Source organism: Danio aesculapii, chromosome 24, assembly GCF_903798145.1.
Source record: "Danio aesculapii chromosome 24, fDanAes4.1, whole genome shotgun sequence".
NCBI classification, from domain to species: domain Eukaryota; kingdom Metazoa; phylum Chordata; class Actinopteri; order Cypriniformes; family Danionidae; genus Danio; species Danio aesculapii.
The window spans coordinates 9296649-9368737 of NC_079458.1; the positions used below are offsets into that span (position 1 = coordinate 9296649).

The window sequence follows — 72089 nt, forward strand, 5'->3', positions numbered from 1 at the left end:
AATAAATCAGTTATTAGAAATGAGTTATTAAAACTATTATGATTATAAATGTTGAAAAAAAATCCTCTCTCTGTTAAACAGACATTGGGGAAAGAAATATACAGGGGGGCTAATAATTCTGACTTCAACTGTGCATATTAATATCTGTCACATTTTCATGGCTGCATAATCGTTGGCCCTGTTCTAGATTGTGTACTGTATATTAAACTTCACATATAGTAATCCTCATCTGGTGTTGTGTGTGTGGTTCAGGTACTGGAGTAACAGCGTACTCTCTTCATCCTGGTGTGGTTCAGACTGACCTGTGGAGGCACTTGAGTAAACCTCAACAATTCGCCATGTGGTTTACAAAGCCTTTCACTAAAACATCAGTGCAGGGAGCTCAGACCTCCATCTACTGCGCCGTCGATCCAGAACTGCAGACAGAGAGCGGTAAATATTACAGGTCAGTGACCATTCAAAAATGTCTTTTCTTATACTTTTTTTATATTGCATTTATTTTGCACTTCTTTATATTGCATGCAGTCTTGGGTAAAGTTACAGTTAAAAGTCATATATTACATACATCTCTGCAATGACTCAAATAACTTATTAATAAAGTCATCTGGAATGGCAAAGAAAGCAAAGGACTCCCAGAGTTCGTCAAGATTCTTACCCCAGACATGCTCAATAATGTTCATGTCTGGTGACTGGGCTGGCCAATCCTGGAGCACCTTGACCTTCTTTGCTTTAGGAACTTTGATGTGGAGGCTGAAGTATGAGAAGGAGCGCTATCCTGCTGAAGAATTTGCCCCAAACCATGATTTTTCCTTCACCAAACTTGACTGATTTCTATATATGTGTGCTTTTTTTCAACTCTTATTATTTATTTAATTATTTTCCCATTTATTAATTTTTGCATTTATTTGTTTATATAGTTATTTATTACTGCAATTATTCATTTCTGTATTCATTTATTTTTGCTTGGATTTCTTTTTTAACTTTTCAGCCTTTAACATGGAAATTACAAAAGTGGGTATAATGTAGCTTTAGCGCATTTTTGGTTGAGTAAAAAATTAAATAAATGTGTTTCTTAGTTACATTAAGCAAAGTAATGTGAAAGTATATGTTATGTTATATTTGTATTATTTTATGTATTTTAGTTATTTTTTATTTTATATAAAACTTTATTTAAAACTTTTATATTTTTATTTTATGTCTGTAACATGGAAATGAAGGAGGCGGTTATTATGTAGCTTCAGCACATTATTGGTTGAGTAAAACAATAACTAAATCTGTTACTTCATTACTTTTTAAGGAAAGTAACGTGAAAGTATTATTATGTAAATACATTATTTTGTATTTCTATTTTATATTTGTTTAAATATTAAGATCTTTAGGGCTTTATGATTGTAATATTATTTTTACCCGTCACTGACTGCATGTTACAACAGATTAAGCCTCCACCTACACAAAGTACAGCATAAATACATAAAAGTCCAATAGGTCACGTTGTACTATCTTTTAATTCAGTATCATTATCATGCAGGAATGCAGTTACTGCTGATAAATATTTAATGTTGTGTTATTTAAGGTGAGACACAAAACAAATCGGTTTTTACATTTTATGCCTTTTTTTTTTTTGCTTTTTACTAGTGTTTTGTTTACAGAAAGCATCTGAAATACATTTTAAGTGTTTCTTCTAAACTTTTATGAATTTCTTTATTTTTGTATTTTCTTTTGATGTATTAATGTTTGCATTTATTTATTTTTATACTTATTCATTACTGCATTTATTTATTTCTGTGTTCATTTTTTTTTGCTTGGATTTCTTTTACTTTTCAGTATGTAACAAGGATAGATAATGGCAGCTACCATACATTTGTAGTTTAAAGAGCCACAATACAAGCAAAAATACACTAATACAAAAAGAAATAAATGGAGTAATAAATAAAATAAAATAAATAACGTTAATAAATAAGCACATTCATATATATATACACATACAGGGTGGGCCTTTTATATGGATACACCTTAATAAACTTATTGGGATTTTCACAAGAAAAAACAATAGTGTGCTTAGTTTTTAAACGTAACTTACAAGGCCCCTCACATACACTAATGTGCCACAAAAAGGACGTTAATATCACCAACCATTCCCATTTTATTTGGTATCCATATAAATGGCCCACCCTGTATGTATATATATATATATACGGTTGAAGTCAGAACTATTATTATTAATTATTAGATTTTTTTCAACACATTTCTAAACATAATAATTTTAATAACTCATTTCTAATAACGAGATTTATTTTCTCTTTGCCATGATGACAGTAATATATATTGTATATAATATTTGACTAGATATTTTTCAAGACACTTCTATACAGCTTAAAGTGACATTTAAAGGCTTAACTAGGTTAACTAGGCAGGTTAGGGTAATTAGGCAAGTTATTGTATAATGATGGTTTGTTCTGTAGACTATCGAAAAAATATATATAGCTTAAAAAGGGCTAATAATTTTGACCTTAAAATGTTTTTTAAAAAATTTAAAACTGCTTTTATTCTAGCCAAAATAAAACAAATAAGACTTTCTCTAGAAGAAAAAATATTATCAGACATACTGTGAAAAATTCCTTGCTCTGTTAATCATCATTTGGGAAAACACTAAAAAAATTTAAAATTCAAAGGGGGGCGAATAATTCTGACTTGAATTCTCAACTATACATGTAATAAAATTATATAAACAAATAAACAAATCAGAAAACAAATTAGTTAAAGTTGAAAAGATTAAAATATAAATGAAAAAAATTATAAGTTAATCCATTTAATGAGAAAATACAATATAGCAGTTTTATTCAGTCACTGTATGACAATTGTTTTCTATTGTAACATCTATCTATCTCTCCATATAAACTGTATATATACATAAATATATATATATATATATATATATATATATATATATATATACATAAATATATATATATATATATATATATATATATATATATATATATATATGTGTGTATGTGTGTGTGTGTGCGTGTGTGTGCGTGTATGGATAGATAGATAGATGCGATGATAAGAAAAAATAAAGTCATATGCATTTATTTATCACTCATTCACTTTTCGCGTGTTGGGCTGCAGTGTGTGTGTTGCTTTAATTGTTTTCTGCTATCTCTTTCTCTCTCTCTCTCTGTCTCTCTCTCAGTGACTGTGCTCCTGCTAAAGCTGCGAAGGCTGCGATGGATGATGAAGTGGCTCAGCGGCTCTGGGAGCTCAGCTGCAAGATGCTTAACATCACATGGGAATGAGACCTTTTCGTTTGTTTTCTGATCATGATTTTAAGTATTATTTACGTCCGCCTAAGACTGACCAATCAACATCCGTTCAAAACAGAAATACTAATAGTTTATTCATTCTTAAACATTCTCTAATAGAAAGACCACTAATTATAAACCCATATGATGGGCCTGAAATATAATGTAGAAATTTTAATGTATATTTTGGTCAAAGGTGAGTGAGTTCATTTCATAAACAAAACTTCAGGTACATATTATTGCACTACTAATTTAGACTTGTGTGTACAAATTCATCTATTTTTGAATGCATTTAATTAAACATTTGCAATAAATCCTTTTGTATGAGTCAAAAAGAACGGTTTTATTTCAGATTCATTTTCTTTACAATATGAATGGATGTGTTTGTTATGTATAATTATCTTTTATTGTAAATGTTGAGGAAATATCAAAACTAAAATGTGTTTTACTCAAACACATACACCACCGGTCAAAAGCTTTTTTTATTATTAATTTTATTGAATAATTTAAATAGAATTATTCTGTTCATGAAGGAGGCATTTATTAAATATTTAAAAAACAATGTTTAATTTGTTAAATGTATAATTTGTTAAATATTTATTAAATATTTACTTATTACTTATTGTATGTAGTTTAAAAAAGTATTACTCCAGTCATTATTGCTTATATTGCTATTACAATTAATAATAATTATATTAATAATAATAATTAATATTAGAGTGATTTCTGAAGGATCATGTGACTGAAGACTGGAGTAATGAAGCTGAAAAATCATCATTAAAACCACTGGAATAAATTATTAAATTAAATTATAAACTACTTTTGAACAGTTATTTTAATGACAATAGTGTGCAATAGGGCGACGCAGTGGCACAGTAGGTAGTGCTGTTGCCTCACAGGAAGAAGGTCGCTGGTTCGAGCCTCGGCTGGGTCAGTTGGTGTTTGTGTGGAGTTTGCATGTTCTCCCTGCATTCGCGTGAGTTTCCTCCGGGTGCTCAGGTTTCCCCCACAGTCCAAAGACATGCGGTACAGGTGAATTGGGAAGGCTAAATTGTCTTTAGTGTATGAGTGTGACGGAGAGTGTATGGAGGTTTTCCAGGGATGGGTTGCGGCTGGAAGGGCATCCGCTGCGTAAAACATGTGCTGGATAAGTTGTCGGTTCATACCCCTGTGGCGATCCCAGATTAATAAAGGGACTAAGCCGAAAAGAAAATGAATGAATGAATGGTGTGCAATAACCTTTCACAATTTTACTATTTGTACTGTATTTTTAATGAAATAAATGCAGCCTCGGTGAGCAGGAGAAGCTTATTTTAAAACATTTAAAAATCCTACTCACCCCAAACCTTTGACTGGTAGTGTATAATTGTAAATCTAGAGAAACTTAGATCGGAAAAACAAAAGATTAAAATACATAAAGCAAACATTACAATCAAATCCATGTATACTGTAATTAGAAGGCCAAAATAAAGAGTTCAGACATGTTTATATTCACTTTTCACACTAAATAATATTAATGTTTTAACATCATAAAGTAAAGAAGTCAATATGTGCTGGAATAATCATGTTCATTAATAATCACTCATCCATTCATTTTTCTTCGACTTAGTCCTTTTATTCATGAGGGGTCGCCACAGGGGAATGAACCGCCAACTTATCCAGCTTATGTTTTGCGCAGCGGATGCCCTTCCAGCTGCAACCCAGTGCTGGGAAATACCCATACACACTCGCATTCACACACATACAGTAAGGACAATTTAGCTTACCCAATTCACCTATAGCGCATGTGTTTGAACTGTGGGGGAAACCGGAGCACCTGGAGGAAACCAACACGAACACGGGGAGAACATGCAAACTCGACACAGAAATGCCAACTGATTCAGCCGGGGCTCGAAACAACGACCTTCTTGCTGTGAGGCGGCAGTGCTAACCACTACGCCACTGTGTCTAAACAAACAACCATCTTCAAATGTAAAAAGGAGTCTGCACATAATACATTACCCTTTATCACAGTTACTAATGCAAATATTTATAAGGTCAATTATGAATGCCATCATAAAGCATTAAATATATATCTATATATATGTACAGTTCAAGTCAGAATTATTAGTCCCCCTGTTTACTTTTTTTCCCCCAATTTCTGTTTAACAGAGAGATTTTTTCAACACATTTCTAAACATAATAGTTTTAATAACTCATTTCTAATAACTGATTTATTTTCTCTTTGCCATATTGCCAGTAAATAATATTTTACTAGATATTTTCCAAGACACTTCTATACAGCTTAAAGTGACATTTAAAGGCGTAACTAGGTCAATTAGGTTAACTCGGCAGGTTAGGGTAATTAGCCAAGTTATTGTATAACCATGGTTTGTTCTGTAGACTATCGAAAGAATATAGCTTAAGGGGGCTAATAATTTTGACATTAAAATGTTTTTTTTTATTAAAAACTGCTTTTATTCTAGCCAAAATACAACAAATAAGACTTTCTCCAGAAGAAAAAATATTATCAGACATACTGTGAAAATTTCCTTGCTCATTTGGGAAATATTTAAAAGAGAAAGAAAAAAAAAACTGTATGTATGTATGTATGTATGTATGTATATATATTTATATATATATATATATATATATATATATATATATATATATATATATATGTGTGTGTGTGTGTATATATATATGTATATATATATATATATATATATAGAGAGAGAGAGAGAGAGAGAGAGAGAGAGAGAGAGTGAGAGTGTTAGTTTAATCAGAAATCAAACAGATAAAGACTCACCTCTGCTCTCTGACTGACCCAGTCACCATGGCAATCTGTAATCAGCTCTGCCATCCCATGACCTGGTCGTCATGACAACTGCTCATTGTCCTATATAATGCAATGCAGGGGAATATAAAAAGGATCTTTAGCCCCACCTAGTGGACAACAGAGATACATAGTTATAGTCAGAGGCAATATTTGCACACCCGAAGAGTCATTTTATGTATTATTATAGTAGCCTATCATGAAAACTAAAAAAATAAATACAATTCGGACTCTATTGTGTTTATGAACTTTTGTAAACTGATTTATGTGCTCTGTGATTTGAGAATGAATCAAACTAAATGTGTGCTGACCAATATACATATATAAATAATAAAGCATAACAGAGCAATATGTGTGTAAGAAGTATAATGTATAACCTTTGGTTTTACATCTGTTATGTATTACAGTCACAGGAAAAATGCATGAGCAATAATTTCTGTTATTTGTAATATTATGTTGAGTGTTTAAATGAAACCTTTCAGAAAATAACTCTCAAAAATGGCCATTTTCAAGCATTTTATACAGTGAGCAGCTTAAGCAGACTCGCTCTAAACCAGGGGTGCTCAAACTCGGTCCAGGAGGGCCGGTGTCTGAAGAAGATTTTTTATTTTCTAAAAGTATTATCTAAGAGTGTGTGCTTCCGCCCTACTCATAATTCTCTCTTGATATAGCCATATATATATATATATGGCTATTGCATATCCATAATACACTGCAATATAGCCTGGCTCGGATCGTTTTGCTTTCTCACTACAATCGATCCACTCCAGAGTTTGTTTCAATCAAGCCAAAACCACCTCATTCAGGCAATCTTGGACAGATTGTTTTGGCGTGGATCCAAGCACGATTGCTGGATTCACATATGCCAAATGAACCGCGCTAACTGGGGAAACGTGTCAGGTTCCGGAACAAACGTCTAGTTGTGAAAGCACCCTGAAACTGGGTTTGTGTAGATGACTAAACCCGCACAGGAGCAACACTATGAGAAGGCTATGCTGAAGAATGACTGATGATGTAGAATAACTGAATATGTAAAGCACTAATTATATACAGTTGAAGTCAGAATTATTAGCCCACCTGTTTATTTTTGCCCCCTATTTTTGTTTAACCGAGATTATTGTTTACAAAACATTTCTAAACATAATAGTTTTAATAACTCATTTCTAATAACTGATTTATTTTATCTTTGCCATGATGACAGTAAATAATATTTTACTAGATATTTTTCAAGATACTTCTATACAGCTTAAAGTGACATTGAAAGGCTTCACTGGGTTAATTAGGTTAACTAGGCAGGTTAGGGTAATTAGGCAAGTTATTGTATAATGATGGTTTGTTCTGCAGACTGTATAAAAAAATAGCTTAAAGGGGCTAATAACTCTGACCTTAAAATGTTTTTTTAAAAATTAAAAACTGCTTTTATTCCAGCCGAAATAAAACAAATAAGACTTTCTCCAGAAGAAAAAATATTATCAGACATACTGTGAAAAATTCCTTGCTCTGTAAAACATCATTTGGGAAATATTTAAAAAAGAAGAAAAAAATCAAAAGGGGCGAATAATTCTGACTTCAACTATATATATATATATATATATATATATATATATATATATATATATATATATATATATATATATATATATATATATATATATATATATATATATATATATATATATATATATATATATAATATTCAAATAAAGCTATATCCAGTGGTGTAAAGTTACAAATTACAAATACTCAAATTACTGTAATTGAGTAGTTTTTCCTCAGAAATTGTAATTTACTTAGTAGTTTTAAAAATGTGTACTTTTACTTTCCCTTGAGTACATTTTTAGTGCAGTATTGACACTTTTACTCCACTACTGTCCTTCAACTTGCAGACACTATTTTTTTTTCCTGTCTATGGGGATTAAAAAACTGCAGCAAACTGTTTAGAAGCATTAAAAGTGTCGAAGTACATGTCTAAAATCTTTACACACATTGACCCGGAGACTGTTTAGATGCATGTCACTGATGAGAAGATGACGGATGATTATTGTATGAAGACCGAAATGGTCTTAACTGGAGACTAGCTCTGAACAGATCAATTTGAATCAGTGAATCATTTACTGGAGACTTGCTTCTGACTCAGTTAGTTGTGCATCTATCCAGTTTACACATTAATATTTAGGTTTGATTTATGTTTGTTTCAACAGGTTATCTGACAACAGCTCATGAATCAGGTGCTGCTATCATGTCTCTGAGTGATATAAAATATTAAACCAGATGCAGAGTTGTATCAATAAATCAGTTGAGTGGCGATAATCTGAGGCCTTTAATTATCCTGCTGGCAAATCACAAGCGCTATGAGAGTGGAAGGCACTTTTGTTAGGACAATTAACCAGTGAGTTCATTGAAAGGCATGAATGGCGCTCTGTGTTCAGTAATGAACTTGTGTGTCTTTCTGATTCTCTCTCATCATTCTGTCCTGATGGAGCAAAATGAGAAGAAACCACAGCGTAAATGTGAGTACAACTTAAAAACATTCTGTCTATATTTTTACATGCATCATATGAGCTGTAGTTTAGCTATAGTAACATGTTTGCCTTTTATTAATTAACTCATAAAAATAGAGATTTCTATTGAACTAAAGATGTTTTACACATTGATCTTAGTTTGTAATCTCCAAAATATCATCATCTGTGCTATACAGCAGTGTTTTTGATTAAGATCATTCTTACCAAATACAGATTGTTAAAGATCATATCATGAAATCATTGCTAAATATATATAAATTTAGCTTACAAAAATTATTTTAATTAGGCATATAGTTAGAAATAACTACACTGTAAAACAGTGAAAATCATTAAATGAAATAAGTTAGTTTAACATTCATTCATTCATTTTCTTTTCGGCTTAGTCCCTTTATTTATCTGTTTATTAATCTAATTATTAATCAACCCATCTCTAGTAAACATAAATACACACACACACACACACTCATACACTACGGTCAATTTTAGCATACCCAATGTACCACATGTCTTTGGACTTGTGGGGAAATCCGGAGCACCCGGAGGAACATGCAAACTCCACACAGGAACGCCAACTAATCCAGCCGAGGCTCGAACCAGTTACTTTCTTGCTGTGAGGCGAGCGTTCTACCCACTATGCCACCGCGTTGCCTTTAGTTTAACTTGTATATTTTTTTAAAAGTAACTTTGACTCATTAAAAAAGAGTTTTGGCAACTCTAGTGATTATAATAAAAGAGAACTAAAAGACATTATATTAAACAGAACTCAATTCGAATGAGTTATAAATGAACTAATTATATCTTTTGTGTTAACTCTGATGCTAGAAGCAATACCAAACCATTGGAGTAGCTATATTGACTTAATTTGCTTAAGTTAAATTAACTCAGCGATTTAATAACTGAACTTCAAATGTTTAAGTTACTAATGTTTGAAGATATCAACATAAATAATACACTGTAAAACCCAACAGTCAACTTTATCAAATCAAATGAGTATAGTTAACTCAAAATTTATTGAAAGTTGATTCTACACTCTCAGAAATACGCAAGCTGTGACTGGTGTGGTACCTCAAAAGGTACACATTTGTACTTAAAGGGTCCATATTGGTACCTCAAATGTGTATGTTAGTACCTACAAATTTTAAGAGGAACACTTTTGTACATTTTAAGTACATTTTAAGAACATTATTAGCATAAAAATGTAAAAAATAAACGTATTCTGACCTAAAATATATAAAAGTAGCCTTTAATCACATATAAAATGTTTTGTTTTTAAAACTTGATATTAAAATAGATAAAACCTGATTCAAAATGACAATTAATACTTAATGGACTTATTATTGTCAATGAATAAATATGCTTGACAAAAATGTTATGAAATGCTAAAATAACTTTATAGAAAAATAAAACTGCAATATTTACACACAATCAAATCAATCAATAAACACTAGAAAATAAATTAATTAAAACAAAATAGATAATATATTTTGTGAGTGCAAAAAAAAAATATATATAATAAATAAAAAGTACAAAATGTTATTTACTGGACATTTTCAAATAACTTTTATGAAGATAAAATGTGAAAGCATTGGTGAAATATTGTTTCATCAACATTATTAGCATTAAAAAAAATTTACTTATTCTGACCTGATATATATATATATATATATATATATATATATATATATATATATATATATATATATATATATATATATATATATCCTTTAATCATATAGAAAATGTTTTGGTTTTAAAATTGATGTCAAAATGGATAAAACCTGATTCAAAGTGACAATTAATTAATACTGCACGAAATTATTATTGTCAGGTACACTCTAAAGGTACGCGAGCTGTCACTGGGGTACCTTTTCAAAAGGTACAAATTTGTACCTAAAAGTAATATAAATAATATATTTTTAAGTGCAAAAAATAAATATAAGAAACAATACGTGCAAAATAATGTTACTGTGCATAGAATTATGTATTCATGCACCATGCATTCATAATTCATTGATAGTTTTAAATGATGCACAGAAATAAGAAAGACACACTGCACATTTAGTCATCATTTGTGCTTATTTTGCCAAAATTTAAACTGTTTTGTAACGCACTTTGAATTATCATCGTGAATGAAATGTGCTAAATAAATACACTTACCTTAAATATGTTTTCAGGCGTCCGTCAGTGGTCGCTCTTGGCTTGTTCCCTGAAGATTTTCACACACACAAAATGCGCAAGGATATTAAGATACTCTGCATGCATAATGCAGCTCTTTCTAAACCGAAATAGTCTAGCCTATATAGTTAGTTTAACTTTTACATGCTTTAAACTAAATTCGCACACAGATTAAATAAGCTCTGCGTTCTTAGAATTAACTTACCACAGCATTTCATCATAAAACTTTTCTTTTTTCCCCCTTTTTAATCTTTCCAAATGCCGGTGAACATGGCTGGGTGCACCACAGACTGCGTGGAGAAGCCGATCTCCATTTGCTTTCAGAAGTTCGGCCGTTTTGTGGGCACTTACCCCTGGTGGTTCTTCATCTCTCCCCTGCTCATCTCTGCTGTATTAGGCACTGGCTTTTGCTTCCTAGAAGATCGTGAAGCCAATGACATTGAGGATCAGTTCACACCTGTAAACGGTCCAGCCAAGCTGGAGAGGCGGTTTGTCCAGCAGAACTTCCCGCAAAACGACTCGCTGTTCTCCAACCAAAGACTCTACACGGACGGGGTTTACGCGTCCTTCATAGCCGTGACTAAATCCTCCAATATCCTCACAGACGCTGCTTTTCGGGAGATAGTGACTTTAGATAGGAAAGTTAAGGAGCTGAATGTGTCCACGGGTCACGAGGTGCTCACTTTTGAGGGACTTTGCGCAAGACGATACAAGAAGTGCATTCCCAACAAGATATTGGACATCCACAAGTATTACGGGGAGAATTTGGAGGCCACCGAGCTCTCCTTTCCGTTCTTTCGCTTCGGATTCTCCTACATTTTCTTGGGTTATTCGGTCGGTGGAGTGAATTTGAACTCTTCTGTTATTAAAAGCGCGAAGTCAGTGCGTCTGTTTTACTTTCTTAAGGAGGATAATCGTACTAGAACTGATTTATGGCTGAATGAGTTCCTCAAGGTTTTCCCGTCTAATTTGTCGCTAAACTCCATAAAGGTAGGTCAGGTTTTACTTATGTAGGCCTGCTGGTTGTCACGAGGCTATATTTTGGGCAGTTTTACACTCTGGGTTGTTTTAATCCAACGTTGGGTCAATAATGGACAAACACAAAGTTATTATTTTTTCAATTAAATTACAGTTACAAATTTTTAACCCAATTGTTGTTTTGTCCATATTTGGCCCAACGTTGGATTAAAACCTAGAGTTTTTTTGGACTTATGAATACATGTGTTCATGTAAAATGGAAATTATTTATTTTATTCTGTAATACACATAAAATATTCTCTCTCTTTTTCTAATTTTACAATGACAATTGTTCAGAATAACAAATAATCAGTAGGGGAGAGTGAGGACGTTTGCAACATGGGGCAGTTGCAACAAGACTTATTTTTCCATTCAGGAATGAGCTAGAGCAGAGATGCCCAAAGTAGGGCCCGCGGGCCAGAGTAACCTTTGATTTGGCCCTCCATCCCATCTGAGAAGAGCGTGAGAATGATGGAGTCATGGAGAGGGTTGGGGAAAATGCCTTTCGTCATTTCTAATTTGTTTGTCTAATTTCTAATAAATTTGTTTTATTGATGAGATACAAAAAAGCTAACTGACATTAAATCTTTCAATTAAATGTTGTAAATAAATCAGAGTTTTTAAAATGTAATTACTGTCAGTCCACGTATAGAGTACGGCAGAAGACATCAGCGAGCAAATCAAAGCAAAAACTACTCCATTCACTTATAAATGAGATTATTTTTGTTGTAATAAGATAATTATAAAATGTAAAAATATATTCTCTATTAGGTCATATAAAGCAATGTTTTCTAGTTATTTTTAAATATTATAAAACAAATTAGGAAATTACTTATGACAACATTTACATTCGGCCCACTAGCCTCAATCAAGTTTGGTTTTTGGCCCTTCATAAGAAAATGTTTGGGCACTCCTGAGCTAGAGTGATGATATTCATACTACATATTCTCAGTTAGACCCTCCTTCAATCAGAAAGAAATCAGCCGTGTGGGACCATTCCTTCAGTATAAAACTCATTTTGAGGTTAAAAAAAAAAAAAAGTTAATTTGTTTAATGTTCAGAAAATGTCTCATGTTGTCATCGGTTTTTGTGAAACATTATTTATTCATGTAATTTAAATCCCTGTTTTCTTAGCTTTAAATATAGATATTAAGCTTTAAAGCTATTGTATCTCCCTAGAAGAGGAAGTTTAATCATGGTTGACAGAGTTGACATGTTGCAACTGTCCCCAATTACAAAATTAATTTAAAAGCTTGTCATATTACCAATGTACAATTTTAATGATTTATTTTAATTTTTTATTTTGAGTAACTACTTTATTTTAAAGTTTAAAGAAGTAGTTTAGTAAAGGTTCTGTCTAGATTTTCAGTAAAGATATTTTTGTTCAGGTTTTTTTTTTTTGTTGTTTTTTTTTATATTCTGTATTTATATGGCTAATTTAACAAATTTACATTTAGTCTTATTACAAAAAATGTATCAAAATGTCAATAAAATTCAACCTGATGTTTTAGAATTTTTTTAACAATACATTTCAATGAACGTTGCAACCGTCCCTCTGCTCGGGGTCAGTTGCAACATTTGACTCTGTCTGTTCAAGTTTAAATTCTGCACACATTATTATATGTACAAATATTACAACAATGTGAGTGGGTGTCTAATAGATATGGGTTTATTATATTAAAATTTTAATTAAAAATTCTCTGAGTACTGAAGAAAAATGCGAAAGGTGTTGCAACTGTGCCCACCCTGCCCTATTATTTAATGAATATTTCCATGTCAAGTTAAAACAATGGTATCGCGTTGTCTAAAGTTTAATTTATACACATTTTAAAAGATGACATCTTGGCGTTATTTTATGCAAAAAGGCTCTTATTGCATTTTTATTTTAAATTAGTAAGAAATGTCATCCCCTTTTCACAGTTAGGCTACTGTAAACCAAAAAACAATGTTTTACTTAAACACAACTATAAGCATTTACAAATTAACAAAAAAAAGGTGCCATTTTTAAAATAATTTTAGACAACACAATTCCAGTGCTTTAAAAGCAATATTTGGTTAATAACGTTGATTTTCAATCATAACAAATGAAAACATTGATTATTCTGGCAAATTTCCATATTTTCTAGGCAAAAAAGTGCTCTAAATGACAATAATATAATAGTAAATAAAGACAGTATATTCATATATACACTCACTGGCCACTTTATTAGGTACACCTTACTAGTACCAGGACCTCCTTTTACCTTCAGAACTGCCTTAATCCTTCGTGGCATAGATTCAACAAGGAACTGGAACTATTCCTCAGAGATTTTGGTCCACATTGACATGATAGCATCACGCAGTTGCTGCAGATTTGTCGGCTGCACATCCATGATGTGAATCTCCCGTTCCACCACATTGCAAAGGTGCTCTATTGGATTGAAATCTGGTGACTGTGGAGGCCATTTGTGTACAGTGAACTCATTGTCATGTTCAAGAAAACAGTCTGAGATGATTCGCGCTTTATGATATGGCGCGTTATCTTGCTGGAGTTAGCCACAAAAGATGGGTATACTGTGGTCATAAAGGGATGGAAATGGTCAGCAACAATACTCAGGTAGGCTGTGGCATTGACACGATGCTTAGTACAGTTAGTACCAATGGGCCCAAAGTGTGCCAAGAAAATATCCCCCACACCATTACACCATCACCAGCCTGAACCATTGATACATGGCAGGATGGATCTATGCTTTCATGTTGTTGACGGCAAATTCTGACCTTTTCACCTGAATGTCGCAGAAGAAATCAAGACTCATCAGACCAGGCAACATTTCTCCAATCTACTATTGTCCAATTCCTCAAGGTTCGACATGTGCATTCAGAGATGCGCCCACAGAACTGCCACTCACTGGATATTTTCTCTTTTTCGGATTATTCTCTGTAAACCCTTGAGATGGTTGTACATGAAAATCCCAGTAGATCAGCAGCTTCTGAAATACACAGACCAGCCAGTCTGGCACCAACAACCATGCTACATTCAAAGTCACTTAAATCATCTTTCTTCCTCATTCTGATGCTCAGTTTTTGCAGTAGATTGTCTTGACCATGTCTAAATGCTTCAATGCATTGAGTTGCTGCCATGTGACTGGCTGATTAGAAATTTGCATTAATAAACAGTTGGACAGGTGTACCTAATAAAGTGGCCGGTGAATGTATATATTATCAGTGAAAATATCACATTTATTTATTATTTACATTATTTTATAATATATTATTACATTAATTTATAATTAATACTGTTGCAGCTGTTTTCTTTTTAAACTGAAGTTACAGAATCGTGAGAACTTGTGATGTATCTACTCCCATGAGCTGAAATGATGTGATTATGATAACTGTGCATCCTCAGGTGACCCACTCCACATCTTTGTCAAGGCAGGTGGAGTTTGAGGCAAACACAAAAGATGTCATTCCTCTCTTCTCCATCACTTACGTCATCGCCATTGCTTTCTCCATTCTCTCTTGCTTGAGGTATGATTAGTTCATTGGTCTATTATGCTCATGAGTTTATATGGTAGGGTCTTCCTCCTCAATATTTCTTTGTATTAAACGTTTATAAGAATCAAAAGTAATGGATTATCAACTTTACACTTTACCTGCAAATCCTGCTCTAATATTTAAACAAATTATTTGATTAGTTTAGGCAGAGTCCAATTAAAAATAGCATAGCTGAATTTGTCAAACATATCCACATACTTGATCTTTGGTCATTTTACAATATAAAAATCATTATTATGCAGTCAGATATGTACAAATATTAATTCACCTTTGCATCTTCTGGTCCAAGTTTTTCATTGTTTATTTGTCACATAAAAAGCTCTGTAAAAGGGAACAGAAATGATTCATTAAAATACATACAGCATTCATGATTTGTTCATAATTATTTAAACATATTTTAAAGACAACATCTATAAGAATCACATGCAACAGAAAGACATTTAAGTAATAGATAGATAAACAGTTGTATTTTCCTGCGAGAAATCCTTTAAAAATATATTGTTGTTGTTGTTTTTTTTCCAGGTTCGACTGTGTCAGAAACAAAGTATGGGTTGCAACATTTGGGGTTTTCTCTGCTGGACTGGCTGTTTTGTCTGCTTTCGGCATGATGTTACACATTGGAGTCCCTTTTGTCATGACAGTTGCTAATTCTCCATTCCTAATATTAGGTAATACTTTACACATCACTATAAAGCAGTGCTAAAAAAGGAAATTTAAAGGGATAGTTCACTCAAAAATAAAAAATTTGAGATATAGGCCCAATCCCAATTCTATTTTTTACCCCTACCTCTTCGCTTTGGAGGTGTTTTTGGACAAAAAAGTTTTAATGCATATAATTGGAGATGGAAATGCATTTGAAATATAAATTCTTATGTAGTGAACATTACACCCACTTGACTTTATAATGCTTGCCTTGTTTACTGTTGGTTACTAGCTTACCAATACTACAGTCAGCCACTCTAGCAACTTGATGGAAATGCAGCTAATTTAGGAGTTTTTGGGAAGGATAATTCAGACAAGCTAAGCAAAATATCAAATGCGATACAATCATGCGATAGTCAAATCGCAGATAATCATTCTGCGATAATGACAGCTGTTTGTGTAGCTTCTCAGTGAACTACAACCCTTCGTAGTAAAAGCTGCTACATCTGAAAGCACTTGGAAATACAACATATGAGCAATTCCAGCGTTATGGATGTGACATTTGCAGTACAAATTCAAAACATGAATTCACAGAGAAAGTATATGTTAGCATTACAGTGGTCCCTCGTTAATTATAGGAGTTACGTTCTACAAATAGCCCGCAATAAGTGAATTAGTGAAGTAGTCTGCTTTAATTTTTACAATTATTATAGATGTTTTAAGGCTGTAAAATCCCTCACTACACTCTTTATACTCTTTTCTCAGACATGCATTACCATTTTCACACTTTTTTCTCTTGTTTTAACACTTGTGTAACTTCCACCTTCCTTTAGCAAGTCCAGAAGTCCAACTTTTTGTGTGATGGTTAGGATCTTCCTCTGTCTTTTGGGTGCTACCGCAAGTGCCCTTGATGGTGCAGAATGTTTCATTGACATTATGGAGTTTGTTGGGGACAAAAAAAACTTACAGTACAGCATTTCAGACTCACACTGCTATAAATTGTCAAATTATAACATGTCAAATTGCACAAGAAATCCGCGAAACAGACTACGAAAGGTGAACCGCATTATAGCGAGGGACCACTGTAACGTTGAAACATCTGTTTATATTTCACATAACAACTAACCACAGTGTTATGGGATCGAGTCAGAAAAATATAAATCTGTTAACATTTTTTAGATCCTAAATGTGGAAAATAAACTTGTGTTATGGATGTGATGAAAACAATTACTCTGCGTTTACAGTATACAAAATGCTTAGTAGAAATTCTGTGAATTAAACCGCACAACCCAAAAGAATTAATGAGTATAATGATGATAATAAGTTGACATTTGCATGGAATTGCTCTTATACTGACATTTGTACTCACTTTATAACCCAGTCGAATGTTTGAAATAAATCATTAATACGATTTTACGTCAATTTATTATGCAGCCCTAAATGTATATTGTCAGATTAACCATGAACATTTTGATGTTTTTAAACAGGGATTGGAGTGGACGACATGTTCATCCTCATCTCCTGTTGGCAGCAGACGAATGTTCACGATCGAGTGGAGACTCGCCTATCTAATACATACAAAGAAGCGGCTATTTCAATCACCATAACCACTCTCACAGACGTACTCGCTTTCTACATCGGCCTCATGACACCTTTCCGCTCCGTCCGCTCTTTCTGCCTGTACACCAGCACATCTATCCTTTTCTGCTACATCTACAGTGTCACTTTTTTCGGAGCGTTCCTCGTACTTAACGGACGACGAGAGAACAGCAACAAGCACTGGCTGACCTGCAAGGAAGTACCCGAAGAGTGTGCTGTAGGACAGTCGAAATGGTATGAATTATGTTGCGTTGGAGGAGCGTACGACCGCCATACTGGCTCAGAGGAGGTGCAACCCATGAATCACTTCTTTAAAAAATACTACGGCCCATTTCTGACCAAATCCTGGACGAAGGTGTTTGTGATCCTCTTTTATTGCATCTATTTAATCGTCAGCATTTATGGCTGCTTTCAGATTCAGGAAGGAATCGATCTCCGCAATTTGGCGGCTGATGATTCCTACGTGGTCAAATATTACGATAACGAGAAGGCGTATTTTTCGGAATATGGGCCAAACATCATGGTCGTCATCCGACAGGAATTTCCATACTGGGATGAAAAGTACATGTCGGATCTAGAAACCTGCATCGAAGACTTCAAAAACTTATCCTTCATCGAAAAGGACATATTCACCTCCTGGATCAAATCCTACAAGTACTACGGATATCACACGAAGCTCAATCTGAGCGCTGAAGACGTCTTCAAAGAGAATTTGGGAACATTTCTACGATTTTACTCCGACTTCAAACAGGACGTTAATTTCACCAACAACTCCATCCACGCGTCTCGGTTTTTCATACAGACCGTAAACATCTCCACTGCTCTGGATGAAATGAACATGTTAAACAAACTACGAGATACTGCCCAAAAGTGCCCTGTTCCTTTACTAGTGTACCACCCTGCCTTCATCTACCATGACCAGTATGCGGTAATAGTCAGCAACACAATCCAAAACATTGCGGTTACCACAGCAGTGATGCTTCTTATCTCCCTTCTCCTAATCCCAAATCCTCTGTGCTCCCTTTGGGTCACTTTCTCAATTGCGTCTGTCATCGTCGGAGTCACTGGGTTCATGGCATTGTGGGATGTTAACTTAGACACCATTTCCATGATCATTCTTGTCGTCTGCATTGGGTTTTCCGTAGACTTTTCTGCTCATATTTCATATGCCTTTGTGTCCAACAAGAAGCCCAGTGCGAACGAAAAGGCGGTGGAGGCTTTGTTTAATTTAGGATACCCCATTTTGCAGGGTGCGGTGTCCACTATTCTTGGGGTGGTCGTCTTGTCTGCGTCCAAGAATTACATTTTTAGGACTTTCTTTAAAATTATGTTCTTGGTCATCTTTTTTGGGCTCTTCCACGGTTTGACTTTTATCCCTGTTTTTTTGACCTTCTTCGATATGTGTAACGGGACGCCGGCTGAAAACAAATCAGGCCCGGAAGAACAAGCCATGAAGAAGAGTTACACCAATAACATTCAAGCAAAGGATGCTAAGGATGGTGACGTGAAAGAGCGGGAAATTTATGACAATCACACTTTCCAGTCTGACAACCATCAAACATGTCCGTCTCAGCCCTGCTCTGATATATGGATGATAGCCGGAAATAATCATAATGTTCAGGATAATCATGTGTGCTTGGCTAGCACTGTCCCAATGTTCAGAGTGGACGGTCAGACCTACGAGGTTCACATGTATGAACCGTCTGATGATGTCATGTTCCAAGTCAACTGTCAATCAAAACAGCGTGCCGAAGGACAAAATTGTGTGTCGGGAAACAGCAACCACATACAGGATTCAGGTCTTCCTACTTCTAACTGTTCCGAGTCGACCATTTTGTAAAATCATTATACTTTTTTTCTTTCAAATACCGTATGGCTTGTTTGTATGTGCACCAGCTTTTACATGTTTAAATGAAATTACTGAAGTAAATTTAATTCAGGAAGATGAAAACATGGCTTTTTTTTCACCTTTTTTTTCATGAGCAGATGCAGACTGAACTGTGATGGCTGAACTGTGAACTGATTTAAGACTACATATGAAAGTGGCACAGATCTGACCTGAAAAGATCAGATTCCATGCGGTTTGGGCTGATCACACTATCATTACCTGAGTCACATGTGGGCAAAAAAAATCTGATTCGGGCCACATTTGGCTGCAGTGTAAACGTAGCTCATGACTCCTTTGAACAACTCGATTTTTTGGATCAGCTGTGATTGATAGGGTTGGAGAAAAACTGTGCAGAGTTTGAGACCTATGCTGTGAATGGTTTTAATAGTGTTATCATATAAATCAGTGGTTCTCAATATCGATCTTGGAGATCCGGTGCAGATTTTAGCTCCAACCCCAATCAGACACACCTGGGCTAGCTAATTGAGCTCTTACTAGGCTTTCTAGAAACATCCTTGCAGGTGTGTAGAGGCAAGTTGGAGCTAAAATCTGCAGGACATTGGATCTCCAGGAGCGAGTTTGAGAACACCTGATATAAATGTTTACAATAGATTTAACAAAACATGTAAACCTAAATTATTAAGTAACTTGTAATGTCTCATTTCTGAAACACAAGCACAAGTTGGTGTGAATCATTTGTAAAACTGTTTGCGTCAATTTTCAAATTTAATTAATTGCAAAAATTGATGCGAGTAAAAATAATTCTTGTGTTTCTCTGAAAATATTTAAATGTCTTTTTTGCCGCATATGTGAATATTTCTATTTAGTTGTGTATTTATACAAGTACATTTATGTAGTTTTTCTTAATTTCATGAAAGAATAAACTAACTCACTAACACATAATGGGAGGTTTGCAAAGATTTCTTTTAGATTATTTATAAGAGGATTTCAATATTTTCTATTGTTTGATATGTGAAAGTTCGTAAGACAAAACTCAATACAGATTAGGGCTGGGCGATTTTCCTAAAATCAAAATCTCGATTAATTAAGCATTTTAACTCGATTATGATTATTGACCGATTACTTTATGTAATTTAAAAAATTTTTGCCCTCGAAATTCACTGACAAGTTATGTACAGTAATTATGCTCACATATTACAAGTGAGAGGTTTTTGAGGGTGAACAATGTTGAACAACTGAAAGTAAACAACCATTGCCTAAAACAAAGTCACTTTTTTTCTTATGAAAAGTGAAAATAACTAACAACATGCAGAAGCCTGCGCCAGACCATACGTGTGTACTCGACGCAGAAGTATAAATTAGCCTTAACCGAGCAAGGCCAGGGACAATAATTTTTAAAATTGACCTGGAAAAATTAGACCGATTATAGGTGCTGAATGTCGATTTCGATTCATTTTTGATTAATTACCCAGCCCTAATACAGATGTAACTGTAATTTTGTATTGGTTGATTTAAAGGAGTTAAAATGATTGATGTCTTTTATATTTTCACCATTTGCCTGTGTAGGTTACACACTGTTGTGCTTTTATTGAGAAAAGAGGATTGCCTAAGTGTGGATTAACAGAACGGTGATTACTTCAATCCACTTGTTTTGTTCAGATTTCTTTTTCATATTTATGAATTATATAAGTATTATCATTTCTGAAGAATGTCATTTTCTATTATAACTACGATGTGTAGTTCACCTCATGTTTATAGTGCTCCACAGGTCTGTTTAAGTGCATAGATTGCATGCCTTCATTAAAAACCTTAGGGGATTTATGCATTTGGCAGTAATATTATCAGACATACCTGACCTTTGATCTCTGATTCTTTTGGTAATGCTGTACTGGGGAGGTATAAAGTAATCAAAAATGATTAAGACTTTATTGATATGCAACATTAACCTAATTTTGAGGTTATGAATTTACATAAGATATTTAACTGAACAAAATTTACAAAACAGCAATAATAAAAAAGGTTGCATTACATTTACATACATATATGAAAACACCCTTATACGGGCTATATACAAGGTAGTACAAAGTGGGTCTAAATAAAAGATAGTAAAAGGACTTGATATTTCCTACTTCAATAGTCATAGGCATCTGTAATGATAATTTGTATTAGAAATATGGACTTTACAATCTATTTGTAATGCCTAGTTAACTTTTACCCACCCTATAAACTTCCCTCAAAAACCTGACAATAACTATAGTGCCTGTATGGATTACAGATGCACAGAAATCTCACAGTCCCCATCGGTGCTCTGTTTCATCAATTCAGTCAATGACAACAATGTACAATTTGGATCAAGCAAAGCAACAAGAGGAATATTTACACCCATCTCTTGAAAGAAGCGATTCTGCAGCGTCATGGCCAACATGGAGTCAACCCCTAGTTCAGCAAGGGTAGTTTCAACACTTAGATCATCAGTATCAACACTGCAAATTTCAGTCACAATCGCTCGAACACAATCATCCACTGATGACTGAACACTTATCCCAGAGTCCTCAGCATCTTTGTTTTTCAGTCCTTCCTCCACTAAAGCAGACAGACGAAACTTCAGTGACATGTTCTGGGAGAGGACATGGTTGTTCAGGTTTCTGAAATTAAATCTGCACACCACTTGCTGGGGATTGTCAAGCAAAAGGCAGTGCTCTAGTGCTTCATGGATCTCTGCCACATCCATGATCATCAGCCCTTTTGTTTCCAGGAACTTTTGAAAATTGTCTTTGTTCATTAGCAGGCCAAGTTTAAGGGGGCCCCAATTGATAGATTGTCCGGGAAGTCCAATGTTGCGTCGGTAGTGGCAAAAAGTGTCAAGAAATGAGTTAGCTGCTGCGTAGTTAGCTTGTGCAGCATTTCCAATGAAAGAGGAGATAGAGGAATAGCACACAAAGTAATCGAGTGTCTTGCTCTGCAGCGTGGCAAGGTGGAGATTAAGAGCACCACAGACTTTAGGTTGCAGGACTTTCAGGAAAAGAGATCTATCAAGGGTTTCCAGTAATCCATCATGGAGAACAGCAGCACTGTGGAAAACCCCTCTGATTGGATGGGAGGGAAAATGATTGGCAATCATGGTAATGGCTTCCATCACTTGCTCTTGTGCAGAGACATCAAACTGAAGAGTGAGAATTCTCGCTCCATATCTCATTTTGAGACTGTTTATGTCATCTTGTACCTTCTCAGAGGGTGCACTCCTTGAAAGAGTGGCAATGCATCCTCCACCTCTCTGGGCAATAAACTTAACAGTTTCAAATCCCAAACCAGATAGACCCCCTGAAACTATGTACACACCTTCCTTTGAGAATAGCTGCATTGCTCTTGGAAGCAAAGGGATGGTAGATATCTTGGTCCTGGGGTCATCTGTTGCCAGAGTGATTACATCCACAGTTCTTGCATTGAAATAAGATCCAGAATGCTCAACATATTGAGCAGGCATACTTTCAGAGGGTGCCATCTGAAAAATTTTGCTTTGTATTGTTGGCCACACTTTGCGCAAGTGCATTCCCTTTAGCCACTTCTGGAGAAACGCTCCATGTGCCTTGAGACGCGACTTCTGGAAGATTTTGGACATCTCAAGAGTCTGGAAGCAAGTCCTCTCAGAGTCCTGCTGAATAACATCTAGTGCAGAATAGCTTGGGTTACGGATGCCACACAGTGCAATTGTGTGATTTGCATTGGCAACACTGACAATCTCTGTCAAAAGTGAGCAATCAAATGGGGGAATAATTACTAAAAGATGGCACTGCTTTGCACTTTGGACTAATCCATTTATCTCAGTTTCTGTAAAAACACTCCAGCCTGATTTACTTGCTATGATTGTCAATAACTTGACAAGAGCTGAATCACGAACAGCCGAGAAGATGCTCATATTTTGCTGTTGTTTGGTCTTGTTTGGTAACAAGCAAATCAGTATCTCCCTGATCAGGACAAGGTATGAAGCACATGGCACATCCTTCAGGAATGGGAACCTTTTTATGTTGAAGCACACATCCTCAGGGAGGACAACTTTGGAAGTTGCTTTTACAGGATAACAACAGATCACATGGTCTCCCACTTTGAGTTTGTTGACATCCTTTCCCACAGCCATAACAATCCCGGAGAAATCAAGTGCCAGGAGATGGTGGTTCTGGGTTGTGTGCTTGTTCCAGTACATTGTCTGAGCAAAGTTTAGCTCTGAAGTACTAACTGGAAAATAATCTGATGTGTGCACACATACTTTACTCAGCTGAATCTCAATGCTTTTCCTATCAATGGTGTTAACTGAACTCACTGAAGGCAAAGCTAATACGCTGGTCATCCTGTAGGGATTGGTTGTCTGCAAAGTAAAGTTGTGGTACTGTAGGCATTTTGATTTAGAATTAATTGTTTCAATTGTGGTGATAGGAGTAGATGTAATCACAGCAGAGTAAGCCTTTCCTTTGCTGATGTAGACTTCTGGGTATTGTAGGGTCTTGTATGAGTTTAGCACATGACCCAATGTTTCTATATCCTCTCTTGACACTGTGGACAGGTCAATAAGCTGAAATGAGATGCCTGACAACTCTGCAGCACATGCCCTTGTCATGCCAGATAACACAAAAGCAGGATTTATACGGTCAACTATTCCTTCTGCTGACCTGTAAGTAATGACATGGATCGAACATGCACGGCCACAGTTTCTTAAAGCCAAAAGAACCTGATGGTAAAGTTCACAGCTGTCGACCAGGGAGTCCAAAATAGCTTCAGTTTTTAGGTGACTGATACTCTGAATGCCCCAGATAAACAGGATCCCATCAAGTTCCATGTCTGCTGCACTGCAGGTAGACTTTAATTCTGGTACAAGCAAGGCTGAGTTCTTTGTCAATTCGGGTTTAGGAACAAATACAGATTTTGGGTGCAAATATGGCTTCAAACCTTTAGCAATACCAAAAGTGTCCTCAAAGACTAAAGCCTTGATTCTCCTGGAGAAACTGCTCTCAGTGTGAATGTCAACCTTCTGATTGTTGAAGAAACATAAATCTCTGATATGTCCATGTGCTTCAAGAAAATTAATTCTGACATCCCTTAGCTCAATCAACACACGTCCATCTTTGTCAGTGAAGCCGCCACAAACCTCAAAGTTGTCTGACATTTGTTTGGTCAATCTCATATACATGAACATCTCTTTATGGGGAGGTGCAGATATAACCATACTACCAACTGAAGAGGGAAATCCAGGCCTGATGGTGCTAGATACTAATCCTAAAACTGAAGACATTTGCAAGAAGTAATCTAGGACTACTGGGTGCAAGCAATACTCATACAGATGGTTGAGTACTCCCTCTGGGATCACAACTCTGGTCACTGCTTCTTTGAATTCTTGTCCATAATGAATGTCTCCAAGTTGCTTGAAGTTAGGCCCATACTCAAATCCAACATCATTAAGAGTGCCGTACACATTCTTTGATTCAATTACTGATTGGCATCTCTTCAAAACAGCACTGAGGTTAATAGTTTGCTGTTCTAAAATGGCTGGTCCCCCTTCATGGCAAACGGTCCCTGATGCATGCACCACACTAGAAGACACAATCTGAAATGAGGATGTGTCCTTGGATGTCTCAACCTTAATTTTGAGAGGTAGGTAGTTCTTATTTAGAACAAACAAACTTTGGAAGTTGATTGAGAGCTGAAATGAGTTAAGAGGTCTCTTTGGAGCAACAGTTTCTATAACAGATTCAAATGCAAGTTCAACAAACAGTGCTCCAGGGGCAATGGAAATGCCACTGTTCTTGTGTTCCCAAAGATAAGAGTTTGTACTTGCAGATAGGTTGCACTTGATCACATTGTCATCACGTTTACTTTGAATTATTAGTGGATATAGACTGCAAGAGACTGTGTCATGTCCCCGTCTTACATCCTCAAAGTGCACCTCATTTTTTTGACATTGAAACTGATACCTTGGGAAAGCAGTAAGCTCTGTTTCAAACCCTTTGTAGAACTTATCCCATTTTACATTGACCCCCAGCTCAAACAGTTTTGATACAGTGATGAACATTGTCAGCTGGTCTTTACCTGGTTGAACTGAAGGGAGCACTGTTTTGTCATTTCCCAAGATCTCCTTGATGTTCCTCTGCAGAGCTTGCCTTGGACCAATTTCCACAAAGACTGTGTTTCTTGCATGGTTAGAAACAGACCTGATTGCTTGTTCAAATGCAACAGGTTCTCGGATGTTTCTTACCCAGTATTCACCATTTACAAAGTCCCCTTGATGACACTTCTCACCTGTCACAGTGGAAAACAATTCACACTCCATTTCATTCCCAGATAACTGTCCAATATTGTCTTTGATTTGGCCCACAATAGGATCCATCATATGACTATGGTAAGCAGCAGGAACATCCAAGACATGAAGAAACACATTTCTGCTCTCAAACAACGACTGTAGCTTTTGGTGCACATTCTCAACAGCTTGCTTATCACCTGACAGTACGCAAGACATAGGACTGTTCAAGGCAGCTAGACAGATCTTTCCTGTGTATGCAGGGAGAATTTCTAAAACATCCAGGACAGGAATGTTGCCAACAACAAGCATCCTCCCACCAGTCACTTTGGTCTGTAGAGAACTACGATGGTATACAACCTTTACTGCATCCTCAAGAGACAGCAGACCAGAGCAATGAGCTGCAGCGATCTCTCCCACTGAATGTCCAAGAACTATATCTGGTCTGATGCCCCAGTGCCTAAGAAGGTGTCCAATTGCAACCTGTATTGCAAAAAGAAGTGGCTGTACAACATCTGGTTTAGAGAAATCTTGATCTTCATAGCTGCTTGTGTTCTTCTGCAAAATACTGCATCTGAACCTTTGGAAGTAGCTTTCCACCTCTTTGAACTTGCTCCTAAAAACAGGTTCTTCGTTCAGCAGCTGTTTACACATTCCCCTATAGGTAACACCATTGCCACAAAATACAAAAACCAATTTCTGGTCCTTCTTTGTTGGGGCTAATTTCTTGTTCATGCTAGCTTTGAGAAGTGAGATTAACTCTGACAGAGATGATGCAGCAAAGACTTTTCTAAATTTGTGTCTAATGTGGCTTCTTCGGCAGGCGAATGTATAAGCAAGAGCTTGTAGATCAACGGTCTCATCTGCTGAAATCCTCTGATATGTGTCAGCAATGCACAATTGAAGAGACTGATCCGTGGCTGCAGACATTGGGAGTAGTTTTAGAGGTTCAAGAGTGTGCCTATCAGAGACTGTTGCTTGCACATACTCTGTGATGATGGCATGGGCATTGGTGCCACCAAACCCAAAGCTGTTTAATCCAGCCATCTTTATCCTGGACCCAGAGTAAAGCCATTTCTCAGCTCTGGTGGGGATTTTAAGATTGAGAGCTTTGGCATCTATGCTGGAATTTTCTGCCGAGTAGAACAAAGAGGGAACAATGGTTTCATGTTTCATCATTAACAGAATCTTTATGAGTCCTGCCACCCCTGCTGCAGATTCTGTATGTCCGATGTTACTCTTAACAGAGCCAACAAACAGAGGCCCTAAGCTTGACGGTCTTGTTTTGGCAATGACTCTTGAGATACTTCCAGCCTCAACTGGATCTCCTGCTGGTGTTCCAGTCCCATGAGCTTCCACATACTGGACATTTGCTAGAAAATCCTCAGATGAGTAGATCATGCGCAGTAGAGCCTCCTGCTGGGTCATGGAGGGCTTGGTGATTGGTGTGACTGTGTGGCCATCTTGGTTTACTGCAGTCTTGTTCACAATGCCCCATATATGATCAGAGTTCTCAATAGCCTGCAAAGTGAATTTTGCCAGCTTACTTCCACAAACAAACATATTTTTTAATATAAATATATATGTGTTCATTAACCAAATCTGAATTTAAGGTTAAAATTACTCATTTTTTATAAGGTATTTACCTTTTTCAAAGACTTCAGTAAGACTATGCCACATCCCTCCCCTCTGCCATAGCCATCTGCTGTACGGCAGAATGGTTTACTTGTGCCCTCGGGTGAGATCATCTTTGCCTTGCTAAGGGCCACAAAGACTCGAGGCTCAAGGATGCAGCTGACCCCTCCACACAGAGCCATTTCACAGTCCCCTAAGGATGATGTCAATAAAAGATGATTTATAGTGTGAATATAAAGCAGTGTACAGACTCAAAAAAATTAAAAAGGTATCATTACCTTGCCTGATGGCCTGACATGCAGAGTGAAGAGCCACTAGGGATGAAGAACATGCACTGTCAATGGCAAATGAGGGTCCAGTCAGGTTGAATATGTAGGAAATTCTGTTGGCAGCTATACTCATAGCTGTTCCTGTACCATTATAGTGGGTTATTGTGCTGGGACTGTTGTTTAAAAGTGTCTCGTAGTCCCTATTCATAAGACCTGCAATGAACATAATGCAAATCAGTATCCAATCAGTACCAAAAAGTGTAACGAAGTGAATTTTTAGTACTGTATGCATTACCTATGTAAACCCCTGTTCTGGTTCCGCTCACTTTTTCCAAGGGTATCCCAGCATCCTCTAAAGCACGGTATGCACACTGCAGTAACAGTTTCTGCTGAGGATCCATGTAATCAGCTTCAGCCTCGCTGATGCCAAAGAACTTGTGATCAAACTCATTGAATCTGTAAAAAATGTAATCCTTTTATAATAAGTATAGTACTGCAATGTATCGTCGTGAAGTGATTCTTCTTACCCTTCAATAAGAGCAGATGTGGTGGTTCTTGTTTTTCCTGGTTTGCTCTCATCTGGATGAAACCATTCTGATGTTTCAAACCTTTCATCTGGAATCTGAACCACACAGTTCCTACCTTCCACAAGAACTTTCCAGAAGTTTTCTACACCTTCACCTGTGAAGGAAATAGGTATGTCATGCAAATGCACACTTAATTGTCTAAAAATGCAAACAAAGAGTAGATAAAACATCATCTTAAACATCATACCTCCTGGAAAGTTGCATCCAATTCCAATGATGGCAATATCCTCATCCATTTTCCTTTAATATTTTATTTTGCAGCCATATAATAGCTCATCTCAGCTCATCTCTGCTGGTCTGCTCATGGTTGTGACAGGTATGCATCAGTTCCACACAAGATCTAAGCTTTTTATAAAGCCTTTCACAGTTGAAAACCAATAGGAAAACTATTTTCTTTTAACAAAGGGTCTTTAAATGCTCTTGTAACCAGTAATTGTTGTGGTTTGAAATATTAGCCTGTAATTACAGAGTTAGAAAACATTGATTTTAGTTTCCTTCACTGAACACAACAAAGCTATTGTCTTAAATCCATTGAGCTGATTTTCTAATTGACTAAATTGAATCCCAGGAAGAAAAATATATAGTGGATGATGAAAAAAGAAACAGGACCTGAATGTGTGTAGACCACCAATTTGAAATAAGATAGTCATTGGTTATCTCAGAACACCAAACCCGATACCTGTAATTATCAGACTAAACAGTTTACTACAAAGACTCTATGAAAGCAAAGACATTCAAGCAAAATCATTGCAGCATTCAACTAAAACATGCCCAAGACAACTTTACATATCTTCTTAAAGGAAACAACAAAAAAAGTCTTTACTTCATTTATTTGTAGTCAATCCATGTTAATTTCAAAAGAAAGCACACTCACATTTCTTCCAGACACACATATATACAGTCCAGTCACGCCGTTTAAACGCATGCATGCAGACAAACCCATAAGTAACAGAGGCTTTTAGCAACATGGAAAAGTATATTCAAATAAATAAGTTAATGAATAAAATCAGGGGCCAGAAAAAAGTGGAAAGGTCCAGAGGAAATGATACAGTACTTTGATCACATTTGAGATCTGTAGAAGTAAAAACAATACTGACATTCTGAGGTCACATTCAAAATTTGATGAGAAATTTGTGATTTAATGTTGCACAGGAATAAAAAATCTCTACTGTGATTATTGAAAGGCATCCGGATTTAAACTTATAGACATTTGATTTTATGCAAAACACATCATTTATGAGAGAAAGCTATTGCTTTGTTTTCAGTTATTATGATCACTAGGTGACAATAAGACAAGTAATTCTCTTGTTTTATACTTAGCTTCTAAAAACAAAGCACAGAATGTACAGTCTGACTGATTAGTTACTATTCCCATTGGTTCATTGTGCAAGCTTATATACTTTTGGCACTTTTTTGTTCTAATAGACGTATAAACATAGTCGTCTTGGCTAAAACAAGGCTAAATTCGGGCTGTCAGGGAAAATCAAATTGATATCTAAGAATAGGCCAAAACTAGACTAGTCGTCAAATAAACAGAAATGAATGACTACACAAAGTCTGTCTAATCTGTCTGTTTGACTAATCTGGGCTATTCTTAGATGTCTATTAGATTTTTACTGACAGCCCAAGTTTAGCCTTGCTTCAGCCAAGCTGTCTACATTTAGATGTCTATTAGACGTCTCTTAAACACAAAATTTTTTGCTGGGAGTAGTCAACATTCGAAATGGATCAAAGTTGTCATAAAACAACTCAATTATATCAATTCTTTTCTGACGACAATTTCGAAAAACTTTTTTTATTCACTTCAAATGTTGACTACTGTGGATTAATAAATAATAATAAAGAATTTTTTACTAACTCAGTCCTGGAGGTCCAGTGTCCTGCAGATTTTAGCTCCAACTTGCATCAATACAGATCTTTCTAGAATGCCTAGTAAAAGCTTGATTGGCTAGCCCAGGAGTGTCTGATTGGAGTTGAAACTAACCTTTGCAGGACACTGGCCCTCTAGGACCGAGACTGGACAACCCTGGCTTAGAAAATGTTCGAAAGACGCCATGTTGCTAGAAAAAAAGGGTAAAATATACTAAGAAAAGTCTTTGATGAACTTGCTTGTTGCAGATGTTTATATTTACAGACAAAGTCAGATTGTGCCTTGAAAAGTCTTTGTTAATCCAAGACCGCATCATCTGGGATCCAGCGACTTTCCTTCCAGGATCATCTGAATTTCCTTGGCATTCAGCGTCTCGTAAGTCAGCAGGGCATCAGCCAGTAGCTTGTGCTCTTTACTGTAGGTCTTCAGGATCTTCTTTGCCCTTTCATATGAACTCTAATAAGACATAATTCAGGGTTCATACACATTTTTACTATGAAAATTCTAGGAACTTTCAGGTAAATATTCATGACTTAATGGTTCATGTAATGTCTACATACACATGGTAAATAAGAAAAAAAATATTACAGCATACCAAAACTTGTGACAACCTATGTAGTTTATATTTATTTTTATATCTGTAAAATAGTTTTTAAAAAGTTTCTTGCTGTCTGTGTGAAAATTTGATAAATGTTGGATTGTGTTTTCACACTGAAGGTCTTTGCACACTGAAGTTCAAAATTTTCATATTCATATGCGAAAAATTTGTCATATACACAAACCTTGTACACGGAGTCCGAAGGGTATTACAGTCAATCAATCCATTCCGAAAAAACACAAAACATTTCGTAGTCAATTGAAGCAGTGATGCATTGTTCTCCTCTCTTCTCCAAAGCAGAAAAAGGTAGAGGAATAGGCTATATATTGTGTTCATCCAATACTAGCCTACATAGAGAGGAAGGGGAGTTCTCCTCCTTATCAAATAGCTGCGCTGGATTATACCCAAATGCAAAGTTTGTTTCAGGAAATTAGAGGAATTCTGAGACATTGCTTGTGATACTTATGTACGTAAACAAATCCTGAACAGAGATTCTGTCTTATATTCTGAACTGTGTTTTTCATAAAGTTATCTGTGGCTCAAGTGACGGCATTTTGTGTTTTGCCTTCAGTCTGTATGGTGGCTCTAAACTGTCAAAACACCTCTAAAAGCACTTTTTCGGAACATGGAAAGGAAAAAAATTTAACCCGGTTTATGATGGACGAAAGTTTCGGAGGCAGTATGTCAATACGGTTGACCCAACGTGAGGTCAAATTTTCTTTTTAATGTGCAAAAACTACCGAGGACAATTTCGGATTCAGTGTGCAATGACCTTTAAAGGAATAGCTCAAATTAGCCTTTAGCACCCACAGCATCTTAACCCTGTAGTTACAAAAATGTTTCTGGACACAATACTGTTTTTTGAATTACAGTGGAAGCGAGTCAAAGAGAGACCAAGATGAAACAGAGCTGCTTTTTACCCCACGCAGAAAACGTCATGTGAAGAGACTGTAAGGCGCAATTGCATTTTAACAGACAGGACAGACAGGAAAGCATTGGGAGCAGAGAGAGGGGAAGGATCAGCATAGGACCTCGAGCCGGGAATTGAACTCAGGTTGCCGTGAGCACCTTGGTGCTATATGTCAGCGTACTTAACCACTAGGCTATTGATACCGTATTTAAAATGTACCAAATATTATCTTTTCCAAAGTATTTTGGGTTTATTTGTTTTTCCAGTCCTGGAAAATGACAAGATTCTATGACTTTTCCAGGTTTTCAAGGACCGTACAAACCCTGATAATTAATTAAAGCTCTTATGAAGTGCTTTGAAATGTTTGACATAATCTCAGCTGTAATATGAAGAGTGGGTGGGACATAATGTAGCCAATAGCATTTTGTTTTATCACCACATTGCCAGTGAGAGCGGTTGAGCTCAAGCGCATCAAATGGGAAGTGTCCTGAAGGGGGCGGGGCATGTCAGATACTAGAGAGCATTTGATTGGTCACGATTTGATAAGAAACTAAAGTATGAGGTGACTTGAATAAAACTGTTGATCCATTTAGGCAGAAGTGACAAACTACAAGCCTTGCATGTTTATGTCAATTTTATTTCTTCTAAGCAAATAGCTTATAAATATCCTAAAAATATCCTAAAAATTCAAGTTTACTTTAATTTCATGGGACCTTTAATTAAAGCTGAATATTCACAATCACCAATCAAATATCAGTGACAAACAAAACCTCAACACTTACCTGCAGAAGAACTCTGATTTCCTGTTCTACAGCTGCTCGTGTCTCTGGACTGTGATTGGTCAGGTCTTTGTAGGTCATGACCCCCAGCTGGCCAAAGCAAAGGAGAGGTGAGTGAACTGCAGTTACAGGCATAACAGTGTTTCAACAAAGGCTTCACACAGGTTTCTGATTACGACAGGATCCTGACGTTAGACATGGCTGGACGTGAGTGTAGTTTATAGCCTGCATGCTCAATTCTGCATTTTGAGTTGGAGTGCTGAGGAAGGGATTAGGATGAAACGCAGATTTTAATGCTGGAATGTGAGAGCCCACACAATCCTAATGGCTCTGAACACGTGGAAGGTCTCAAACGGCTTCTCTGAATAGCTACTGCTTCCTTTAAAAGAGAAATCTGATGGTTGTTGAAAATTGGCCTTCTAATTTTTTTTTTCTAAAGCAACATTTTAAATTATTCTAAAATTACTTCAAATTATGATTAAAAAACTGTTTAAACAATACAAATTCATAACTAATTTTCCTACAACTTTAAAATATAAAAAGTAAGCGTTTGTGTGTGTGTGTGTGTGTGTGTGTGTGTGTGTGTGTATTTGACGTCTTTGAAACACTATTATACGAAAAGAAAATACCAAACAGTGACTCTAAAATTAGTCAGTTCCCAGATATACATTTGTAGAATCTCCTTGAATTTGCATGAATCATGTGAATCTCAAAATGGAGAATATGAATAACTAGAATATTCCATAAAATATTTGTGATTAAAGCACTGTTTTCATCCAAACTTCAAAAGAAAAAAGGGAATTTGCTGTGGTAGGAGAAGCGGTAACACTTTACAATAAGGTTCATTAGTTAATGCATTACTAACATGAACAACACTTGGACAGCATTTATTAATCATAATTGAACATTTATTAATGCATTATTAACATCCAAGTCCATGCTTGTTAACATTAGTTAATGCACCGTTAGTTAACATAAACGAACAATGAGCAACCGTATTTTCATTAACTAACATGAACAAATACTGTAGTAAATGTATTGTTCATTGTTTGTTCATGTTAGTAAATGCATTAATTAACATTAACTAATGAACCTTTTTGTAAAGTATGACCGGAGAAGCCACTGTGGGCCTTTTTCTTATCTAATAATGTATTTGTGCCTCTGAAGACAAAAGCTTTTGTTTATTATGGACATTCTACTTTTTGTGCATCTTGCAGTTTCCATCAGTTTCCAAGTATTTTTTATGCTTGGTTCCAAAATGCACATTAAAATAGGTGGATGCAAACATACCTACCACGAGTTTGCATGTATGCATGGACTGTAGGTAAACAAATTATTTATGCGTTTACTAAAATGTTTTAGAATTTCAGACACTCACAAATACACCTAAACTTTAACACAAATATACTTCATTAAACATCCACACATAGACATCACCTATATACTACATAGCTGCAGATTAATTATGTTTATATATAACAACTTTAACTGATAAAGTTATTAGTAATTAGTTAAAGGTCTAAGTAACTAATAAAGTTATAGTAACTAACAACCTTAACTTTTCTGATTTTGATTGCAATACAATAATGTGCACCCTTTGTAAAGCTGCTTTGAAATGCTATACAAATAAACTTGAATATATTATTTTAATTTTTTTAATTTATAGCCAATTTCACAGACCCTGGCCAATATTATGCAACTATTACTGACTACACAAAACAGAAAACAATTTTAAGGGCATTTTTAGGGTTGTAGATTGGTTACTTAGTTATTTGTCTTTGCCATCTTTCAAGATATATTGACAAATGTGACTTATTATGGCTTTATCTGTAGTTGTTGTGCTAACTTGAATGCACTGGTGTCCTTTATAGAACACATTCCTGTTATGACTTAACATACAACCATACTGTGTCCATGTATGCCTTAACACAAAAGAAAACACTCGACATAAATCAAGTGTGAAAAAAGTCTCAAACCGAGTTTTCACCTTGTCGCTCATTCCAAACCGTGTCACCATCATCTGTGCGATTTTAGTGGCTCCATCAAAGTCACTGGATGCTCCTGTAGATTAAATAGATACAACATCATGACGCTGACGTTAGCAAAAAAAATCAAAGTAGCAAGAATCAGTAGGAGACACCTCTCACCGGTGGTAATGTGATCATTTCCAAACACCAGTTCTTCAGCCACTCTGCCGCCCATACTGACATCCATCTGTGCCAGCAGCTGAGCCCGCGTCTCACTCCAGCGGTCATTCTCTGGCAGCAAAGACACCTGATGGACACCAGAGGAACAGAAAAACACAACAGGTTCATTATCTATAACCCAGGAGAGCAAAATATATCATTTTAAATGTGCCCATTCTATAAAATTGCAAAGTTTTTTTGCCTTTGAAAAAAGAAAAACTGAAAAATAAAAGTTGGCTCAAAAGTTGTTTTTTTACATGTAAAATAGAATTTAAAATCTATCAAAACACAAAAATGTAATAAACATGCATACATTTATTTATATATTTATATATATATACACATATATATATATATATATATATATATATATATATATATATATATATATATATATATATATACATATATATATATATATATATATATATATATATATACATATACATATATACATATATATATATATATATATATATATATATATATATATATATATATATATATACATATATACATATATATATATATATATATATATATATATATATATATATATATACATATATATATATATATATATATATATATATATATATATATATATATATATATATATATATATATATATATATATATATATATATATATATATATATATATATATATATATATTGCATCTGGAAAGTATTCATAGCGCTTCACTTTTCAGACTCTAGGAAAAGTCCTGGTGGTTCCATACATCTTTCACTTATGGATGATGGAGGCCACTGTGTTCATTGAAAATTTTAGAGCAGCAGAAATTTTTCCCCAGCCTTGTGCCTCATGACAATCCTGTCTCGGAGGTCTATAGACAATCCCTTTGTCTTCATGCTTGGTTTGTGCTTTGACATGCACTATTAACTCTGGGACCTTATATAGACAGGTGTATGCCTTTTCAAATCATGTCCAATCAACTGAATTTACCTCAAGAATGATCAGTGGAAACAGAATGTACCAGAATGTAGAGCTTTTTAGAGCAATTTAGAGCTTCACAGAAAAGGCTGTGAATACTTCTGTACATGTGATTTTTCAGGGTTTTTATTTTTAATATATTTGCAACAATTTAAAAAATATATTTTTTCACATAGTCATTATGGGGTATTGTGTGTAGAATGTTGAGAAAATAAATAAATTTAATCCACTTTGGAATATAAAACTGTGGAAAAAGTGAAGCGCTATGAATACTTTCTGGATGCACTGTATGTATATGTGTGTGTGTGTGTGTGTGTGTGTGTGTGTGTGTGTGTGTGTGTGTGTGTGTGTGTGTGTGTGTGTGTGTGTATATATATATATATATATATATATATATATATATATATATATATATATATATATATATATATATATATATATATATATATATATTGCGAGATTTTATTTTTCTGTGATAAACATTGTGAGATAGTTTGAATAGCATTATCTGATGGTTTTCTGGGGAGTCTAACAGTATTCAGGTACAGAAACTGAATAATTACAATGCAAAACATACTTTTCTTACTTTGATTTGTCTCGTTTCTTTGTCTCTCATTTCTAAAAATATTGTCGTTTTTTTCAACTTCAGGAGAAATAAGTCAAAACTAAGAACCTGTCCTTAAAACAAGTACAATTATATACCAGTGGGCTAAGAAAAATAATATTTTTTTAGCTTAGAAATGTAGATATTTGAACTAGAAATGACAAAAATTCTAAGTGAGAAAACTTTTTTGCATAAATTGTACAACTTCCATACATATATATATACAATATTTAAATACAATTCTGTAGCTCCTGGTCTACTGTAATTTAGATGCAACATTGCATATCTTGCGATGTGACTATTGTGGATGTGTACATTGCGGTATTGATGCTGAAAACATATATTGTTCAGCCCTTACTTTTTAACTTTTTTATTAATTAGACACCATAAGAGAGTGATTTCAGCTATGTTCAATTTTTTTTTTTATTCTCACGGAAGAAATACGCTAAAAAAATCCAGCAACATATTTTTTTTTTTACTTTAACTGAAATTATATACTTCAACTGAAAGGTTTATGAATAGGAATCCATTAAAATCAAAAGCCTGCCCAATTTTGACAATTTTTGTTCAGATATCAGATATTATAGATACAGATAAATGGAGAGTATTTAATTTCTATACCATTTTGTTTACATAAAAGGACAAAAACTATAAATAATAACTAAATATGGACAATAAATAACTATATTGGACAAAACACATAAATCTGCATTCTAATAATTTTCAACTTTGTGCAGTGATATAACAAATACAATTAATAAAAGCGTTTAACATTAAAAAGTACAATGTAAATCATGTACCCTTCCTATTAAATTAAAATATAAAAATTTATTTTTCAAGAAAGAAATGTGCATGCACGACTTAGGATCCACTGACAGATATCAGGATCATTTTTAAATTAATTAAAAATGGAACAACATGGCCACCTTTAAATCTACAAATTTTGAATCACAGCTATTAAAATTAAAAAATAAACAGTGGATTAGGTTTTACTGAAATTGTGCAACTACCCACATGTCCAAGTGAAGGTCCGCGTGGCATGATGGTAGCTTTGTTGATAGGCATTGCGTCTTTGGTGTAATAAGCTACTATAGCGTGTCCTGATTCATGATAAGCGGTGATCGTCTTATTTCTCTTGTCTATCTCTACACTCCTGCGCTCTGGGCCTGGACGGACAGACAGAAAAGAGCGAGTCAGGAAAGAATCTCTTGAAGCATTAATTAATCCCAATCACATGCTGTATGTCTGCTCTCACCCATCAGGATCTTATCCTTGGCAAACTCCAGCTCCTTCATGGTCACCAGGTCTTTCCCATCGGCGGCTGCTTTCAGTGCTGCTTGATTCACCAAGTTCTCCAGTTCGGCTCCAGAAAAGCCCACCGTTCCCCTCGCAATGATCTCTGCATCAATAGCTGCAAAACAGATTCGTTGAGTGGACTGTCCTACTCAACATCTTTAAAAATGTATGTGGGATTTATTCAAAATTATTACCAGAATCCACTTTAATTTTTTCCAAATACCACTCCAGGATTTCTGTGCGTCCCTTCACATCTGGGATTGGGACGGTGACCTGCATGTCAAAGCGACCTGGTCTCACCAGAGCACTGAAATATCGCAAAAAGATTTTTTAGTGACTAAAGTATTAACTAAAAAAGTACTAATACTCTGTCTGAGAAATCATGAAAGTTAAAGAGATTTAAAGTTAAATCTCGCCATCATTTACTCACCCTTGACTTTTTCAAGATAAGAACTTTTGAAGAACGTTGGAAACCAGTAACCATTAGCATCCATAGCAGAAGAAATAAACACTATGAAAGTCAATGGTGACCGGTTTCCAACATTTTTTGGAATTTTTTTTTTTTTGTGTTAAAACAAAACGAACAACACAATGCTTTGAAACAAGTCATAAGAGAGTAAATGATGACATAATTAAAATTTTTGTGTGAACTATCCCTTTAAAAGCAGAAATTACCTCCTTTAAGTATCATAAGTACTACAAGTATGAGAAATAGAGATTTACAAGATGGATATTTATAGGATTAAATGCATTAAAGGGGTGGTCTAGAGTGTATTTTTAAGGCTTGATTGTGTTTATGGGGTGCAAAGCAATGTGTGCTCATGCTTCACTTGTAAATAAATAGATAAATAAATCTCATTATTTTTTCATATATTTCACTTTAATTATATACAGCTACTTAGCTAACATGAAAATGACTATTATATTTACTAGTTCCTCCGAAAGCCCGCCCTCAAGAGGCTCTGATTGGTCAGCTGACATAATGTGCTGTGATTTGGAGATTGTGGCTCCACATCACCAGGAATCGTCACACCTCTACTAGGACATCAGTGTTTCCACTAGGATTTTTTCCAGCTGTGGCGGCAGACTCTGTTGGGCCTTTTACACTGATCTACCAACTACCTGCGGCATTATTTCATTGACAAAAGTCGTGAGCGCAGTATTACAAGTCGAGATTGCATTTATGTAATACGATAATGCGAATCTCTGTGCTTGAGCGCCGATTTCCTCTGTTTGTGCATAACTTCTTGCGCGCCCTCAAATTTACGCTGCTCAAGTGCAGATTTTCTTGTGCGCTCTCAAATAAACGCTGCTGAAGTGCGATTTAGTGCGCTTATGTATAGAGTATGTCTCCAACATTTATTAGATTTGCTAGGGGTATTTGTGAATGTCTCCAATAGACCTATAGAGTGGCATTAATGCGTTCCCAAGTAAAGTGAAATGGTTATAAACTCCAGCAAGATAAAATAATTATATGCAGAGCCATAGACTTTTTCTATAAATAAAGCATAATTATGGAAACTGTGTTCATCATAACTGAAAGCTACGTCGTGTTTGCTGGCCGCATGCATCATGTACCTGTCAGTCAGTCAGCATGTAACCTTAAAGGGTTAAACAAATAACACACAGCACTACTACGATTACAGAAAAGCTTTTTAAAAAAAATGACTGAATGTTTTGAATGAGAAGCTGTAATCTAGCCGTGGCAGGATGAATTTTGGTGTGGCGCCCCGCCATGGAAGAATGAATGTAGCGGAAACCATAGACATGCTTTGTCGTTGTGTAAATATTGTCAGTCAGTGTAACTGTGTAACTCAAGCCCTATCAGTTTGAGCGTGAATCAGACAGAAAATGTGCTGCGCTGGGTGTATGCGCATAACCTGAAGGGTTTATGACATCATTAACTCGGATGTATTTTATTGTGGTCCACAAAGTTAAAAGCCAGTGTCTCCCTTTGCATTAAGCTTTGAGCGTATTACATTCAGATATGTTGTTTATGTTCACACATCTACATTACACATCAACTAAAGGTTAAAATATTATATCGCAGTGGACCACACCTTTAAACCCAAAATTGGCTGCATGCAAAAACATGGAAATCAAGGTTAAATTTTAATTAAATCCATTTAACTGATTGCTAGGGTTGGCACGGTGGTGCAGAAGGTAGTGCTCTCGCCTCACAGCAAGAAGACTGGGTCAGTTGGCATTTCCCCCACAAGTCCAAAGACATGCGCTACAGGTGAATTGGGTAAGCTAAATAGTTCGTAGTTTATGTGTGTGAATGGAAGTGTATGTGTGTAAAACATATGCTTGATAAGTTGACGGTTCATTCCGCTGTGGCGTCCCCTGATTAATAAAGGGACTAAGCTGAAAAGAAAATGAATGAATGAATGAATGAATGAATGAATAACTGATTGCTTGTGAAACCTACTTGTCCAAAGCTTCAGCAAAGTTTGTAGCTCCAATTACAATGACCCCTTCATTGGGTTTAAACCTGAAATCGTCAAAGAAGCTTAAGTAAGTTTTCCCATTTCATTTATTTCAATACAAGAAAATGTCCTTTAAGTCATAAACTCACCCATCCATCTCAGCTAGCAGTTGGTTGATGGTCTGTCGGGAGTACGGGTGCATTGGAGACTCGATTCTCTTCCCTCCTACGCTGTCCAGCTCATCAATGAAGATTACACATGGTGCGCTAGCTTTGGCCTCCTCTGTGAGATAAAAAAAAAAAATTCACAACACGGTAATGATGCTTTTTAACAATCACCAGCATCTTAAATCAAACTTTACAATGTTTATTTGTCAAGCACATTGATATTCTTTAGGTCAAGGTTTAATCCATGCAAGTTAAAAGTCTTGTTTGGAGTGGGATCAGTTTGACAGCTTCAGTCATAATATTCTTAACCACACCTCTCTTACTGTTAGTTTGCTAAAAGAAAATGATGTGCAAAAAGAAAGCCCCCTACTCTATTCTGCTTCAGTTGGAAGTACATCAACATACATGTACATTTTTAACCTTTTCTATACTAATTTGTATCATATTGCCTTTGCATCAAATTACAGAATCCTAGTTAATTCTCGTGCTTTGTGTTTTTAATGTAGCACAGTAAACTATCCCTTCTGGCTGCCATTATCAGTTTAAAAAAAAAGTTTTTCTTCTTTTGACTGTTGTAAAAACTCTATCGTGGAGTTCATCATTTTTTATTTGAGCAAATTAAAACCTAAAACAAATGTATTTGTTGTACTAATTTATAAGTTCACCCAACTTCCACAGCTGAGAAACCCAGAAACAAGAAAAGAGTCTATAAGACATCTGAGAAGACTCACTGAAAAGGTTTCTGATGCGACTCGCTCCGACTCCAACAAACATTTCATCAAACTCAGACCCAGAAGCGTAGTAGAAGGGCACGTCTGCTTCACCGGCAACAGCTCTGGCCAACAGGGTTTTCCCTGTTCCTGGAGGCCCTACGAGCAGGATACCTGAAATACTCCTTCAGGTTAGATTTCAACAAAATGAAAAACAAACAAAAATAAGGCCATGTCTACACTAATCTGGATACATTTCAAAACTGCCTTTTTGTCTAAAAATTTTTCGTGTCCGCACTATCGTTTTCAATTCTTTCTGTCATCCACAATAAAATGGCTGAAAATGCTTTTGTTTATGTACTTCTTATGGGCACACACGTAAAGCACTTTTACCTGCGTCAAATCCGCCTGCCGTTTATTTACTTTTATCTGTTTGAATCATTGCGGCAAAATGTTGTTACTGTTTGTTTCAGCTGTTTAACAATAGTTCCCAGTAAACATTACATGCTCTTTGAAGAGAGGCAATATGGATCATGTACAAACTAACCTTAATCTTTAATAAAGCTTTAATAAAACAGACAGCATCCAAAATATCTGCTTTACAATGTCGTCCACCATTTTAGCTGAATTGGTCTCATGACTTGGGTCACATTTACACTGTCAGGTCTTGATATTGCCTATATTTGATTTTTTTGCCTGTCTGTTTACATGTTATTTTAATTGTGACCCATATCTGATTCACTTGCCATACAATTTACAACGTCGTGCATGCATAAAGATGGATTCTAGCATCTGCGCCACACTAGCTACGATGGAAGAAATTGTCTTGCTTTAAGCTCTGCGAAATATGAGAAGATCGCCTAACATTAAAATGATTTTGAGGCAGAGGCGGAAAGAAAGGTCCGTCATCGCAGCTTGCGCCTATGGTTTATATATGGTGTCCTCCACCATTCAGAGGATGTTGTTGGTATGAGAGAGATCTCAGGTCTCAGGAGCAAATTGTGGCAGGCTTTAATGAGGAGCAGTGGGTCCGAAATTTTAGGATGAGCACACACACGCTCTTTCTTCTACATCATTAAACCGCAGAGAATACCACATCGTCACAAGTTTAATGACGTAGAAAACGGAATGCCTCAATAAATCCAATCTGCCTGTTTACATGATAGTGGCATTGTCACATATCCGATTTATATCTGATTTATTTCCACATATGAAAGAAGCCTGAAACCGATCTCTGAATATGCGATTGCATGCGTTTTTTGTCGTGTTTACACGGTCATGGAACAGATCCGATCTGTGTCACATGAGCAAAAAAAAAATAAATCAGAATTAGGTCACATTTAACTGGCAGTGTAAACAGGGCCTTAAATGCATCATCGTTTTCGAAAGCCTCGTTTTTACAGTCCACACTGCAACACAAAAACAGCGTTTTCAAATGTATCCACTTTGGACAGCTTTTCAATCTTTCAGTTCCTAAAACAGCCAAAACGGAGAGAAAAATATGCGTTTTCAAACTAAAACGTATTAGTGTGGATATGGCCTAAGTAGCAGAAGCATAGAATTTCACCTTTGGGAAGTTTACCACCAAGCACAGTGAATTTCTGGGGGTTTCGCAAAAATTCAACAACATCCTGAAGTTCATTTTTGGCCTCCTCTACTCCTTTCACATGTTCAAATGTGATGTTCTTCATCTGAACAGGGTCCACGGCTGAATCCAGACCAGAGGTGGTGCGAAAGCGAACTACAAGAACAGACACAAATAAGCAACTTGAGTATGACAGGATTCCTACTCTTTCATCAACAACAGATTCAAGGACTTTCAATGACCTTAAGCACCATTAATTTATTTTCTATTAAATTGCGGTCAACCACATACTATCAACATATATATTTAAACAAATGTAAAGATTGAATTAAATGGGACACAAACCAGTGTCTGAAAACGATCCTTTACCCGAGAAGAAAGGACTTCTGGACACACCATACATTCCCGCCAGCAGGAGAACAAAAATAATCAGACGTGTCCTCTTCACAGAGTCTGTCAGAAGCAGTAAATGTAAGAATGAAGTTCTTGCCACAAACATTTCCTTTTAGCAAGAGAAACATGCTTAAAAAGACCTGAGCGCATCACCTTGTGTCCTCTTTGTCAAAGCCTGAGCCTTCATGAAGCCCTCTGTAAAACCAGTCTTAAAAGCATCCTGATGCGATTCTGGCAAGTTATTCTGTTTTAATAACTGCTCAAAACTCCCCGTGTCTGTTTTGTCCTTCATGATTAGGCCCTAACAGGACAGCAAATACTATACAATAAATACACCTAAAAATGATGCAGTGAAACATTTTATGCACATTAAAATACAACCTGTGGTTTTCTAGAAAGCAACATAAAATTGAATATACATATTAACTACTAATATAATCTAATATTTATATTATAACATATCTTAAATAATGTTTATCAGTGTCACATACACATTCATACACCATACAATTTGCAGTGAAATGCCTACACAACAGCCTGTGACCTTAAAATTTACATATACAGTGCTCAGCCTAATTAACACCCCATTTATTTTAAAAATGAATATTTTTCTCCATTTCTCAGTCAATACAGGCAATGTATTTTGGGGCATTTAAACAAAACAGATTTATTAAACAGATATATTAATTAAAATAATATTTTAGTCACCAAACATATTTAGAAATCGAAAGAAAATACAATAAAATTCAAGCAAAATATTGCAAAAAAAAATTACAACCTACAAAATTAACAAATTTTTTCAATTGTTTTGCTTCTCTTGATTTTTTTTCTTTTTAAATTTGTAATTAATATTTTTCTATCACATAAATTTGGGTGTGCTAATTTTTGAATCGTTATCGCGAGTTATTTTGTTAGATAAGCTCCAGATTTGGCTTCAGTACTGACTAATATAATGTATATACACAAATATATTACTGTATAGCTTCCTATTAAAAATATGAATTTATAAGACATTTGTGAGGGCTGTACTTATATATGCTGAGCAATGTACATAATACATATATACAATACATGCAAATTCAAACTTTGATTTTGTACACGATTAGTCAATATTAAATATAATAGTTTAACAGCACAAATCTGCAGCAATTAATATTTCATTGGTGTGATTCAGTTTACTGACCTTCATAAAGACTGGAGTATAATTATCTGCCTCTACTGGACCTTCAGAGCTGGAGCGCAGATGTCTGCTCTTGGACTTCATTGTCTTGAAGCCTCTGTTTTGGACCCACACTAAACATAAAAAACACACACATACAAACTAAAATAAACACAAAACTCTTTTTACAGCTGACAAAAGCCATATTAAAACCAAGAAAGATAACTATATAAGAATGCCAACCAATGGATGATAATTATCTGTATTATTAGCACAGACTACGGTTACTTTTTCTGCCATTTTAACTTCTCAAGTCAAAAAACAAAAATGTTTTTTATGTTCATCAGCTGTAAAAATAAATAAATAAATAAAAATAAATAAATAAAAAAAAGCTGAAGGTGTTGCTGTAGTGTGAACTTCGCTATTCTCAAAGCATGTTTGCTGAAACTTAACTGAATAGTTATTGTCCAGTGTGAATGGCCCTTAAAGAGATAGCTGTCCAAATGTCTTATCTACAGCTAATTTACTCATGTCTAGGCCATGTAAGATGTAGGTCACTCTAGTAATCGGTAGGACACTAAAGACAACTTTTTATAAAAATGTGAAGTCACACTTTATTTTAAGGTATAATACTTGCTATTAATAAACCACTAATTATGACTTTTATCTCAAAAAAACCCATAATTTCTTGCTTATCAGTAGTCATTAACGTAATAGTTACAACAGGTTTAGGTATAAAGTAGGATTAGGGATGTAGAACAAGATCATGCAGAATATGTATTGTATAAATACTAATAAACAGCCATTATTTTACTAATAGGGAGGAAATAAGCCACTAGTTAATAGTAAGAATTGCTACTTAAATATTGTATTAATAGGCAGGTAGTAAGCCACTAGTTAATAGAACTGGTACTTAAAATAAAGCGTTAACAAATGCGAGTTACCAGCTAACTACACTTCGGAGTACAACAACATCTAGAGAATTGTAAGAAACATAATAATAATAATAATAATAATAATAATAATAATAATAATAAAGTTGTAATAATGTTCAGTTTCATAAAACAATAAGACATCACTTAGTTGGGGAACTACCCCTTCAAATTTTTATATTTTTGTAGGTAATTTGGCAATGTATTTGTCATTTCATTGGATGAAAAGAATATATATATATATATATATATATATATATATATATATATATAGAGAGAGAGAGAGAGAGAGAGAGAGAGAGAGAGAGAGAGAGAGAGAGAGAGAGAGAGAGAGAGAGAGAGAGAGAGAGAGAGAGAGAGAGAGAGAGAGAGAGAGAGAGAGAGAGAGAGAGAGAGAGAGAGAGAGAGAGAGAGAGAGAGAGAGAGAGAGAGAGAGAGAGAGAATTATTTAATTAATTATTTATTTTATTTTTTTTATGATGATCAATTAGAAAAGTAGATTGGTTAATTATGTTTGTTATGTTGGTTAATTATGTGCAATTATGTCACATACATAAATGTGGCTGGGTGAAGAGTATACCACCCAGCTTTGTGCAATTTAAGTTTGAGACTTGTCATTATTTGAAAACACTGGAGGGTGTAGAGAACACTTAGGCCCAAAAGAATATGGACTGATGTAAAGTCTTGAAATTAACCTGTGTTAATTCAAAATTTACAGTGTTTATTTTGCTAGCGCACATTGTTACAGAATTAACAATTAATCCATGCAAGGTTATTATTGAAACAAATGGTTGTTTTGGTAATCTTCAATCAAAGTCTGACTATTTGCTTCAGCGTTTGAAGGGGCGGTCCTTCTCTGATGATGTCACTTTAGGAATTTTAGCAGTAAAAATGTGAATGAACCCAAAACTTTTAACTAGTGGGTTACTACCTGCTTATTAGTACAATATTTAAGTAGCAATTCTCACTATTAACTAGTGGCTTATTACCTCCCTATTAAAAAAATGATGGCTGTTTATTAGTATTTATACAATACATATTCTGCATGATCTTGTTTTACTTCCCTAATCCTACCTCTTGTAACTACTACATTAATGACTACTGATAAGTAAGAAATTATGGGTTTATTGAGGTAAAAGTCATAGTTAGTGGTTTATTAATAGCAAGAATTATACCTTAAAATAAGGTGTGACTTCATCTGATGATGGCTTCAGCCACAATATTCTTAACCACACCCCTTTTACCTTTATATTTTTATGAGGGAATTATGCATAATAAGAAAGCCCCGCCCCAATCCAATATTCAGTTTTAGTTGGAAGCACATCAACATACTGAAATAAAAGTCTCAGCAACTTCCGGTGCACACAGACTTTTAGGACTCTTATTTGTTTTTAATAACCCTTTTGTATATAGTTTTTTTTTTATTTTCATGTAGTTTGTGTAAGAAATATTTTGTTTTTGTTTTATTGTTTAAAAAAAAAATAGGTAAAGATTACACTGCAGATGATGCAGATCTACACAGGCTGCCTGAAGTGGACTGGAACTTTCCCTGCGAAACACTGAAGAGCCAAAATATCCTGAGTGTTTGTGAGAGAACCCTGTGTTAACAAGAGAACAAACATCTGACATTACACAACAAAGAGAAATCACTTCAGGGACAACAATACTGCTCATTATATTCCATACGAACAGAAAAAAATTAGACTGAAATTTGTTTGTGTATACAACATAATGTTTGACATCCTAACAAATATGTTACTTATTTATCTACCCATGATCTAGCTTAAACAGAGTATCTAAAGTATGACATCACCACTTTGTGCTGTGGCAAAGCTCACCATATTTGTTTTGGAAGAAGGAGGGGGCAGAAATGTGAGAAGTTCTCCATGCTGTTGAGTTTTGAGCAGTGCTGGAGATGGATTTCTCCTCTGGATGTGCAGAAGGCAGCAGGTGCTCTAGAACATCCCGTACATGACCGGCCCGCAGCTCTGACAGACCCAGCTCCTTCAGGTTTACCTTGGGCTGTAAAATCAGGCCATAGTTGCAATTTTTAGCATCATATTATAAAGTTTATAAAATGTTGTTTTCAATGTGAAGTGATAGACAAATCATTTTATTCAGCTTGAAAACTAGAGTGATATTTGTGTCATTTTTGTTTAGTCATTTATTTCACTGGGGTTGATGATTGATAATTCCAAAATTACAGGTTCTTATTCATTTTAGAAGACAATCCAGATTAGATTCTTTGGATCCAACTGGATGTGAAATGCAATAATCACATACACCACCTGACAAAAGTCTTGTCGTTGATCTCAGTTGTAAGAGCAGCAAATAATAAATTGACTTCTAGTTGATCATTTGGAAAAGTGTCAGAAGGTCGATTTTTCTAATGAATCATCTGTTGAACTGCACCCCAATCCTCACAAATACTGCAGAAGACCTATTGAAACCCACATAGACCCAATATTCTCAGAGAAATAAGTCAAGTTTGGTGAAGGAAAAATCATGGTTTGGGGTTATATTCAGTATTGGGGCGTGCGAGAGATCTCTGGAGTGGATGGCAACATCAACAGCCTGAGGTATCAAGACATTTGTGCTGCCCAATACATTACAAACCACAGGAGAGGGCAAATTCCTTAGCTTGATAGCGCTCCTCATACTTCAGCCTCCACATCAAAGTTCATGAAAGCAAAGAATGTCAAGGTGCTCCAGGATTGGGCAGCTAAGTCACCAGATATGAACATTATTGAGCATGTCTGGGGTAAGATGTAGGAGGAGGCATTGAAGATGAATCCAAAGAATCTTGATGACCTCTGGGAGTCCTGCAAGAACGCTTTCTTTGGCATTCCAGATGACATTTTTAATAAGTTATTTGAGTCACTGCAGAGATGTATGGATGCAGTCCTCCAAGCTCATGGGAGTCATCCACAAAATTAATTCTTTTTCCACTGCAGGATGACTTTATATTCTATACTGTACATTATTTCTGTTAAATGACAAGACTTTTGTTCAAGCAAAGTCAGACCTTACTGTACTAATTAAATAATTATAAATCAAGGCATGATCATATTTTATGTTGGTAAAATAAGCGTAATCTAGAGGACTTTGCCTTTCATATAAGCCACTTCTGATACCAAACGATCAACTAGAAGTCAAGTTATTAATTGTTGTTCCTAAAACTTTGATTTGCGACAAGACTTTCGTAAGGTAGTGTATATATAAATACATTATGAAGATTAAGTTTTTAATGTATTGAACTTTTTATTGATTAAAATGTTAGCAAAAATCTTAATGAAATGTAAATGATTTTAATTAGTAAATAAACCAAACCAAACTAAAAAAAAAAAAACACACAGAAAAAGGGGGAGAGGGGATAATATTGGGTAGCCAATATCATAGTCTTTATTATATCATCTTATTACGTTTGCTAATATTGTGGGTCACAAAAATGCAAAAATCGTCTCCATCTGTTGGAGATCAAGATTTTAATAATTGTGTTTTATGCAGTGCTGGACAAAAATTAATCGTGATTAATCGCATCCAAAATAAATGTTTGTTTTTACATAATATATGTGTGTGCTGTGAATATTTTTATGTTTATATAAATACATGCATGCATATATTTGTTTTATTTATATTTAGATATAAATAATATATATGTATATGACACAAATTAGATATAAATTTAAATATCTATGCAAAAAAAAATTGTATAGTTTTGATTTTATGTATGTGTTTTAGGGCTGTGCGATTTGGGGAAAATATCTAATTGCGATTTTTTTTTACATATTGCGATTTCAGTTTGATTTGCGATTGAATTTTGTAGTCAATCTTCAGCTCAATAATCTGTATTGTATCTTCTTACTGCTAAAATGCAGTGAGTGTTAATTAAAAAAAGCAACTGATAAGATATTAACTAACTCCAACTTTTATTCAAATTTGTTTAGAAATATTCAAAAATTAAACACAAATTTTTCTCTATAGCATACAGTACTGAGTCATAGCGTTAGTTATCTCCTGGTGTCTTTGTTTTGTTTTTTCATACGGTGTAACAGCTGCAAATAGGCATGGGATGATAACGGTTTTCAAGGTATACCGCGGTTTAAAAAAGTCAAGGTATTAATATCGCCAAAATTTCCTGCTATACCATTTCTACGGTATTTATAAGGCGTTCTATTTTACTTTTTTTTTTTTTTTTTAGGTTTTCTTGTCTCAACAGTATCTTCAGCAGAAAAGATATCCAAGATGCCATTTTAAATTGTAATGAAATCTGTGTATGGTGTCTTGCTAAACAGTCTACTGAAAGTATGGCCAGTAACACTAAATATAGTAGCTAGCAACAGCAAAGTACTACAGTGGCTGAGAGAGCTTAAGGCACTGCAATTTAATAAAACACATGCAATTACAAAAAACACTGGCAAATTAAGAAACGATCTTCATCAGTTTGACGTTTCACATTTAATCATCAGTTTATGTAGGCTAATAATTTGCAAACGACAATGGAATCATGTAATCAGGATATTTAAAAAAAAAACTCACTTTAAAAGACCACCAACAACTTTACTGAGCAACACTCACGGCATAATAACACATCCATATCTCAGAAAGGTTTGTCATGTTTTTGGGTCCCCTTCCTTAATTTGCTGGTGGTTTTGTAATTGCTTGTGTTTTCTTAAATTGCAGCACCTTAAGCTCACTCCGCCACTGTAGTACTTTGCTGTTGCTAGCGACTATATTGAGTGTCACTGGCCATACTTTCAGTTGACTGTTTAGCAAGACGCTCCTCATATAGCCGCCTGTGGTGCTTTTTTAGGTGCTGGTTGTTGTATTTCCTCATGCTGTGGGAACAATTCTGCAACAGCTTTCACAAATTACCCATTTTTGTTTGGTGTCTGTGACTTTAAAACCACAATAATCCCATATTACCGATGTGCTGTTTTTCTTTTATATTAATTTGTCTATGAATGCTTCTGAAGCGGCAGACGCCATCATCCCACTCGTCCGTACTTTCCTGTTTGTTTGTTTTTTTATTGTGGGCGTTTCACATAGTTCGGTTGCGCAATTCTGATTGGCCAGAATGAAAGTGTGCTCACTCTATTGGCTGTCACACACAAACAGCAGCCACGCATTTGCTCTGGGCGAGGGAAATTAAATAATACACACATTTATTTCATATCGCAGCCTCTTGTGATTAGCTAATTGCGACTTTTCAATTTGCGAATCCATTTCGATTAGTTGCACAGCCCTAATGTGTATTACATATACTTAATAAAAATATATAAAACACACATATCTTATGTCAAAACAAACTAGAGTTATTAACATATTTAAATTTGGGTTGTTTCAGTATATCAAGCTAAACTAAATGAAAAGGAAAATTTAAAAAATTTGCTTTGGCAAGTAGATTAATGTAAAATGTTTTATCTTCTATTTCAGATTCGTAAAATGGATTTAATATTTTTGTTTGCCTCAATAACCCTATAGTAAACATGACCTCTATCATGCACACGCTCTGAAGTGTAGTGCGTGCCGTTCCTGTGACTGTCGTACCTCATAGAGAAGTGGGTCGTGTTCAGGTGAAAGGTCTTTCTGCAGACTCTGTACTGATGCAGTTACGGCCGAGTTGGCTGAACTCTTCAAGTACTGAACCACATTGATCAGATGGGTCAAAGGCACTGTTCCCTAAAAATAAAGACACATTTTGGTCAAACTGCAACACTGGTGGGAGATAGACTGCGGTAAAGTTGGTTTTATATTTGCACATTTGTTCAGTGACAACTAGGCATGCTCCCTATATTATTTACCATGGTACTTGGTAATATTTGGTCTGAAATCACATGCAAGTATGACTTCAAAACAACATTAGCACTATGTATTTGACTGTGAACAATGTTGTACTTTGATAGTCATTGGCTTCTAATATGATTTCACTACATAATACTTTTCTGAAATCATACTATTAAGCAGAAAGTCCAAATCTGTGAATATACAACTAACTTTACCTCAACAGGAAACAGTTGGACAAATAATTATTGTATTAATAAACCATATTAAGTTGAAAATCCATCACCTATCAGCCACAGTGGGTGATAAGCTTTCTATATATGACTACCACTAGTCTACAGGTCAGTTATGTCACTACTGACATACTGACACACTACTGAAATACACACACACACACACACACACACACACACACACACACACACACACACACACACACACACACTCTTATATAGCTTTTGCATTGAGGTAAAGTAGATTTTATATTCACACATTCGGTCTTTCTCAAAAAATATAATAACAGAAACGTATTCATTGCAAATACTAAATAGTGAAATCATATTAGCAGCCAAAGACTATTAATGTACAGCATTGTTCAGTCAATTAAATAGTGCTAATGTTGTTTTGAAGACATATTAACAAGTGATTTTAGACCAAATTTTCAAAGTACCACAGTAAACAATATAGGGAGCTGTCACTGAACGAATGTGTGAATATAAAACCAACTTTACCTCAATAGCTTTTGCTGCTGTACTAGTGTACCATGAAGGTACTATTACATAACAATATGACCCATAAAGTATAAAATAACTCAGTTTCCTTGTTATTTGATTTTACCGTATGTTCTCAGTCAATAGTGAATATAAATGAAGGATAATCTAAATTAATACTTTGGGTTTTCAATATAGTCGATCAGATGATGTAATCAGTAGTATGGTTGACCATACCTCATCTAAACAAGGACAGAACGTTCCAGAAACAGTTCCGTTAATAAAATAACAGCTATTATTACTATTATTATATCTATTCGGTTTACATTTGCATTATCAAAGTTTGTTTTTAAAATCCACATTCATTCTCACATACACACTGCCATGTTTCTCTCGTTCATCAGTATATTCGGTAGCTACTACTCGTTTATATACACGAAATAGTCTTTGACAGCTTGTATTTAAAACATCTGAACCTCTTCATACCTGCGACTGAAAGCTTGTAGGCAGAGAAAACATATTTTGCTTGTTTTTTCGCTGAGAGGTGTTCTTGTGCTCCTGTCAGACCCACCGCTGTCCTGTAGTAGGTTATCACCACCGGTGTTGTTAATCTCATCGGACACTCCACCCGTTCCTTTGTGAAAATAGTGGCAGCGTTGTTAAATTCATCGAGTCAATCGCTGTACGTGCGCCTTCACTTCTTCGGTGGTAAATTATATCAGAAATGGTTCCCTTGAACGCCGCCTGGTGCAAATTAACAGTCATTCATGATGTATGTGTTTTTCCCTTCAGTAGAACAGTAGTCCCCAAAGTGGGGGTCGCTTAATGATTAAAAAAAAGTCAAATAAATTGTATTAAACTATTTGAATTACAATATTTTAACTATAACCCACAGAAGATAAACATAGTAGTTTTTAATACTAAAAAAACAACATGCAAATCAAAAGCCATCAGCCTTCAATGTTTTTGTTCACAGGATTGGTGTGTTTACATTAGATTAACAACACAGCAAAATCTTCAGCTGCAGCAGATTGATTTCATAGCGTCAGGTTAAACTTTCTGACACCTTTATGGCAATCAAATACATTAAACACAAATACAGGCCACCACTGAACATGGAGGATAATCTCTGATCAGCAGTCTGCAAAATTAAACCAAGAATAGACGTGGAATAGTCCACCAGTCAAATTAGCTTAGGTTAATATTAAATTAAACAAATTATTAAATGACTATAAAAATTATATAGTTGTTAGACTGTTGCAGATTTTTGTGTTATCAATATGCTCGTGTTTATATAGGCCTATTGTTGTATGCGCAACATTTGCATATTTATAACCACCTAAGAGGAATTTGGGGGCCGTAAGTCACTGGCACTATTATTTTAGGGGTCGCGGGCTGAAAAGTTTTGGGAGCCCTTGAAGTACTACAGGGCAACGCAGTGGCGCAGTAGGTAGTGCTGTCACCTCACAGCAAGAAGGTCACTGGTTCGAGCCTCGGTTGGGTCAGTTGGCATTTCTGTGTGGAGTTTGCATGTTCTCCCTGTGTTTGCGTGGGATTTCTCCGAATGCTCCGGTTTCCCCCCACAGTCCAAAGACATGCAGTACAGGTGAATTGGGTAGGCTAAATTGTCCATAGTGTATGTATGTGTGCGAATGAGTGTGTATGGATGTTTCCCAGTGATGGGTTGCGGCTGGAAGGGTATCTGCTGGATAAGTTGGTGGTTCATTCCGCTGTGGCGACCCCGATTAAAAAAGGGACTAAGCTGAAAAGAAAATGAATGAATGAATGAATGAAGTACGACATTAAAGATTTCAATGGGTTGGGATTTTTATTATTTTAAAAGACCCCCAAATATATGACAGACCCCCACTTTAAAGTGTAAACCGCATCTATGCAGTTACTTGTGTAAAGGTCCTAACTTTGAGTAAAATGTAAAATGAATTCAATAAATTCTGAGCTTTTTTAAATAAATATTTTTGTTTGTTATGATCGAAAATTAGGTTTATTTCACCAAATATTGCATTCTTAATTCTTATAAAAAAAACTAAACTAATAATACAAATAATAATTTAATATAATGTAAAAAATAATCATAAAAATATTTTTAAAAAATATTTGAAACATTAAACAATTTTAGTAATTAAATAAAAGTGAACAAAACTGATGTAGAGGCGTCACGGTGGCGCAGTGGGTAGCATTCACAGCAAGAAGGTTGCTGGTTAGAGCCTCGGCTGGGTCAGTTGGCATTTCTGTGTGGAGTTTGCATGGTCTCCCTGTGTTGGTGTGGGTTTCCTCTGGGTGCTCCAGTTTCCCCCACAGTCCAAAGACATGCGCTATAAGTGAATTGGGAAAGCTAAATTGTCCGTAGTGTGTGAATGAAAGTGTATGGATGTTTCCCAGTGATGGGTTGCAGCTGGAAGGGCATCCGCTGCGTAAAACATATGCTGGATAAGCTGGTGAATAAAGGGACTAAGCTGAATAAGAAAATAAATGAATAACTGAATGAATGTTGAGCTTTTGTAATGAGAATTGGTCAAAATAAATGTGTTTATTTGTTGTGATTGAGAATTTGGGTTATTTCACCAAATATTGCATTCTTAATTCTTCAAAAATTAATAATAATAATAATAATAATAATAATTTAACATAACCTAAAAGCAAATAATAATAAAAAAATAATAATAATTTAAATAAAAGTTAATAATTTCCCAGTGCTGGGTTGTAGTTGGAAGGGCATCCGCTGCGTAAAACACGTGCTGGATAAGTTGGCGGTTCATTCCGCTGTGGAAAACCCTGAATAATAAAATGACTAAGCTGAAAAGAAAATGAGTGAAGGAATGAAGTGAATATTCATAAAATATTCATACATTTCAAAACCACATTTCTGTTTCAATCAAGCACAATCAAACAACTATAATTGATAAATAAGATAATTGAGAAACTGAATTTTCCAGTTGCTCATTTATTTTAATTTGGAATCTAATTTTATTGATCTATTTTAATCAAATAATTCTACAATAAATGGGACATCCTACGTACATTTTCACTTATAAAACATGCGACAGGTCCTGACTTAAGCTTGTGCTCCTCAAATAAATCACACAAAAACAAGCATAAAACTATACAATTCATTGATAGAACGCATCCTAGATCTCTGTCAGCTTCATCTCTGCCAAATGTCTCTTTCGAGTCATAGCCTTAAATGTGTATAATCCGTGCAATACAAGTTTAAGGCTATGACTCGAAAGTGACATGTTAAATGTTAAATATAATGCAAATGTGACAGGACTGACAGAAACACAGGGACAATTGTATTGTATATTTGTAGTATTTATTAATTCATAATTTCATGTTTTTAATCAATTGACGTGTATGATAACAAGTTAAACTTTGCTATTTCTGAAGTATTTCTTTTCTAAATAACAGTTTTTAGCATAACAAAAGTATTAAAGCTGTAGGTTCAATTGGGCTGAGGACAAGGACAATGACAGGGTTTGTACATTTGTAAAGTGTTTTTAATCTGAGAAACAAATAAATGACATATTCCTTTACAGAAAAACTCACTGAAATCAACCATCAGCCAATTTTAGAAACATTTAGGATGAAATACTTTATATTCAATGTTTTTATTTGAGGGACAGATAATGTACGTTTCTGGTAGAATGTCTCTTATATCTGAACTTCAAATAATTATATATTATCTATTATATATAATTATATATAAAGCATATATTACTTTATTTATTTTAACAAAATGTAATCATATATTTATTTTAATTATTTTAGATTTATTATTACTTAATCTAGTTATTGCGCCATCTAGTGTTCGTGTATCATGAGGCCGCTACACCATAATCCCCGGATAAAGTGGCTCGATGTTTGCCTGTTAAACACATCATCACGATGCTTATTGTATGTATATGCCATAAAACACCCCACTGAAAGGCATAAACATTTTGATAATGGCACGCAATTACGCTGTAACCAAAACGGTGTGCTGTCTACAAGCGTTAAACTGTGAGCCAAGCGCTTGTGTCTCTTTACTTCCGGGTTGTTTAAAGACCCACGATATTGAGTGAATCCGCTAGAAAATAAAGCGTTTATAATTCCATTTATCTTAAAAATAAAATGGATTAAGTTATATTACTGCAAGAGGCTTGATTTACTATGTTTAACCATACCCCGTGTCAGAAAACAGCCGAAATAATTATAATAAAATAATATTACAACGCTTCCGCCACTAAATGGTTTACATACACACTTAATTTGGCTGCTGTACATTATTATTTATCTAAAATACATCATATAAAATAATATGAACATATACATTTTTAAAATCGCTACTGATTAAACCCCCACACATACAAACAGCAATTTATTTATTTATTTTAATGGAATTGGTGTTTATTTTTCTTGGTAACTACGTAAGATAAAACATAAAATAAATACACATAAATAATAAACAAAATAAACCTAAAAAAAGCGTTTATTTGTCAGCATATACACATATATCCGCTAAATTGAGCGCAGCTGTAGATGCATTTAAAGGCTTTTGTCATCGCACATTAAAGCACTTCCGCTCTGAGCCACGCGCTACAGACTCACTGCGACTCGCCTTAAGGCAGATTAAAAAGCAGCCGCTCGGTGATTTCGAGGCCGTTTTGTAAAATAACTGCAGGTCCAAGCGGCTCCGATCGCCGACATCTTTCATCCGTCGAAGTAATCGCAGTAATATCGCATGTCCAATATACAGAACCTCCAGTCCTTCGGTAAGTTGCTCGCGTCGAGTTTACAAAGGCGGCAGCAGCAGCGCATTGTTTCTCGCTATCGCTTGGTTTCAAAGCAAACAAATGTATTTCTGCCGAGTTTTTAATGACTTTTATTTTATTGAGGTGCTTAAAATATTACGATGAAAACACTGGGGGGAGAAACCATAATGTATTTTAAATAAATTTTTCCTCGAGGACTACTATATATCATTTTAATCATATGTTTCTTGTGTATATACTCAGAGTAGTTACCGTAAGATGCAGTAATTAAAAGTTAAAGCAAAGGTCATGAAAAATGTCTGCTAAGCCTTTAATCCTCATAATCCCATGCGTTTAAAGCCTATATTTTACACATTCCACAGTCGTTATCTTTTATAAAATGTTCACAACTTGGCTTCCCATCGGTGTTACCATGTTTTTAGCGTGGTATCTACCATGTGTTTAGTTAAGTCGTTAGATATATTCTTGTGGGCTGTTCTTTATATCATATATCGATGTGTATATTGAATATACAGAACCTTATTTTTTATTATACACGCATTCTGCATAATAGACAGACTGTAGTCTAAATGTTTTACACAGATTTGCTCAATGGTTCAAATTTGTAAATTAGCATTTCTAAACTGACCTGAATGCGTTGTGTGATAGGAGGTGAACCTAAAAGTCTCCATTTTGATGATGATCAACTGCATAAGGAAACTGGCCATATTTTATTTTTATGTCACTACACATTCCAGAGTCGTTATAAAATGGCCACAGCTTGGCTTATTTTCAGTGTAACTGTTACTAACGTGCTATCTATCATATAATTAGTATAGATATATTGTGGGCTATTCTTTCTATCGTCTATATAGGTATATAAAAAAATAAATGGGTAGAACCTTTTTATTATAAGCATATTCAGAATTATGAAAGACAGAGTGCAGTCTTTTACACTAATTTGCTTCAAATTGTAAATTTGACTATTGAATGCACTGAATTTTGCATTGAAACTTGAATTGAATTCATTGTGTGAAAGGGAGTGACCTAAAAGCCCCCATCTTTATAAATGTTTGTCTAACGAAACTGGTCATTTGTTAATGTATCTTTTTCATTTGTCATTAATCGCATTCATTCCAGAGTCGTTATAAAATAGTCACAACTTGGCTTATTTTCCATGTTACTGTGTTTTTAACATTGCATCGACACATTATTTAATTAATAAATGGTTCTATTATTGTGGGCTTTTCTTTCCATCTGTGTGTATATATTAAAAATAAGTGGCTAGAACCTTTTTATTATATGCATTATGAATATTCGGCATTATTATAAGACTATGCCGTCTAAATGTTTTACACTGAATTGCTCAAATAGTGAATGCTGAATGCATTATGCGTGATGGGAAGTGACCTAAAAGTCCACATTTTGATGAGTAATTTTTTTCATGTAATATATTTCTAAGTTGTTTTGACAAAATAGTTTATCTTTGCTTATTTTCAGTGTTACCGTGTGTTTAACATGGTATCTACCACCTATTTAATTAATAAATCATTTGATATATCATTGAGGTCACTTTATGTAAACTGGCATTTCTAAACTGACCTGAATGCATTGTGTGGTAGGAAGTGACCCAAAAGCCCCCATGTTGATGATGATGATAACTGCTTGTATAAGGAAACTGAAACAGAATGCAGTCTAAATGTTTTACAGTGATTTGCTCTAAAATGGTCCAAATTTATGTCAAGGTGCACTTCTAAACTGACTTTAATGGGTTATGTGGGTTAGGAAGTGACCTAAATGTCCCAATCTCAATGATAAACTGCTTATATATTCAAATTGATCACTATACAATGCATCACATTTCTCAAATTTGAAATATAACCCATATTAACCTCAGTTTGTGAGTGTAGGAGACGTTTTGTAATCAACATTCTCTCAGCAGTGAGACTGAAGTGTTTGTCTCTTTAGATCCCTTTGCTGATGCAACTAAGGGTGACGACTTGCTCCCGGCGGGGACGGAGGATAAAATCCACATAAGGATTCAGCAACGAAACGGCCGTAAAACGCTGACCACAGTGCAAGGCATTGCTGATGATTATGATAAAAAGAAGCTTGTGAAAGCCTTCAAAAAGGTATCTTCTCGCTCCATTACAGATATGACATGACGTTTTCCTAAAGTACTACTTTAGAACTGAGTAATATGGTGGTGTTTTATTAAATAGAAATTTGCCTGCAATGGGACAGTGATCGAGCACCCGGAGTATGGAGAGGTGATTCAGTTACAGGGAGACCAGAGGAAGAATATCTGTCAGTTTCTGCTGGAGGCAAGTGATTTGTGTTTGAGCACGTTTTCAGCTTATGTGTGGAGCACTAATGCAAGCTGTTTCTCAATGGATTTTGTTTAAGTGTGCTTTTTATATTGGTTTATTTTTTGGTCATGAAACTGGCCTAGAATGCTGACATGGCATTTTAAATGTACTAATTTATTTATTTATTTTAATCTTGTGTACAACTTGGTTGTTGTTGTTGTTATTATTATTATTATCATCATCATATAATGTAGTAGTTATGCTTTGTCATGAAAATAGCCCAAGTTGCTGATATGGTATTTAAGTTTTCTTTATTATTTATTTTTTAAATATGAACTCAATCTTGTGTACAACTTGTTTAATTTAATTATTATTATTATTATTGTACAACTTGATTTTTTTATTATTATTGTTTTGTTCAAGCAAATAGCCTTAGATGTTGACATGGCATTTAATAAAATTTTTTATTTATTTTTTTTTAAACTGTTACTAATTTCCTTTCTCTCTTTCCCCACCCACAGATCAACATTGTAAAAGAGGAGCAGTTGAAGGTTCATGGTTTTTAAAACGGGGGGCTGTTTTCTACAGGACTGCACCAGCATGTAGCAATCCTAGTACATTCATGGCAGGGTTTTTGTTACCATATGCTAACAACACTGACAGCAGGGTTAAAAACTGTTTGGGTTTTTGCAGTCGTTTCAAGCTCGAATCTTCATAATGACCTCAACCAGACCACTAATTCCAGGCTGGTCTGGATTAGATACTGAATATTTGTTGATGCTTGTGAACGTTTTATGATAGATACTCAACTGCATGATCTTTTTATCAAGGACAATAAAATGTATGTGACTTTGCACATGGGGCTGTTTGTCTTTTTTCATTTTTTTATTTGAATGTGATAAAATAAACCATTATGTAGCGACGGTTTAATCTTGCTTTAAGAACAGAAACTTGAATCTAGATGGCATAAATGAAAGGTTTGTGCATCTGTTCCACACAGTAGGTATGAAGTCAAATAAGTTGGCGTATTATAATTATGCAAGGCTGTTTTATTACAATTATTGAAGACAATTGTGTATACATCTTAGCTTGTCAATTCTGACTTAAGTTTGCATTAACCCTTAAGGTGCACTCAATTTTATACATTTTTTTTATTTTTTGGTTGGCCCACGCTTGCATTGGATAATATACTGACAACTCCGATAAATGGTAATAAGCTATTAAAATAATTATAGCCTATGGATAAAAGGTCAGCCAGGGGGTTATGATGCTTGTTATAGTCTGATTCTGATTATACTTCTGCCTTAAGTGATATGTGACCCACTGTGCCTGCTTTGTGCATTTATACTTGTGTGCTGAACACATAACATAACATTTCCGAAACGCTAGCTGGCAGTAGGTTTTAGTTTTTTTTTTTTTCTGAATACTATCTTAATGTACAAGTAGCTAAAACACTTTCAGAGGTGGGAACTGGCAGACATGCAACAACATTCACCATAAGGTAAACTCGAACCAACAGTTTCCATCTAGAGCAGGGCTGCCCAAACCATTTCTATAAAGGGCCAAAAACCTTGATTTGTGGGCTGGTTTTATATATATATATATATATATATATATATATATATATATCACACACACATACACACACTTGCCAAGGGGAAATTCCTAAATTACTTGGTAATGTTTTGAAAAAAATGTTGCTTTTTTTTTCTTCAGTTTAGTCCTTTGTTTATCAGAGGTCACCACAGTGGAATGAACCACCAACTTATCCAGCATATGTTAAACGTAGCGAATGCCCTTCAAGCTGTAACCCAGTACTGGGAAATTAACTTATTACAGTTAAAAATAAACTATTCCAATTATAACAATGGAGTTCAATGCTGAATATACTAGTCGAGCTGCTCCTGCCTTCACTTTGATTTGCTCGCAGATGACTTGTGCATTGTCCTCGATCTGTCAAGTGACAGTATTTACACTTTAAAAGTCGGATTCATTTACAACATTTAATTAAAATATTAATTTCAGTTACCTTTTTATTTTGTAGCTCCGCGATAACACAAAGAAACAAAAGATTGTTAAATTCAAAGTGACGATCTCTGTCAAAGGCCTTTGCTCCAACCCTCTTAATTCTCACTCTCTTTTCAGATGAAATGGTAGGTCAAATCAAAGGTTATCATGGGCCAACTTTGGGTATCTCTGATCTAGAGTTATGTTATGTGATGTGTAGTTACATTTTTTTGATATGTTTGCGGCTGAAAGTTAATGAGAATTATATATATTTATAAAATTTCCCATTTATTGTATTTTATTAACATCTACCCCAACCATCACAGTAATATTAAAAAAAGTAGTTGTGTTATATTACCCAATAAATAGTATTTTTTTAACGTATAAAACCAACTGCCACAGTACTGTATAATATTAATTATTGTTATACAGTGTTACAATAATTATGCTATATTGATGTGCGAATCCACAGCTGTGTCCTATCTAGACTTTACCACAGCGAGGGCTCTGCGACCGATGCGCCAGAGCGTGCGCTTGACGCAGAAGTATAAATCAGCATTGAAAGTCTTACAATTTTGACAAATTCAGGTTTATTTGAACAAATTAAGTCACCATTTAACTTAAATTTGCAATTTTACATCTTGCAATTCTAAATTTTCACACAGAATTGAGTCAAAATGACAAATAGTATCATTTACCAACGTGTCAGAATTGACTTTCTAACAGTTCTGTTTTTTGTTTTTTTTTCCCTTTTGTATTTCTGATTTCCTATTATCATTTATGGGCTTTTGGCAATTCTGACTTTCTGATTTCATGCAAATCACATTTTTTTTAAAATCACATTTTACATTTTTTATATAAATTTGGTGATTGAAACTAGGGCTACACGATATTGTAAAAACCTGACATTGTGATATTTAGTATTTCTGTGGTATATATGAGCAATATCACACTCATAGCAGTGCAATGTGGCTGTATATTGGCACTGGTGGGGGGTGTGCATTGGAGGCCTTAGTATCCCACCAGATATATAGCCGATATACAGCCACATCGCACTGCTACGAGTGTGATGTTGCGTTTATACAACAGTTCGATGACATAATCATGTGTTGAAAATTATCAAACACAGACTAAAAAAATCCTTTTGTATGAGGAACTACTTTCCTCCGCCATTCATTCACATCTGCAGCTGACGTCAGAACAGCAGAAACCATTGCTACTTCACCGACATCACTTTAGAGCTAGTTTTGAATGATTCTCTAGCGTACTGTCTAAAGTGAAGACAAAACAAGTGCTTTTGCTCATATTTTAAGATTATATAGCTGAACGCCATGAAATGCCATCAGTCTGCAGAGATATCTCCTAGTATCTCTCTTTTGCAATCGGGAGATTACAATATTACTATGGTATAAATACAGCACTACAACATACAAAAAAAAGTCATGTTCCTGTTTAATAATAATTTGATCAGCTGTAGTTTGAAATGACACTGTTTCTCAGAAATTAAATATTTTTAAATAGTCACTATTCTTGTAAATAATCTGCATAGTTACAATTTAAACTAAATTCTCGACCAAAAAAAAACCCCTCAAAAGTACATTATGTTGCCCAACAGCAGCAATATTTTTCAAACTGTAGAGTGTCCTCTGCTTGTTGCTATATGTGGCCAGAGTAATACACAAGGGTGAAGGGTTAAGAGGCTGGACGAGTGCTGTTACTGGCAGAATATCGCACTGGTATCAGCCAATCAGATTCAAGAACCAGACAGAACTGTTGTATTAACTGCAATGTGATTTCACCAGATGACTTGAATAGTATTGGAAAATAACTTGAATTTTTTAACTGACTGGGGTAATTCTGTAAGCGTGTGAATCAAGTATAAAAATAAACAAATTGCTAGCACGAATAATTACAACTGAGTAATGAAAAAAGTAAAATATACAGTGCTTTATGGTTTCCTGGAGAGTTATACAGTATTCAGGCACAGAAATTGACTAATGAAATGTAAAAACACTGTAAAGTCTTCATTGTATTAATTCAGTAAAATTATTCTTGCTTTTTTATTTATGCCTGAAGGCCTTTGAAACACATGCAAACGATAAAGCTTCATTGTTATGGTTATACATTGCAAAATACTCCACAAATCTCATGTATTCTGAATTGTTGTGCTGATCAACCATAATCCTTCAACATTCTGTATCCTGCGCAGTGACTATTGCAGACACATGCATTGCGATATCGAAATTATCCCTAATTGAAACCATCTTTCAAACATAGGAGTATTTAGGTAATGCACTAAATTGTCAATATAACTAAGTGCTGAACTAGAAGTTAACCATGAAGGAAATCTTCACGTATGGCCGAACTATCTTACGTTTGACCATTATTATGTGGCATTTATATAAAAAATGTCTGTTGACTGTTGTAAGTTGGCTCACTGTCAGGACTGGAAATCCTTTCAGCTGTGGCGTAAGTCTGCAGTGTCCTGGCCATCCCGTCAGGCTCAAACATGAGCATAATCCTCTTTAAAGGCCATGGAATAGACTTTATGGCTAAAGGACGCCAATCTCACAGCTAAAGCTGTGTGGCCATTTCAAATTTCTTTTACTAAACTAGCTGGGATTTTCCAATGATAAAGTTCTTTAACTAATGTTCTGACTGTATTCCTGAAGATTGCAAACTCCAAAAATATAGCACAAGTTTCATTCCATAACTTGTCCTTGGCATTTTGATTAATCTGTTACTTGAATCATGAGTATTTTAACCAAAAATAGATTGGTTTGCTGACCTGTGTGTAATAAGTGAATCATTTGATCATTAGTCATTACGTCTTGCTTCCAATTCATCAACTGTGTGGGTGTGATTTATATAAAGTTTTTAAAACTGCAAGAATAAACAAAAATGTCTTTTTAAGTGTATGATCATTAGTAAATGTTAGTTACATAGAAAAGATTTGACTTGCAGTATGATTTCCTTGCTACTTTGGATAATATTTGACAAATTAGTGGCCAATTCAGGTGGAATCATTCAACCTCATTTAATATATGATAATGTATAATAAAAAAAAAATCCATCACTACACAGTAGTTTACTGTAAAGGAATTTACACATACAACTGCTATTAAAGTAAATTACTGTAAACATTTAAAAAAAATATCTGTATTACTTAACAGAAATATACTGTAAACAAACAGCTGCTCTAGGCTGTTTTACAGATTATCAAACAGTATTCTGTAAAGTGTTGCAGATTGTAACCTTATATTTTATGGTGAAGTTGCCGGTATTTTACAGTATATTACACCCGTTATATTTTACAGTGTAACCACAACAAAAGGTGAAGTTTTGGCAACTACAGCTGACTAGATTTTACCGTATATTACACCCGATTTTTTTTACAGTGTAACCATAACAAAACGGCAAAGTTCTGGCAACCACAGTTGCCGGTATTTTACTGTATATTACACCCGTTATTTTTTACAGTGTAACCATAACAAAACAGCAAAGTTCTGGCAACCACAGTTGCTGGTATTTTACTGTATATTACACCCGTTATTTTTTACAGTGTAACCATAACAAAACAGCAAAGTTCTGGCAACCACAGTTGCTGGTATTTTACTGTATATTACACCCGTTATTTTTTACAGTGTAACCATAAAAAATATATTTTTATGTGCATTTTCAAACATTTTTGCTTATCTTGATGATTCCATCAACCATTTTTTAATGTGACAATTCAAAATGTGCATTAAAATAGGTAGATTGAAGCATAGCTAATGTTGCACTAAATAAATAAATAAAATAACGTAAAAAAAAACATACATATACCTTATGAACGTTATAACCCTGATCTCAAAAGGAAACGTAACTATTTTACGTTTTGTCAGTTTAGTGGCTAATTCATACGAATTCATAGAAGTTCAGTCATACAAAAATGTGTGAAAAGGAGAAGTGGCACCAAACCTCCCCTAATCCCAACCATCACTGGGGGATGAACAAATCATGTTAAATTGTAAGAATGAGATCATATGAATTCATATGAATTAGCCACTAAATCAAAAAGTTACAAATTGTCGTGAGATCGTGTTGGTATAACAGAAAATGTTCGCAGTTTTAAAATCGTGACTTTTCCAAACCGCAGTAAACCTTGAACCTCGCTTATCTTCCCATGCCTAGTTTCCTCATGAGATCGGGATGCCAACTCACATTAACAAATGGAACCTCACTGTAAATTTACTCACACGTATAAACCAAAGACACACTTTGTCCATTTCTAAGTGAATAGCTTAAGTTTGTCCTCAGCACTTTTAGTGGCTGGTGTCTGAAAGCGATGAAAACAGACGGAGCACGTGTGTGAATGCCTGAGGCCGTCCATGCAGCGTCCTCCCGCTCCACTCCATTACCTCCAGCAGACAAACACACTGAGTTAATGATGGATGTCTCCTATTCACTCTTCCTGCTTTTAATGCTGCATTGTTTCCTTTCCCCCGCTCGCTTCAACAATCAGTCCATTCATATCTCAGCAATTGATCTGTATCGCTTCTTTAAGAGGCTATTTAACAGCCCGCTGAGCTTTATGCTTTTACTATGTGTTTAAATATGAAAAAGGAAGAGGAATGGCTTTGCATGCATACGTATTAATTCCACACGAGAGCTAGCTTGATATTGGACAAAACTGTTAAACGGCCGTCTGGCAGTCAGCAGATTCCATTATTTTTTGTTTGTGTTTAGCCAGAGGCCAGCCAGCTGTTATTGTTTTTGTGTGTGTGTGTGTGTTACTGCGTTCACCCCTCTTTGCGTTAACGGATAAGCAGTGATTCAGGCTGATGTTGAACTGTAGTGTGATATTGGCCATAAATAATACTTTAGCCTTCAGCTTTCATCTAATATCGCTGTCATTTGTGGTTGAGAATTAGATGCACACAATGGCTTCTTTGTGCACTGATGAAACCGGAGTAAATCATCATCTTTTGGCAATGATTTGTGTTTGAGAATTTAAAAATTAGTACTATAATGAGAAGGTCAGCCTTTAACCATCCAGAGGGAAACTTGATGTCAAAACGACATCAAAATACATGGCAAAAATGTAAATCGATTTGACGTCAAAACCTTGACGTCCATTTGACATCCACACATTGATGCCCTTTTGACTTTTTAACTAAATAATGACACAAAAAGTATCATATTATCTGAAAGCTTCAATTACAAATGACAAATTTACACTGGATTTCTGGATTTTAATGCACATAAACTACCTTGATAACAAAATGTAGTCAAATGACATCAAATCTATTTGCATTTTTGATGTTCGTTTGACATTTAGGTGCCCACTGAGCAGTCCTGCAAACTTGCTCAAGGATAAGGCTGAGAGGTTGATGTCAAAACTTTGGTCTCATTATTGCATATAAACTACCTTGATTTCATAACGGCATCAAATTGACATCTAAAATTGGCGTCAAAAATCGATCACTGGACAGATTTTTAACATGCTTTTTGATGTCAATATTAGATGTCAATTTGATGTTGTTTTGACATCAAGGCAGTCAATTGACATCAAATCGACATTTAGGTGCACGCTATGCAGTCCCGCAAACTATCTTAAGGATATGCCTGAGAGGTTGATGTCAAAACCTTGACATCCATTTAACATCCACACATTGATGCACATTTGACCAAAAAAGTAATGATACAAAAAGTATTATATTACAAATTTACACTGAATATTGGTATCCCTAATGCATGTAAACTTCCTTGATCTCAAAACGGCATCAAATTGACATCTAAAATTGGCATCAAAAATCGATCACTGGGCAGATTTTTAACATGCTTTTTGACACAAATGTTAGATGCCAATTTGATGTTGTTTTGACATTAAGGTAGTCAATTGACCCAAATCGCTTCGCATTTTTGATGTTGTTTTGACATTTAGGTGCTCGCTAAGCAGTCCTGCAAACTAGTTAAGGATAAGGCTGAGAGGTTGATTTCAAAACCTTGACATCCATTTGACATCCACACATTGATGCACTTTTGACCCACGAAATAATGATACAAAAAGTATTATAAAAAAATGTACACAGGATTTTGGCATCCCTAATGCATGTAAACTACCTTGATCTCAAAACGGCATCAAATTGTCATCTAACATTGGCGTCAAAAATCGATCACAGGACGGATTTTTGACATGCTTTTTGATGCCAGTGTTAGATGCCAATTTGATGTTGTTTTGACATCAAGGCAGTCAATTGACATCAAATCTATTTGCATTTTTGATGATGTTTTGACATTTAGGAGCATGCTTTGCAGCCCCGCAAACTATCTTAAGGATTAGGCTAGGTTTATTTCAAAACCTTGACAACCATTTGACATTTACACATTGATGCACTTTTGACCCACAAAATAATGATACAAAAAGTATTATATAAAAAATGCACAGTGGATTTTAGTATCACTAATGCATGTAAACTACCTTGATCTCAAAATGACATCAACTTGACATCTAACATTGACAGATTTTTAACATGCTTTTTGACGCCAATGTTAGATGCCAATTTGATGTTGTTTTGACATCAATAGTCAATTGACATCAAATCGATTTGCATTTTTGACATGTTTTTTTTATGTTGTTTTGAGTAGCTTAAGGATAAGCCTAAACATTTTTTAACAGGTTAAATTGATCATAAAGTATTGGTTTGTATTATTTTTGACTGATAGATGGGAAGATTTTGTGAATTCTGACCATTCATTGACCATTGGCGATAACATCAATTTCCTGAGCACGACCAAAAATCTAAAGAAATCTAACTTAAAAGGAATCATTTGAAACATTATAGCAGCTCCAAACAAGCCACATCCTCCTCAGTATCCTACTTATTAACTATAACCAGTAGTGTAAATTAACAAATTACAAATACTCAAATTACTGTAATTGAGTAGTTTTTCTCAGGAATTGTAATTTAATAAGTAGTTTTAAAAATGTGTACTTTTACTTTACTTTTACCTTGAGTACATTTTTAGTGCAGTATTGGTACTTTTACTCCACTACTTTCCTTCAAACTGCTCTCACTACTTTATTTTTTCTTGTCTATGGGGATTAGAAAAATCAGTCCAGTGATTCCTGTCCTATCAAATCGCACAAAAGGTAAATGGCATCTTAATGAACTACCTCAAGACATGGGCGATTTATAATTGCAGCAAACCTTTTGGAAGCATTAAATGTGTCCAAGAGGACGCCAAAATTTTTTTTTAAACGCAATGACCCAGAGACTGTTTAGATGTATGTCACTAATGAGAAGATGACGGATGTTTACTGTGTGAAGACTGAAATGGCCTTAAACACCTAGCAGACACAAGACGTCAAAATGAAGTCAGATTGACGTTCTACCCCAACGTCGTGGGTATGCTGCATTTTGTTTGGAAATAAAAATCAGGTTGACATCAGAACTCAACGTCAGGCCAACGTCAATGTCCAAAGTCCAACCTAAAATAAACGTCTAATGTAACAGCTTGACGTTGTGTGGACGTTACCACTATGATGTCTATCAGACGTTGGATTATGATTGCCATACCTGATGGATTAATGTCAGGATTTGACATCAATATGACGTTGGTTTAAGATGTCTGCTCAATGCTGGATTTTGGTCACTTACCAACACGACCTAAAATAAAAAAAATATCGACATTTGACGTAGTTATTAGACATCAAAGTAATGTTGTCCTTAGACACTGACTAGTCATTGAATTTTGGTCACCTGACATCACAACCTAAATCAAACCTAATATTAACATCCTATGATGTTGTGTGCCTGCTGGGCAATAACTAAAAGCACTACAGAATGTTACGTTTACACACATCCACAAATCACATGTAAATGCATCAGCTTTTTACAGCGTAATACTCACTGCTCACTACTCCTGAGTATTTTTTAAAGGGCTACTTTTTACTCGTACTTTGAGTAATATTTACAACAGATACTTTTATTCTGCTTGCATTTTAGGCAAGTAATTGTACTTTTATATGAGTATGATTTTTCAGTACTCTTTCCACCACTGACTATAACCTCTGATGACCCGGCTACTATTTATTTCGATTCCTCATTCATTATTCCTCTGAGAAAAACAACTCAAAGTAAAAATAAAGAAAAGTTCTGTTGTTTCCCCTCTGATCTGGATGAATCTCAGTGTAAGAATGCTGTCTGTACAAATTAATCTCTATGTCAGCACTCCTGAAACCAGCAGATGGCGATATATAATTGATATCGGTGTATCCCACCTTGCCAATTTATCACTTTTGATAGATCGAATATCAAATATTAAAACTGTTTTCCGCGCATCTTTAAGCAGATGCATCCTATATATACATCGTCTGAAAGCACAGCACTGTAGGCCTCTATAAAAGTGTAATGAATGCTGACATAACATATGGTGTCAGTCCCTCAGAGCCTAAACACCCCCCTCTTTTCACTCAACCTCAAAACAGCAGCTCCTCAAAATGATGGCAAACATCCAGTTCTTGTGTTCTAGTCTTAGCTCAACCTTCATTGGGTTGCCAGGTTGCCAAACACGTGCTTTTTTCGGAGACACCTGAGTTCTGAGATTGTACCTGCTTCAGTGACCATGACGGGCCCCGGATCTGCATTTGTAATGTTTGGGAAAGGAGGTGTGTGGAGCCTTTGCTGCTAATAGCACCAAAATATCCCAATTAAAAAGAGGGAACAGGGGACTATGTGTTTTCATTGGCTCATGCTGACGGTGTCGGCAGCTGCCAGGGAAGCGGACGCTCTACAATATGTTTCTGTTTTTAGAGATGAGAAGAGAGTCATTGAGAATGGCTGTGAAGCATATGCACGCTATAAAAAAGTTCACACTTACACTCGTTTTAGATGTGTTTGGGGTTAATTGGTGAGACATAACAAACTTGATTTTTTTTTAGATGGTCATCGTGGACATGTTTTGTTTGAAGTTTTAGAGATTCGTAAAGGTACAACTGCACTTTTTTTGTAAATATGCTCATTTTACAGCTCCCCTAAAGTTAAACCATTAAGAAGTTTAACCATTTTTTAATCTATTCAGACAATCTCCGAGTCTGGCGGGAGCACTTTTAGCTTAGCTTAGCATAAATCATTGAATCAGATTCGACCATTAGCATCTTGGTCAAAAATGACTAGAGAGTTTTGATTGTTTTTTCTATTTAAAGCTTGATTTACAGCGGCATCTTGCAACCATGGAGACATTTGTAAAAGCTACTTTCAGGTTCTGTGTAATTAGCCATTTTTATCGGATGCATCCATGGTACTGAAGCAAATTACTTTGATTATTACGCCATATTGAGAGTATAGTTTCTAGCCATATCAGTCTAGAAAATAGCAACTCTTCAATTTCTGTCAGTTTTGGTACAAAATGATGCAACTACAGATGATTCAAGGTCAAAACTTTGACGATTCATCAAAACTTGTAATTTTTTTGAGTGAGATGCTAATGGTCTAATCAGATACAATGATTTATGCTAAGCTAAGCTAAAAGTGCTCCCGTCAGACCTGGATATCGAATGAGTTTATTTAAAAATGGGACAACTTAAATGTTAACTTTAGGGGAGTTGTAAAATGAGCTTATTTCCAAAAACAACCTTAACTACGTAAACGCTTAAAAACTGAATAATGTATTTTACGTTTGTTTATGCTATAGAATAACATGTTGACATTATCTTGAGCTTGTGTTAATCTTATATAAGAGATTTCATTAAAAAAAAAACCTCACTGATATCAGGACACTAAAATCAAGCAGCTAAAAAATCTGTTGTATTAACTCACCATCATGTTGTTCCACTCAATTTTCACTTGATAAACCAAATAGACAAAGCCTTTTATGTAGATAATTCCATACAGTAGAGTGTTAAATACAAAAAAGTACGTAAAAAATCCAGAGCTTGTAAAAACACAAGGATTAAATAAAAAATTGGGTCTGGTGGGAGCACTTTTAGCTTAGCTTAGCATAGATCATTGAAACAGATTAGACCACTAGCATCTCGCTCAAAAATGACCAGAGTTTCAATCATTTTTCTATTTAAAGCTTGACTTACATTGGCATTTTGCAACCATGGAGACATTTGTGAGAGTTGTTTTCAGGCTCTGCGTAATTAGCTATTTTTACTTGATGCATCCATGGTATGGCAATAAATTTCCTTGATTATTACACCATAATGACAGTATACACTAGCTGACAAAAGTATTGTCGCCTATCCAAGTTTTAGTAAAAACAAATAATATTTTGACTTCTAGCTTCATGCTTATTTTACCAAACTAAAATATAATCATGCCTTGATTTTTAATTAATTAGGACAGTAAGGTCTGACTTTAGGTCTTGTCACTTAGCAGAAATAATGTCCAGTATAGAATATAAAGTCATGCTGCAGTGGGAAAAGAATAAATTTTTTGTATGACTCCCATGAGCTTGGAGGAGCATCCATACATCTCTGCAATGACTCAAATAATGTATTAATAAAGTCATCTGGAATGGCAAAGAAAGCGTTCAGAGTATTTCAAGATTCTTTGGATTCATCTTCAATGCCTCCTCCTTCATGTTACCCCATAAATGCTCAATAATGTTCATGTCTGGTGACTGGGCTGGCCAATCCTGGAGCACTTTGACCTTCTTTGCTTTCAGGAACTTTGATGTGGAGGCTAAAGTTTGAGAAGGAGCGCTATATTGCTGAAGAATTTGCCCTCTCCTGTGGTTTGTAATGTAATGGGGAGCACAACTGTCTTGATACCTCAGGCTGTTGATGTTGCAGATCTCTCGCGCGCCCCCATACTAAATGTAACTATGATTTTTCCACCAAACTTGACTTATTTCTGTGAGAATTTTGGGTCCATGCGGGCTCCAGTAGGTCTTCTGCAGTATTTGTGATGATTAAGATGCATTTCAACAGATGATTCATCAGAAAAATCTACCTTCTGCTACTTTTCCAAATGATCAACTAGAAGTCAAGTTGTTATTAGTTGCTCTTACAACTGGGACTTTTGTCAGGTAGTGTAGTTTTTAACTACTTTTCATTTCACATAGCAACATTGCATTTTCTGTCTGTCTTAGTACAAGATGCAACTACAGAAAAGTCAATCTTTAAACAGGAAAATCATCAAAACTTGTAATTTTTGGAAAGAGATGCTTATGGTCTAATCCGATTCAATGATGCAAAGCTAAGCTAAAAGTGCTTCTGTCAGACCCGGAGATCGGCTGAATTTATTAAAAAATGGAACAACTCAACTGTTAACTTCAGGGGAGTTGTAAAATGAGCTAATTTTCAATAAAAGCTGTGTTCCTTTGAATAGCTTTTACTAGAACTGAGGTTGAATGTAATCCTCAGGCCTCATCATAAACAAAGTTTGCTGACCTAGACTGCATTTCTCAACATGAGGGCTGTTTGACACAGTAAGCAGAATACTGATTATGCTATCTCAGATACCTCAGCCCAAAATTTAATGCAGAACTAATTGGATGTGTCTTCAAAGCTGATCATGTTAATGGAGTAATACTATACACGTTCAGCTTTCTTTAGTGCACAAATAATCTGCAAAGTTACAAAGACACTCTAAAGGGTGCTATTTCATGTGTATACTATGAGTTGTTAAATGCTTGATTCTGACTGGCTTATGAACATTCTAAGGTGTGCTATTTTCAGATAAACACAAAGCTAAAGCCGTTTCATTCAGGTTTTGACCGCATTGTAATTCT

At 35.1% G+C, this 72089-nt stretch overlaps 5 protein-coding genes across 5 annotated transcripts in view; 3 read left to right on the forward strand and 2 right to left on the reverse strand.

Annotated features, from left to right (window-relative positions):
* The window catches only part of rdh12l (retinol dehydrogenase 12, like), a 7586-nt gene extending 3960 nt beyond the window's left edge, over positions 1 to 3626 (forward strand). The window contains exons 6-7 of the mRNA XM_056450950.1: positions 253 to 445; positions 3197 to 3626. Coding sequence (XP_056306925.1) covers positions 253 to 445; positions 3197 to 3299 — 296 coding nt within the window. The 3' untranslated portion in view covers positions 3300 to 3626. The remainder of the gene's footprint in view (positions 1 to 252; positions 446 to 3196) is intronic.
* Positions 3627 to 11075: 7449 nt separating this feature from the next.
* ptchd3a (patched domain containing 3a) lies at positions 11076 to 20179 on the forward strand. The gene is made up of 4 exons (XM_056450148.1): positions 11076 to 11807; positions 15220 to 15341; positions 15891 to 16036; positions 17498 to 20179. The coding sequence occupies exons 1-4, from the start codon at positions 11076 to 11078 to the stop codon at positions 19447 to 19449; spliced, it is 2952 nt and encodes a 983-aa protein (XP_056306123.1). The 3' UTR covers positions 19450 to 20179.
* A 1304-nt stretch (positions 20180 to 21483) lies between these two features.
* On the reverse strand, positions 21484 to 28626 carry pks1 (polyketide synthase 1). The gene is made up of 6 exons (XM_056450120.1): positions 28423 to 28626; positions 28176 to 28329; positions 27944 to 28104; positions 27658 to 27861; positions 27391 to 27572; positions 21484 to 27265 (listed from the first exon to the last, which is right to left on the reverse strand). The coding sequence occupies exons 1-6, from the start codon at positions 28469 to 28471 to the stop codon at positions 21728 to 21730; spliced, it is 6288 nt and encodes a 2095-aa protein (XP_056306095.1). The 5' UTR covers positions 28472 to 28626; the 3' UTR covers positions 21484 to 21727.
* Positions 28627 to 29048: 422 nt separating this feature from the next.
* Positions 29049 to 51901, reverse strand: yme1l1a (YME1-like 1a). Its single transcript, XM_056450721.1, has 18 exons — positions 51788 to 51901; positions 50358 to 50489; positions 46646 to 46829; positions 46304 to 46405; positions 43900 to 44009; positions 42870 to 43017; positions 42669 to 42776; positions 42306 to 42479; positions 40760 to 40912; positions 40011 to 40143; positions 39864 to 39926; positions 37627 to 37739; positions 37392 to 37547; positions 37151 to 37302; positions 34540 to 34666; positions 34380 to 34453; positions 32396 to 32482; positions 29049 to 30561 (listed from the first exon to the last, which is right to left on the reverse strand). Exons 1-18 carry the CDS (start codon positions 51818 to 51820, stop codon positions 30418 to 30420), a joined length of 2193 nt encoding a protein of 730 aa, XP_056306696.1. The 5' UTR covers positions 51821 to 51901; the 3' UTR covers positions 29049 to 30417.
* Positions 51902 to 55866: 3965 nt separating this feature from the next.
* Positions 55867 to 59214, forward strand: eif1b (eukaryotic translation initiation factor 1B). Its single transcript, XM_056450565.1, has 4 exons — positions 55867 to 56070; positions 58018 to 58181; positions 58272 to 58373; positions 58880 to 59214. The coding sequence occupies exons 1-4, from the start codon at positions 56040 to 56042 to the stop codon at positions 58922 to 58924; spliced, it is 342 nt and encodes a 113-aa protein (XP_056306540.1). The 5' UTR covers positions 55867 to 56039; the 3' UTR covers positions 58925 to 59214.
* Positions 59215 to 72089: the final 12875 nt, after the last annotated feature.

Bases quoted from the DNA above. Each gene is read 5' to 3' on its own strand.
- ptchd3a (XM_056450148.1), top strand. From the start codon at position 11,076: ATGCCGGTGAACATGGCTGGGTGCACCACAGACTGCGTGGAGAAGCCG. The intron at 15,342-15,890 runs GTATGATTAGTT...TTTTTTTTCCAG, and splicing joins TCCATTCTCTCTTGCTTGAG to GTTCGACTGTGTCAGAAACA. The intron at 16,037-17,497 runs GTAATACTTTAC...GTTTTTAAACAG, and splicing joins TTCTCCATTCCTAATATTAG to GGATTGGAGTGGACGACATG.
- pks1 (XM_056450120.1), bottom strand. From the start codon at position 28,471: ATGGATGAGGATATTGCCATCATTGGAATTGGATGCAACTTTCCAGGA. The intron at 27,573-27,657 runs GTAATGATACCT...CATCATCCTTAG, and splicing joins ATGTCAGGCCATCAGGCAAG to GGGACTGTGAAATGGCTCTG. The intron at 27,266-27,390 runs GTAAATACCTTA...TTCACTTTGCAG, and splicing joins TACTGAAGTCTTTGAAAAAG to GCTATTGAGAACTCTGATCA.
- yme1l1a (XM_056450721.1), bottom strand. From the start codon at position 51,820: ATGTTTTCTCTGCCTACAAGCTTTCAGTCGCAG. The intron at 50,490-51,787 runs GTATGAAGAGGT...CTTTATTTTTAG, and splicing joins CTACAAGCTTTCAGTCGCAG to GGAACAGTGCCTTTGACCCA. The intron at 44,010-46,303 runs GTAATCTTTACC...TTTTATGTTTAG, and splicing joins AGATCTGCATCATCTGCAGT to TGTGGGTCCAAAACAGAGGC.
- eif1b (XM_056450565.1), top strand. From the start codon at position 56,040: ATGTCCAATATACAGAACCTCCAGTCCTTCG. The intron at 56,071-58,017 runs GTAAGTTGCTCG...TTGTCTCTTTAG, and splicing joins ACAGAACCTCCAGTCCTTCG to ATCCCTTTGCTGATGCAACT. The intron at 58,182-58,271 runs GTATCTTCTCGC...TTTATTAAATAG, and splicing joins TTGTGAAAGCCTTCAAAAAG to AAATTTGCCTGCAATGGGAC.